Source organism: Oncorhynchus gorbuscha, linkage group LG11 (genome assembly GCF_021184085.1).
Source record: "Oncorhynchus gorbuscha isolate QuinsamMale2020 ecotype Even-year linkage group LG11, OgorEven_v1.0, whole genome shotgun sequence".
In the NCBI taxonomy this organism is placed as follows: Eukaryota; Metazoa; Chordata; class Actinopteri; order Salmoniformes; family Salmonidae; genus Oncorhynchus; species Oncorhynchus gorbuscha.
In genome coordinates this window covers 64,546,190-64,614,951 of record NC_060183.1, presented here as the reverse complement: position 1 = coordinate 64,614,951, position 68,762 = coordinate 64,546,190, and the positions used below count along the sequence as shown (strand labels likewise).

General features: G+C 47.4%; 4 protein-coding genes across 8 annotated transcripts; all 4 read left to right on the top strand.

The window, feature by feature from the left end:
- Positions 1-8,342: 8,342 nt before the first annotated feature.
- Positions 8,343-13,887, top strand: LOC124047924 (toll-like receptor 8). The gene is made up of 2 exons (XM_046368271.1): positions 8,343-8,459; positions 10,044-13,887. Exons 1-2 carry the CDS (start codon positions 8,446-8,448, stop codon positions 13,129-13,131), a joined length of 3,102 nt encoding a protein of 1,033 aa, XP_046224227.1. The 5' UTR covers positions 8,343-8,445; the 3' UTR covers positions 13,132-13,887.
- A 4,900-nt stretch (positions 13,888-18,787) lies between these two features.
- LOC124047923 (arrestin domain-containing protein 3-like) lies at positions 18,788-20,071 on the top strand (the record flags this gene model as incomplete). Its single annotated transcript, XM_046368270.1, has 2 exons — positions 18,788-19,351; positions 19,944-20,071. Coding segments are annotated over exons 1-2 (408 nt in total), but the record flags the coding sequence as incomplete, so codon positions are not given.
- Positions 20,072-22,214: 2,143 nt separating this feature from the next.
- LOC124049116 (arrestin domain-containing protein 3-like) lies at positions 22,215-29,929 on the top strand. 4 transcript variants are annotated; one of them, XM_046370470.1, is made up of 8 exons: positions 22,215-23,971; positions 26,882-26,963; positions 27,243-27,390; positions 27,502-27,604; positions 27,772-28,028; positions 28,234-28,378; positions 28,490-28,644; positions 28,742-29,929. In XM_046370470.1, exons 1-8 carry the CDS (start codon positions 23,692-23,694, stop codon positions 28,811-28,813), a joined length of 1,242 nt encoding a protein of 413 aa, XP_046226426.1. In that variant the 5' UTR covers positions 22,215-23,691; the 3' UTR covers positions 28,814-29,929. The 4 variants fall into 4 exon arrangements, with proteins under 4 accessions (XP_046226426.1, XP_046226429.1, XP_046226427.1 ...); XM_046370473.1 differs by lacking the exon at positions 22,215-23,971 and adding an exon at positions 26,184-26,242; XM_046370471.1 differs by lacking the exon at positions 22,215-23,971 and adding an exon at positions 26,221-26,327.
- A 12,222-nt stretch (positions 29,930-42,151) lies between these two features.
- Positions 42,152-44,314, top strand: LOC124047922 (centrin-3-like). 2 transcript variants are annotated; one of them, XM_046368269.1, is made up of 5 exons: positions 42,152-42,299; positions 42,698-42,833; positions 42,952-43,066; positions 43,361-43,552; positions 43,681-44,314. In XM_046368269.1, exons 1-5 carry the CDS (start codon positions 42,280-42,282, stop codon positions 43,722-43,724), a joined length of 507 nt encoding a protein of 168 aa, XP_046224225.1. In that variant the 5' UTR covers positions 42,152-42,279; the 3' UTR covers positions 43,725-44,314. The 2 variants fall into 2 exon arrangements, with proteins under 2 accessions (XP_046224225.1, XP_046224224.1); XM_046368268.1 differs by having other exon boundaries at positions 43,343-43,552.
- Positions 44,315-68,762: the final 24,448 nt, after the last annotated feature.

Here is a 68,762-nt window from a genome sequence, read left to right as displayed (position 1 = left end):
AGTCACACCCCCTCTGGATGAAATTTACCATAGACACTGATCTAAGGTCATCTTTATATTTCCCCCCTCTAATGGTTATGGTTAGGATTTGGTGATGGTAAACTGATTTGAGATCTGTGCCTAAGGACTGCTTTGCGTTCTTGTATGAGGAAGACGAGACAAGGATTTCGGCAAGGCCATTCCATCTCGGGACTTTAATGAATTTTGGCAAAGAGATTTATTTATAAACTAATACACCGAAAACTGCAGACATTACTAGTGCCTCCCCCTCCCCTCAAACCAACATAAAACGTGATCAGAAATCTCAACTAGCAAGCAAGTAGCAGAAATTAAGAATTGAGTGCATGCACCTTCAAGCGAAGGGGTGGGGGCGTGTTCGGCACAACACAGGTACAGGCAGCAATCTATTGGCCACCTGTTGGATGGACTTGTTTTGGATCATCTGGTCAAAATGCAAACCCCCTTTGCAAAGTGAGTGTCATTCGTTCACTACACAGGAGCCTACTTTTGTATAAAGCAATATATTCACTCAATCCAATGGTCAACGATACAGAAAACATCTAACAAGAGTTTAGGGAGTCGGACTTCAAAGGAAGCACGTTCATCAGGTGTGGAAGTTCATCAGGTTTGCTGCCCCCACGACAGCAGCAGCAGCACGCTACACAGAGAGAGCATGGGGAGGGGGGAATGGAGAGAAGAGAAAAGAACAACGATGAAGCCTCCACGTCCCACCAAGATATAATGTGGAAACAATTTCAAGCGAAAGCCAAGCTCATCCTAAGCCCTCAACTCAGCACTAAAAACCCAGACGAGAAAAAGGAGAGGAATCGGTGTCGATGTTTCGGAAGAAGAAAAAGCACCCCTTGGGCCCGATGATCTCCTCCTCACAGCCCGACCTCCTCATCTTGGACTTGCAGGAGCTGCTCCTCTGTGGCAAAGAGGACCACAGCTCCAGACCTCTATGCCACATACAGGACGGCTAAAAGATGAATCGGCCCGACACACAGAGAGTCGACGGCGGTTCGGGCAGCCTGAAGCCCACGTTGGTACAGTCCCACCATAAGAGCTCTTCACTGGGGTTGGTGTGCCTGGAGAGGCTGGTTGCGGAACCTTGCAGCTAGACGGTAGTGACAGCGATGAAGGGGAGACACAGCCACAGCTGAATAAAACTGATCTGCAGGTAAGAAATGGGAGCAATGAAATAGAGAGAGACTAGACTGCACTATAGTAGTCTATCGTTATTATCCCCGATGGAGTAGATGTCTTTGCAGCATGTAGCCTGTAGACATCATGTAGACGAGGTTAGTAAAGGGTTGTAACAGCCCGTTCCAACATATTATAGATATGCTACATGTCATAGCTGTAATACTCCTCATCAATGGATAATAATATGCTGATGTAAAATAGCACCAGCATCATCAGAGGAAGTTACCTTTGACTTAATGGTCATATGATTCACCTATTTGTGTGTGCATGTGTGTGCGTGTGTGTTTTCCAGCTATGACAGCTGTAGGCGATACCAGCAGCCTGACCAGACAATGTTGACTACAGGTTACAGTACAGTCTTAACACAGTGAAAAGACAGATGATATTTCATTAAAGAAGAGGAACACAATCCCTGGGTTATGGGAGGGGTAGTAGAAGTGTATACTGAGAGTTAACTGTGAGAATTGGTGCCCAAAGGGCAGGTCCTAGATCAGACAGTTTAATACATAGTGATTGTGTAAATAAGAGGAGAATGTATGTGTTTTGTTGTGTGGGGGATGGAGTCGTAGAAGTGCATGATAAAAAAAGTCTCCTTTGTTTTGGAAAAGCTCTGAAAAAAAGAGTGCTCTTAGAATGCACAGAGTAACAATCACAGCCAGACTATTTGGCACTATTTTCTATTTCCTTTGCCTTGTGTGTGACATTCAGCTTGATTTGTCAAGTCTGGTTGTGTTTCTGTGGCCAAATCGACTGTATCCATTTCAGAAATAGAGTCAGCTCCAAAGGTATTGGGACAGTGAGACATTCTTTGTTTTTGTCTTGGCGCTGTACTCCAACACTTTGGATTTGAAATGATACAATGTTAAAGTGCAGCCTGTCAGCTTTCATTTGAGGGTATTTTCATCCATATCGGGTGAACTGTTTAGACATTACAGCACGTTTTGTACATAGTCACCCCCATTTTAGGGGACCAAAAGTATTGGGACAAATTCACCTATATGTTTATTAAGGTAGTTAAACTCAAAAGTGTAATATTTGGTCCCATATTCTTAACATGCAATGGCTACGTCAAGCTTGTGACTCTACACATTTGTCAGATATATTCGCTGTTTGTTTTGGTTGTTTCAGATCATTTTTTGCCCAATAAAAAAAAATTGTAACTAATGTATTGTGTCATTTTGGAGTCAGTTTTATTGTAAATAAGAATATAATATGTGGATGCTACCCTGATTACGGATAGTCCTGAATAAATCGTGAATAATTATTAGTGACAAAGTAACAGACGCACAAATATCATACCCTCCCAATAAATGTTAACCTCCAGTGTTGTTGTAATGGTGTGAGGTTAGCATGTCTTGGGGGGGATGATATTTAGGCTACATGCCAAGGCATGGCTGTCTCTATCTGTGTAGGCAGAGGGAGGGTTCGGAGACCAATGCAGCCCAGGAGCTATCCAGAAAATATGCACGCGCACACGCACAAACGCACACACGGCTTCTCTTGTTGTTTGATTGGCTCCTGGTTTGACCCCTGTCATTGGTTGGTTCATATTGGTTTGACCCCTGTCATTGGTTGGTTCATTTTGGTTTGACCCCTGTCATTGGTTGGTTCATATTGGTTTGACCCCTGTCATTGGTTGGTTCATATTGGTTTGACCCCTGTCATTGGTTGGTTCATCTTGGTTTGACCGCTGTCATTGACTCAACTTTTCGTGACCCTTTTCATTGCCTTACCTCCCTTATCCTACCTCATTTGCACACAGTGTATATAGACTTTTTCTATTGTATTATTGACTGTATGTTGGTTTACTCCATGTGTAACTCTGTGTTGTTGTTTGTGTCACTCTGCTTTGCTTTATCTTGGCCAGGTCGCAGTTGTAAATGAGAACTTCTTCTCAACTAGCCTACCTGGTTAAAGAAAGGTTAAATAAAAAATTAAGAATTGGTTGGTCATCATGATGATGTGCCTGGAGACACTCTTCTTAAAAGCCCAATATCTTGACAACTTGACTGCTGACATGCAAAACATTCTGGGACTGTATCAACAGTGGAATAATGAAACCAATACCAAAACATAGTGGTTCCACAGACTTTTTTTAGTTCACAAATCACATTTTTGACTGCACTGGGACTTTAACATTATTAGTTGGTCAAATTTAGCTCCAACATAACAAAAGACCGGCAAGAATTCAGTCAACTTAAAATGATATGCTTGATCAAATTGTCTCATATGTTCATTCAACTAGACATTTTTATTTGGACATCTTACCCCCCCCAAAAAAAGACTGTGGAAGTACACACACACACATAGTGCTTTTAACATACAATGTTTTCAACTTACTTATATACAGTGGGGCCAAAAAGTATTTAGTCAGCCACCAATTGTGCAAGTTTCCCCACTTAAAAAGATGAGAGAGGCCTGTAATCTTCATCATAGGTACACTTCAACTATGACAGAGAAAATGAGAAAAAAAAATCCAGAAAATCACATTGTAGGATTTTTAATGAATTTATTTTCAAATTATGGTGGAAAATAAGTATTTGGTCACCTACAAACAAGCAAGATTTCTGGCTCTCACAGACCTGTAACTTCTTCTTTAAGAGGCTCCTCTGTCCTCCACTCGCTACCTGTATTAATGGCACCTGTTTGAACTTGTTATCAGTAGTATAAAAGACACCTGTCCACAACCTCAAACAGTCACACTCCAAACTCCACTATGGCCAAGACCAAAGAGCTGTCAAAGGACACCAGAAACCAAATTGTAGACCTGCACCAGGCTGGGAAGACTGAATCTGCAATAGGTAAGCAGCTTGGTTTGAAGAAATCAACTGTGGGAGCAATTATTAGGAAATGGAAGACATACAAGACCACTGATAATATCCCTCGATCTGGGGCTCCACGCAAGATCTCACCCCGTGGGGTCAAAATGATCACAAGAACGGTGAGCAAAGATCCCAGAACCACACGGGGGGACCTAGAGAATGACCTGCAGAGAGCTGGGAACAAAGTAACAAAGCCTACCATCAGTAACACACTACGCCGCAACAATATATCATCAAAAGCAATCACAACTGAGTCTTTGAATGAAGAGATTGAGATAAAACTGTCCAGTTTGAGTGTTTGTTGCAGCTCGTTCCAGTCGCTAGCTGCAGTGAACTGAAAAGAGGAGCGACCCAGGGATGTGTGTGCTTTGGGGACCTTTAACATAATGTGACTGGCAGAACGGGTGTTGTATGTGGAGGATGACGGTTGAAATAGATATCTCAGGTAGGGGGGAGTGAGGCCTAAGAGGGTTTTATAAATAAGCATCAACCAGTGGGTCTTGCGATGGGTATACAGAGATGACCAGTTTACAGTGGAGTATAGAGTGCAGTGATGTGTCCTATAAGGAGTATTGGTGGCAAATCTGATGGCAGAATGGTAAAGAACATCTAGCCACTCAAGAGCACCCTTACCTGCCGATCTATAAATTATGTCTCCGTAGCATGGTTAGGATGGTCATCTGAATCAGGGTTAGTTTGGCAGCTGGGGTGAAAGAGGAGCGATTACGATAGAGGAAACCATGTCTAGATGTAACTTTAGCCTGCAGCTTCGATATGTGCTGAGAGAAGGACAGTGTACCGTCTAGCCGTACTCCAGTACTTGTATGAGGTGACTACCTCAAGCTCTAAACCCTCAGAGGAGGTAATAACACCTGTGGGAGGAGGGGCATTCTTCTTACCAAACCACATGACCTTTGTTTTGGAGATGTTCAAAACAAGGTTAGGGGTAGAGAAAGCTTGTTGGACATTGTTGGACATTGAGGGGCAGTATTTCATTTTTGGATAAAAAAAATGTTCCCGTTTTAAACAAGATATTTTGTCACGAAAAGATGCTTGACTATGCATATAATTGACAGCTTTGGAAAGAAAACACTCTGATGTTTCCAAAACTGCAAAGATATTATCTGTGAGTGCCACAGAACTGATGCTACAGGCGAAACCAAGATGAAACTTCAAACAGGAAGTGAGCAAAAGTTTTGAGGCGCTGTTTTCCATTGTCTCCTTATATGGCTGTGAATGCGCCCTAAACGAGCCTACACTTTCTGCCGTTTCCCCAAGGTGTCTGCAGCATTGTGACGTATTTGTAGGCATATCATTGGAAGATTGGCCATAAGAGACTACATTTACCAGGTGTCCGCCCGGTGTCCTTTGTCGAAATTGGTGCGTAATCTTCAGCTGCAAGCATTCTTCCATGTGATTCAGAGGAGAAAGCAGACTTCCACGAACGATATATCATCGAAGAGATATGTGAAAAACACCTTGAGGATTGATTCTAAACAACGTTTGCCATGTTTCAGTCGATATTATGGAGTTAATTTGGAAAAAAGTTTGGCGTTTTGTTGACGTGATGAACAAAACGGAGCGATTTCTCCTACACAAAGAATATTTTGGAAAAACTAAGCATTTGCTATCTAACTGAGAGTCTCCTCATTGAAAACATCCGAAGTTCTTCAAAGGTAAATTATTTTATTTGTATGCTTTTCTTGTTTTTGTGAAAATGTTGCCCGCTGAATGCTATGCTAAATGCTACGCTAGCTATAAATACTGTTACACAAATGCTTGTTTTGCTATGGTTGAAAAGCATATTTTGAAAATCTGAGATGACAGTGTTGTTAACAAAAGGCTAAGCTTGAGAGCTAGCATATTTATTTCATTTCATTTGCGATTTTCATGAATAGTTAACGTTGTGTTATGGTAATGATCTTGAGGCTGTATTCACGATCCCGGATCCGGGATGGCTATTATCAAGATTAAGAAAGCTTTGTTGTAGATCATTTAACACAAAATCCGGGGAGGGGCCAGCTGATATAAGACTGTATCATCTGCATTTAAATGGATGAGAGAGCTTCCTACTGCCTTAGCTATGTTGTTGATGCAAATTGAGAAGAGTGTGGGGTCTAGGATGGAGCCTTGGGGGTACTCCCTTGGTGACAGGCAGTGGCTGAGACAGCAGATTTTCAGACTTTATACACTACACTCTTTGAGAGAGGTAGTTCGCAAACCAGACCAAAGACCCCTCAGAGACACCAATACTCCTTAGCCGTCGCACAAGAATGGAACGGTCTACCGTATCAAAAGCTTTGGCCAAGTCAATAAAAATAGCAGCACAATATTGTTTAGAATCAAGGGCAATGGTGACATCATTGAGGACCTTTAAGGTTGCAGTGACACAGTCATAACCCGAGTGGAAACCGCGTTGCATACCCAAGACAATACTATAGACATCAAGAAAGCCAGTCAGTTGATTATTGACAAGTTTTTCCAACACTTTTGATAAACAGGGCAAAATAGAAATAGGCCTATAACATTTAGGATCAGCTTGATCTCCCCCTCTAAATAAAAAACCAACTGTGGCTGCCTTCCAAGCAATGGGAACCTCCCCAGAAAGGAGAGACAGGTTAAAAAGGTTGGAGAGGCTTGGCGATGATAGGAGCAGCAAGCTTAAAGAACAAAGGGTAATGATGCAGGGGGAAAAGGGGTAGAAGCATTAGAAGGGGTGGGAGATGAGGAAACGTTGGACGGGCAAGGAGGTATGGCTGAGTCAAATAGGAATCCTGACTTAGTGAAGTGGTGATTAAAGAGCTCAGCTATGTGCTTCTTGTCAGTAACAACCACATCAACATTTAGGGACATGGGCAGCTGTGAGGAGGAGGGTTTATTCTCCAGGTCTTTAAATGTTTTCCAGAACTTCTTGGGGTTAGACCCACAGAGAGAGAACTGCTCCTTAAAGTAACTAACTTTGGCCTTCCGGAGAACCTGAGTGCACTTATTTCTTATTTACGTGAACGATAGCCAGTCAGCTTGAGTATGCGTGTGTCGAGCCTTTCGCCAAACGCAATTCTTGAGGTGGAGTAACTCTGCAAGATCACGGTTGAACCAGGGGATGAACCTGTTTTTAATTCTCATTTTGTTTATGGGGGTGTGTTTGTTAACAATACCACTGAAAATATCAAAAAAGAAGGTCCAAACGTCTTTGAAGAACCCTTTTAGAACCCTTTTAGGTTCAAGATAGTACACCCTCAGGAAAAAAGGTGCTACTGAGCCATTTACTTTATGTTTGTACTGTATTATCTTATCGGTTGCATTGTCGAGAAGGAACCTGCAAGTAAGCATTGAGTTGGATGGTGTAATCAGATTAAACATCATTTAAAAAAACAAAATTACTTTTACAATTATTTTTTAGAAAGGTTGTTTGTGAAAAAAATACATTGACACCATTCTGTTCTCACTGACATTCAAATCAGCCTTGAAAAAAGGCTCAAGTTTGTTCCACCTGAGCGTCTGACTAAAAGTCAGAGACCACGACGGCACACCAAATTAGTTTGATGGATCCTTTTGTCTTTTAATATGTCTTAAAGGGAAAGTAATCCAAAAGTAACTGAAAGTAATCAGATTACGTTACTGAGTTGTGGTATTCCAAAAGTTACGTTACTGATTACAATTTCACTGGTAACTAGTAAATAACACTTAGAACGTAACCTACCCAAACCTGGAGCCATGTATTGTGGTCTACAACCCTGGTCCAGAGGAGTTACAGGGTAGGCTTTAGTTCCAACCCCTAATCACTCTCCATCAACCTCAAAAAGCAAGCTACATATTTCAAACCAAAGAAAGGCACCTATCACAATTATAAAACTGTTCTTACTATAGAGACAATCTGTAGCCTCTTTTTCCTCTGAGGTGGACAAATTACATGCACAATCACGGGGTTGGGTTGGGGTGAGATCATCCAAGGATCATTCCGCTTTTCTAAATAGAGGAACAAAGATAGTTCTAAAGGGGGTGGGAGTACATTGTACAGAGAGGTCCCGGGCACACCGAGAAAAACGGATAGAGACAATGGTTTTTCTATGGGGTCATACGTTGACGGACAATAGAGAGTTAACATTTTGATGGATTAAACAGATTCGTAGAGCATTCCTTGAGCATTTCATCCATTTCTGTGTGGCTGGGGCCTGGTGGGATGCTTTGCACAACCTTGACCCCAGAACCCACATACCACTTAGAGGAAGTTTCAACATCTATGTAAAAAGGTCAGAATTCATAGAGCATTCAGAATACTCATACAAAATACTCAGAATACACTCTCGATGTGGAAGTTCAACCAGCAAGGCTCCAGATGACTTCCTGTGTGATGTACACAAAAAAAAGAGTTGGCTCATCCACCCCTACTGTCTGACATCTCTCTGGGAGCACAATGAAGGAACACTGGTAAGTACCAAGACATTTGTGTATCAGAAATTAATTGGATGTCTAAATGAGAGAATCTTCCTATTTTGGCTCACTTTTAAAAGTACCTTTAATTTAATTGAAGAGTTTTATGGTTCCCTATGACCAGTACATTCCTACGATGGGCTTAGGATATGAGGAAAACTGAAATATTGTGTTGATACATCCCAACATCATTCAACAATGGATGGACAGCCCAAATGCTCTCCCTATGACATGGCACACATGAACCATCAAGTTAAATATTTCCTTATAGGGCACTTCACAGTATCGTTTTTGTATATGCTTAAACTTTTTAAGCATATCTATGCATTATTTACAGATGTATAAATTAATAAGTAAAATATATATGGCAAATTCAATTAGTTAAAATCTTGAACTAAAAGCTACCTTAAAAGATTATGTTCAGGAAACCAGAAGTAAGATAATGATAAATGTTTTCCCCCTCACTCTAGGGCTACTACACATTCTTGATTTTATTTATATATATATATTTTTTTTTTACGAGAGCAGAAGTCCTCGGGACTAATAACACACAGGTTCTTTGCGTCAGGAAGTGGAATATGGGAATGACCAGCCAGATATCAGATACAAAATACATTTCATTTTCAGGAAAAGAGTTTGTATGTTCATCATTGACACAATCTTCACCAGCTAGTGTTTCAAACGTTCACTGCTGACCAGAAGCACAAAATAGTTGAATAATCTCAGTTTCGTCAGCAGCACAAATACTCAATAATCACTTCATGTAATCACAATATATTTCAGTTCTGATTATCTCCGGCCGACACACAATAAATATATACCCATCAGATAATAAGGAAGGCGAGCCAAGGGAGAATGAAAGCAGACAGCAATTATGTTCCCGTAGAATTTGGATTGCGTTTATGTCCTCGTCCTCCCAGGGCACGCCAGCTCCCAGGGCACGCCAGCTCCCAGGGCACGCCAGCTCCCAGGGCACGCCAGCTCCCAGGGCACGCCAGCTCCCAGGGCACGCCAGCCTGAACAATAGAAAAGGTATCCCCTAAATGAGCGATAACACACGGCTTTTATACCAAAAGCACACTATCGTTCAACACGTCAACGGTTTCAACATGTTACATACTTACAAAGCACTATACAATTAATGATACAAATGTCCCATTGTTCATCTCCCCCTCTCAGTAAGCCGCAGAGAGAGACAGGTAGCCTACCAGTGGAGGCTGCTGAGGAGATGACGACTCATAATAACGTCTGGAATGGAGTAAATGGATTGGCATCAACACATGGTTTTAATGTGTTTGATACCATTCCATTCACTCAATTCTAGCCATTATACTCAATTCCAGCCATTATTATGAGCTGTCCTGCCCTCAGCAGCCTCCACTGTAGCCTACTCACAATCCAATTTTTAAAAAGTTGATAACCTAAGCTGAAGCACTCAACAAATATAGCAATACTATCTGTGCCATTGTCATCTTATATATAATTTTGTCTTACCTCTCACTCCCCTCTTGCAGAGAACTGAGACTAGTTTTGGAATCAGGTATTTTCAATCAATATTCATATGATATCCTCTTCCCACAGGTTGCCTCTTTCCCCTGCCTTTCAGAGACTGCTGTTCATCCTGGTGTTGCTGTGTCTCTCCCTCTCCTGCTCTGGGAGAACCTGGGCTCAGAGGAAACTACCCTGCGATGTCATCTCTCTCAACCAATCAGAGTCCTTTGACTGCTCGGACAGGAAGCTACTCCAGGTACCCCAGGATATCAGCCGGAATGCCACACGGCTCGACCTTTCCTCCAACAGGATCAAGAAACTCTCCGGCACCTCGTTCAGGAACCTCCGAAACCTGACTCGGCTAGACCTTAGCAATAACTTCCACCCCCAGAAACATCGTCTGACAATAGAGAACCAAACATTCTCCATGCTGGATCAGCTCAAGGAACTGCTCCTCGATAGTAATGGTCTTTCTGCAGTGCCAAGTGCCCTTCCGTCCAAGCTGCGGTTTTTGAGCCTGAAGTTCAACTGCATCAAAACCATCAGGCCAAACGACTTCATGCATGTCAGACTCTTAGAAACAATCCACTTAATTGGAAATTGCGACTACGAGAGTGTCTGTAATGGACTAGTCATCGAAAACAGAACTTTATCCCACCTCACCAACCTTGCTAGTTTATCGCTGTCAAACAACAGATTGATAGGTGTCCCCCAGTTCCTCCCCCCATCCCTCCAGCAGCTCAAACTCAAACAGAACACTATCACCCACATTCACCAGCATGATCTTAGTGGTCTCACTAGCCTGAGGCTTCTGGGCCTGTCAGGTAACTGCCCTGTGTGTTCTAACACCCCGTTTTTCTGCTCACCCTGTAATACACCCAATGGGGCACTACAGATACACCCATATGCCTTCAGGAAGCTATCCAAGCTGCAGGAGCTGAGACTATCCGGAAACTCTCTAGATCACCTACAGTCCTCCTGGTTTGAGAACCTCACCAACTTGCGCTACCTGTACCTTTCATTCAACCGTCTAGCTGGTGAGATAGCCAATGGGGACTTCCTCTCTGTGTTACCCGGCATAGAGGTGATGGACTTGTCTTACAATCACCCTGGACAATCTTCATATTCCCACAACTTGAAGCTCTCTAGGAACTTTTCCAACCTGACATCTCTGAAGACATTACACCTAGAAAACTATGTTTTTTCAACTCTTCACAAAAATGACTTGAACCCACTTTACAATTTATCTCACCTGTCTGTGCTCAATCTGGGAACTAACTTTATCTATCAGACAAACCTCTCATTGTTTGGCATGTTCCACAACTTGTCCAGTGTTGGCCTCTCTGAGAACAAATTTGCTTTCCTGTCTAAGAAAGAAGATGTTTTGTCTACATGTGGGTGTAGCTGTGGCTATGAGCTGAATAGAGACAGGTTTGGGCCTTACGTACACAAGGATCGACTCTATCGTCAACATCTGCCTACCATTAAGCCAAAGTGTAATGCGTACGGTCCAGTGCTTGACCTTAGCAGAAACAACATCTTCCACATAAACCCTGATATGCTGCAAGGCCTGGACAACACAGTTTGTCTCAACCTGTCATCTAACTCCATTGGAGACATGTTCAACGGCAGTGAGTTTGTACATTTCCCCAAACTTAAGTACTTGGATCTATCCCGGAATAAGATCTACCTGCACTATGAGCATGCATTCAGTGAGCTAACAGAACTGGAGGTGTTGGACCTGAGTCATAATAATCATTACTTTGTGGTGGCAGGGCTAAACCACAGCTTAGCATTCATGGAAAACCTGAGCTCTCTGAAGGTTTTGAACCTGAGCTGGAACGAGATCAGCACCCTCACTCATAACAACATCTCAAGCAGCTCCCTACAGGAGTTGGACTTCCAAGGCAACCGCCTAGACATCATGTGGAAAATATGCCAGAACTATGAACTTTTCAGAGCGCTCCAAAACCTGACTTCCCTGGATCTGTCATACAACAAGCTCCACCGTGTACCGCCTGAGGTCTACAAACACTTCCCCAAGACCCTGAGACGCCTGTCTCTGAGTAAAAACCGACTGAAGGTCTTTGACTGGGAGAGGCTCACACAACTACCGCATCTGGAGGAGCTGGACTTGAGTAAGAACAAACTGGGGCAGGTGGCCTGTGCTTTAACCAGTTCACTAAAGTTTCTGGACCTGAGCCATAACAGGATTTCCCAGCTAGCGCCTGGTTTCCTCAGGGGTGCCAGGAGCCTGTATGTGCTGGACCTCAGCTTCAACCTGTTGGAGCTCATCAACCAGACCACGTTTGAGTCTGGAGCAGAGAACCACCTCCAGCAGCTGTCCCTACAGGGAAACCCGCTCCACTGCACCTGTGACCTGTTGGACTTCCATCTGTGGATGAGGAGCAATGAGGTGGAGCTCCCTCTGCTGGCCACTGAGGTGACATGCGACATGCCCGTGGAGAGGTGGGGCAAGTCTGTGTTGAGCTATGACATAGAGGAGTGTGTGAACGATGAAAACGCAATGACCTTCTGCATCATCACGTCATTTCTCATCATTCTCACTCTGTTGGTATCTCACACAGCACACCTGTTCTACTGGGATCTCTCCTATATTCTGGACTACTGTGGGGCCAAGATGAAGCATCACCGTCGCTTAGTGCCCACAGACTTTATCTACGACGCCTTTGTCATGTATGACACTGCAGACCCGCTGGCTTCAGATTGGGTATTAAACCATCTAAGGGTCGAGCTAGAGGAGCGTGGAGAGAGGACACGATCCCTCTGCCTGGAGGAGCGTGATTGGACACTGGGTATGCCTGTCATGGATAACCTGTCCAATAGCGTGCGGCAGAGCAGGAAGACAGTGTTTGTGCTGACGGACGGCTTCCTGTTGCGTGGTGTAGTCAAAATGGCTGCCCTGCTGGTGCAGCAGCGGCTGGTGGAGGAGGGGGTGGACTCCATGGTGCTGCTGCTACTGCAGCCCCAGGTCTTGCAACACTCACGCATCCTCCACCTGCGCAGGCGGCTCTGCAGGCGCAGTGTTCTGGAGTGGCCCGCGGATGCCAGTCCAGCTGCCCAGCGATGGTTCTGGCACCACCTGAAGAGAACCATTAGGAAAGATCAGATAGGCACTCACACATCCCTACACAGCACATACTTCACTGGGCGGTGAACCTACAGACATTAGAGAAACTTATGACTCGTACAAAGTAAAAGTTAAGGATATGGGTGACCTAAGACTACTGTATAATTTTGAATATTAAATGTGGAGAGAGCATAAAGACTGTGATGAAGGCAACATCGGCAATTTGCTGGCATCAAAGCACAGTGTGCGGTTCACCTGCACCCTCCCCAGGAGTGAGACTTCCCTGTGGCGCACCAAAGTTCCTAGTGCACTTGAGGCGTGAAATGTAATAAAACTGGAGTTGACGTTCTCAATGTATTTTTATGTCTGATTTCTTTCTAAAGTTAATATAAAGAGCTGAACATGTTGATATGACTCTCTGTAGGCCTATTGCATGTTTTATGGTTTTTCCTTTTCAGAGACGTTGTCCTAATCTAGTCGTCGGTCTGATGGCTGGTTGTTCCCATAATATTGCAAGGTGATTTGGTTAGAAGAGAGTTGTGATGTTTTCCTTCTTTTGTTTCGGCCACCAGAGTGATGCTAATTTAATGTTGAGGATATTGTCATTTGAGTTTCGTCCGGGATGGTTTAAAGGAGAATGTTTTGCCATGTTCAAATGTAATTATTGTATTTTCCAAGCTCCTAGCTATACCTGCGTATGGCTATACATGCAGTATTGTTGTTATCTTAGACTTTTTGACCTTTTACCTAGATGACTTATACGGTTTCTTCTTTTAGATAATTGCATCTTATTGGATTAATTGTAATACATGTTGATTCATTTTAAATTGATACATGACTGCAGTCCTCATATTTCAGATACTTATTGACTGTTGATGTGGCTTATTGGTAAAAATGAATTACACACATTGTATTCTTTTAGATACACACACCGATACCTCTGCTTTAAACTGACTTAACTATTTATTACTAGACTATGATTGCAAGGATCAGCTCATGGTTCTAGCCTCTTAAACATGCCATTATGAAGCCAGATTAATTAGGTTAGAATTGCTCATACCCTAATTCTGCCATCCTCAGCAAGTTGGAGTGGATTTTCATCCGATACAAGCATGCAACAGTGTGATTGAATATTTGTAATATTGTGATGAGGGCCAATGAATATGATGGGACACATAGAATCATGCATGAAACATGATAATAATTATGACCATATAATCATATAAGCCAGAAAGGCCTATCATGTACATGCACTTATAAATAGAGGGTGAATTGTCCTGTTCCTGAAATCTGCTTCTGCATTCATCCCAGTCATCAACAGACAGAGCATTGGGGAAGGTGCATGTCTGACATCAGTGTGAGCACAATTACAATGATAATTTAATATGGTACATTTAAAAAATATATGAATAACATAGGTGTACTGTTGACACGTAGGCTATGGTGTAATGGAATGTTTTGCCTTGTGTGATAGGTTTTGTGGGTTATAACAGGTTATGACATGTTTTGTTAGCTGTTATGACATATTATGTCATGGTTAGGACCATTGGGTGTCAAGTGTGACCCAATTATTCGTAATTTCTCTTAGTCAAGCTGTGAATTTCAAACACAGATTCAACCACAAAGACCAGGGAGGTTTTCCAATGCATCGCAAAGAAGGGCACCTTAAAAACTTACCCAGAAAGACTTACAGCTGCCAAACATGATTCTAACATATATTGAGTCAGGAGTGTGAATAATTATGTAAATTAGATATTTCCTTATTTCATTTTCATTGAATTTGTAAAAATGTCAGAAAACATGTTTTCACCTTGTCATTATGGGGTATTGTGTACCCAAAAGGGTTCTACCTGAAACGAAAAAAGGGTTCTACCTGGAACGAAAAAGGGTTCTCCTATGGGGACAGCCGGAGAACCATTTTGGAACCCTTTTTTTGTTAGAGTGTAGATATTCAATGCTTCTTCTGAAAAAAGTCTTTAAAAAGGAATAGTTTCACCATATTAAAATGAGGGCTCAGTTCACGTAACAGGATTGACCTAAAGGGTTGATGTAAATGAATATCTAATGAAATAAATAATAATTTTCAGAAATGACTTTGCCAAAGCAACAAAATAAGTAGGGCTTTACAATGATGGTGAAACTTAGAGAAATGTATATTATATTATATAAAATGTATTTATATTATACAGAAAACCATGCATCCCTTACAATAGGCTATGTGTGTGTGTATGTGTGTGTGGGAATACATGTGGGTGTGTGGTGTCGTGTCTCTGGCTTGTCATTAAATGTGAAGCCTGTTATTTTATCAAATCAATTCTCTGTAATTATTATTACGTGATTAAACTAATCATGTAAATTTAAATAACTAGGAAGTCAGGGCACCACGGAAAATGTTCAGATTACAAAGTTATAATTTTCTGAATAAAACTCATCAGATATTTTAATATCTGTTCAATTAGTCTTCTATTAATGAATTATTTACCTCACGTCAGTCTCATTCCAAATGTCGTAAAATTCTTGGCTATCTGCACGAACCCAGCCTTTACTATAAATTATCCATACACCAATTGGCTCAATTATTTACTTACTAACTAATTAACAATTACAGAATATACAATACAAAATCACATTATACAGTAAAACACCATCCCTAGTGGACTAAACAAGACAATATAGTCATAACAAGGTCAATTCAGAGAGAAGAGAAGGGGGGTTTGGAAGGAAGGCTAAGGAACATGGGTCTCTATCGGACCTGGGAAGCTATACATATGCCACTAACGATCATTCATTTGGAAAAGTAATGCATTGTATTTACGTGACACTGGCTTCGATAGTTGAGTTGGTGATGTGAGACTCTGGTTTGCCCAGTCTATGTCGCCATGTTCTTTGTGGAATCATCCGGGTCGTCGTGTGAGAGGAACACGTGGTCTAAGAGGTTCATCTCACTCCAGAGATTTGTCCTCGTCAGTCAGTGTTCTCATACTAGATTTGCGCATATGTTCAGCTGCAGTCTGTTATATGCTAGTTTAGTATGCACTTATTTAGGTCATCAATAGTTCAGAGTTCATACCTGTAGCAAGCTCTCACGTTTCCTGGCCTGCGTAGTTGAAATTAGCCCTTTTCAACAGTGACTTTTGGTCACGGGGGCTTTTATAGAAATGTAGAAAAGGGGTTGGTTCATCATTTCCAACCAATGTCTATTCACTTGGGTGTGGCTACTGACTTAGTTCAACTTTACAGGGAAGACAATTTTCTCATTTTAAAGGTATGTTTTCAATTTCACCCAGGCTAGCGTTTTGCTCGGACCCTTATTAAGTGATCCTAGCATAAATCCTAATTGGATGTTCCGTTGTACTGTACATGTGTGTTTATGCTTACACAAGCGCACATGTCAAGGGAAGAAAACCAAGTATTCTGGTAGACTACAACTTGTTCAGAATGAGTCTGACATAGTCAGGCAATTTTCAGTTCAATGCCTGGGGGTCAGTCAGAATTGGTATCAAGGGAGTCTGTAGTGGTTTTACTACACGTCACTGTGTCTTCCACTATTGTAGTGGCGATATGTATGAAGAAGTCTACTTCATATGTCGAGGAAGACTCTGGCAGCACTGGACAGGTGGGAGCACCTGTAGGAAGGAGACGGAGAGACAGCCTGATGCGTGGGGCTGCCACCGCAGGGCTTTTTTTGTGGAGCCTGCCCTACCCTACCTGGCTGAATGCTCCCTGTAGCCAGGCCAGTGCAGTACCCCGGCCTGAGGAGACGCACTGGAGATCAGATGCACTGATCCGGCTTCATGGCACCTGGCTCGATGCCCACTCTAGCCCGGCCAATACGAGGCGCTGCCTCACGGCATAACATGGTGCCTACCCGGTCCCTTCCCTCTCCACGGTAAGCACGGGGAGTGGGCTCAGGTGTCCTACCTGACTTAGCCACACTCCCTGTGTACCCCCCCCCCCCCCCCCCCCGAATACATTTTTGGGGCTGCCTGAGGCCAGCCTGTGCCCAGGGTCCCTTGCCGTCCACAATCTCCTCCCATGTCCAGGAGTCCTGCGATCGCTGCTGCTGCTGCTGCCCGTTACCACGCTGCTTGGTCCTTTGGTGGTGGGTGATTCTGTAACGGTCGTCGGCGGAAGAAGAAGGTGAGGACCAAGGTGCAGCGTGGTATGTGTCCATATTTATTAAATAAACACAGAAATAACAAAATAACAAAGAGAAACAACCGAAAACAGTTCTGGCTGGTGCAGACACACAACAGAAAACAGAAAACGAACACCCACCAAATACAGGTGGAAAAAGGCTACCTAAGTATGATTCTCGCCTCCCGGGTGGCGCAGTGGTTAAGGGCGCTGTACTGCAGCGCCAGCTGTGACACCAGAGAATCTGGGTTCGCGCCCTGGCTCTGTTGTAACCGGCCGCAACCGGGAGGTCTGTGGGGCGACGCACAATTGGCCTAGCGTCGTCTGGGTTAAGGAGGGTTTGGCCGGTCGGGATATCCTTGTCTCATTGCGCACCAACGCCTCCTGTGGCAGGCCAGGCGCAGTGCACGCTAAACAAGGTTTCCAGGTGCACGGTGTTTCCTCAGACACATTGGTGTACGGCTGGCTTCCAGGTTGGATGTGCGCTGTGTTAAGAAGCAGTGCGGCTTGGTTGGGTTGTATATCGGAGGACACATGACTTTCAACCTTCGTCTCTCCGGAGCCCGTACGGGAGTTGTAGCAATGAGACAAGATAGTAAACAATTGGATACCACGAAATTGGGGAGAAAAAGGGGTAAATAATTTTTTATTTTTTTAAAGTATGATTCTCAATCAGAGACTACTAACGACACCTGCCTCTGATTGAAAACCATACCAGGCCAAACTCAAAAACACCATAGAAAAACAAACATAGACTGCCCACCCCAACTCACGCCCTGACCATACTAAAACAAAGACAAAACAAAGGAACTAAGGTCAGAACGTGACAGGGTCTGGCTCCCAAGTGAATGGGCCTATGCCCTCCCATGGCTGTGCCCCTACCCAGTCATGGAAAATCCATAAATTATGGCCTAAATTAACTAGGCAAGTCAGTTAAGAACAAATTCTTATTTACAATGATGGCCTAGGATCAGTGGGTTAACGTCCTTGTTCAGGGGCAGAATGACAGATTTGTATCTTGTCAGCTCAGGGATTCGATCTATCAACCTTTCGGTTACTGGCACAATGCTCTAAATACTAGGCTACCTATCACCCCAATTGATTATAACTCAGAAAAACTTTTTAAATGTTTGCATGTTGCCTTTATATTTTTGTCTATCATGAAATGCTCTTACTAGCCTGTTCTTCTTTTCACAAGTAGATGGCGGTAAGGGACTATAGTATCGTCATTTACTGTAAGAAGGTTCATTTGGCCAGTAGGACTTTCATCAGAACCAATTTTTGGACCAAATGTCAAAAGTGAATGTGGAAGAGCGACCATAAGGGTGGAAACACAGCAAAGGAAGGGTTGAAGGTCCATAATGTAGTAACTCTTTAAGAATGGGACATTATAATGAAATTGCAACAGTTGAGGAAACTGTAGGCCTATCCTCTCCAAAAATAATGAAATTGCCCCAACACTGATCGAAGGTCAGTTATGTTTTTCGGGTTTGCATTTGGGATTTTGGATTTGAGAAGCTGATCCGAGATCTGTAGCCTATCTATATGAACTCAACTCAGCAACATGAGGAAGGATGAACTAATGCGCAATTGTACGCACATCCCAATACGTTTATTATGTCGAGGCTCCTTTAAGAGCGCTGAGACACGAAGCAGCTGTTCATACTAGAAAGTGGAGGAGGAGACCATAGAAATGAACGCACTGGGAGGATGACAGCTTTTAGCCGCTGCTGTAACCCTGAACCTCTGACACCCATATGAACCGTCAGCGAGAGGACCACTAACCCAGCCCGCAGGGCGCATCCTCTATCCTGAGCAAAAAGCGAGGGGCCGTGGGTGGAGGGTTCCTTATGATTTCTCAGTTTTCATAGACGCTATTTCTCTAACACCATGGTGCTGGGCAAGGTGAAAACTTTAGCGGTCTACTTCGACTATCTGAACGACAACAACGTCCCCGTTTACTCCGGCGGGGATTCGGTCTCAGGGAGGGTGATAATCGAAGTCATCGGCGAGGTTCACGTCAAAACGTTGAACATAACCGCCGGAGGCGTAGCCAAGGTGCGGTGGACCGAGTCCCGGAACGCCGGAGCCAACACTGCCTACACTCAGAATTACACCGAGGAGGTGGAATACTTAAACCATAGCGACACGTTAATAGGAGAGGAGAGAGGTAAGGGACAACCACATCATAATTACGCACTCATTCTCACAGAGATGTGCTGGCAAACTTGAAATTGGGTATATATGGGAAGGCCTAGTTCCGGTTGTTCTGAATTTTCAGATTCCAGCTATGTTATGGAGCTCTGTCATTGCTGGTAATTATAGCCTACGCCATTTGTAGGTTACATGACTGACGATGGGTTAAATTTGACATAAACTGCGTAACACACACATCACACATTCTTTGGAACAAATTCCAGTTCTTAGTCAGGTGGGAAAGTGGTCCTGATGCGACAAAGGATAGGTTTTCTGCATCCAATTTAGGCTGTTTAATACGCCAGATCCGACATAAATATTTGCTCAATTGATGTCTTATGACACATGTGTTTTATTCGAATTGAAGTTTGTAAAGCATTCTCTGCGTTTTATTTAGCGAGTTAAGAAACCTCAATGTTGTCCAAATTTGACACGAGCGAGGGCTAATCTAACTAAAAGCGGTTAAAGTTCGAATATTTTTTTAGGTTTATTACTGCTTTTGTTTTATAATTTTATCAATAACGTTGTTTCGCTGATGACAACCTGAAGTTTACTCCCTTTGTTAGAAGCGGTTCAACCTGATCTCAAACTGGCGGAGGGAAGGGGGCGCGTGGGGGGGACTCCGGCAGCTCAGGACAGGCGGGAGACTCCGGCAGCTCAGGACAGGCGGGAGACTCCGGCAGCTCAGGACAGGCGGGAGACTCCGGCAGCTCAGGACAGGCGGGAGACTCCGGCAGCTCAGGACAGGCGGGAGACTCCGACAGCTCAGGACTGGCGGGAGACTCCGGCAGCTCAGGACAGGCGGGAGACTCCGGCAGCTCAGGACAGGCGGGAGACTCCGGCAGCTCAGGACAGGCGGGAGACTCCGGCAGCTCAGGACAGGCGGGAGACTCCGGCAGCTCAGGATAGGCGGGAGACTCCGGCAGCGCTGGGCACGAGGAAGATTCTGGCAGCACTGGACAGGCGGGAGCACCTGTAGGAAGGAGACGGAGAGACAGCCTGAAGGTGGCACCAGATAGACCGGACTGTGATCTCGAGCACCAAGCCTGCCCAACCCTACCTGGCTGAATGCTTCCTGTAGCCAGGCCAGTGCAGCGAGGTGGAATAGCCTGCACTGGGCTGTGCTGGTGTTGGTGTTTCATACTGGAGAGGGAATGCAAAACAACAACGCTGGACAGAGTGGAATCAGGTGTATCAAAAAGGCAGTTTATTGGTCAAAGTTATCTTGTCCTGCCGTTTATCGTGCACAGACCTAAGGAATGTGACTCTTGTGAGGAGTCAGAATAATTAGGCTGCTCAGCCAGAGTTTACAGCAGAATGTATACACAGAATAATGTAGGTGGAGTCTCGTCGTGTTGGTCTTCTGACTGGTCCTGAAGAGTTGGAGGCGGGCCTTGCTCTAGCCAGAGCGGGCCCCCTTGGTGCACAGCAAAGTCCTTTGCTCTTGGCACCCGACCAGTAAGGGGGGGGGGGGGGGGGGGGTAGAGTGTGAGTGTACAGTGCTTCATGAGATGTTGTCGCTCTGGATAAGAGCGTCTGCTAAATGACTTAAATGTAAATGTAAATGTAATGTTTGTGTGTCAAGGAACGTAAGATAGGGGAAACTAGCAGTGTCTGCTTTAGGCAAAGGTGTTTCCTGTTTATGCAGGAGTGCATGAAAGGGTCAATGTCAGTGAGATAGCTTGGCACTTCTAAGCTCGTTATTGTTGCAGGATGCTCTTTGTAGTTTTGCAGGGGAATAATATTTGCGTGATGGCAGCTGTGTGTCCTTCGGATAATCATGTTATTGCACACAGGCTCTAGACTTGACTATAACCAGAGCTTTGGTCTGCTAGTAACGCTTTATATTAGATTATTTATATAACACTGGCGAACCGGGGACACCGTGCGTAGGGCTGGTGCCATGTACCCCGGCCTGAGGAGACGCACTGGAGACCAGATGCACTGAGCCGGCTTCATGGCACCTGGCTCGATGCCCACTCTAGCCCGGCCGATAGGAGGCGCTGCAATGTACCGCACCGCCGGGCTATGCACGCGCACTGGGGACACCGTGCACCTCACGGCATAACACGGTGCCTGCCCGGTCCCTCTCTCTCCACGGTAAGCACGGGGAGTGGGCTCAGGTGTCCTACCTGACTTAGCCACACTCCCTGTGTGCCACCCCCCCGAATACATTTTTGGGGCTGCCTCTCGGGCTTCCAACCGCGCTGCCGTGCTGCCTCCTCATACCACCGCCTCTCGGCTTTCGCTGCCTCCAGCTCAGCCTTGGGGCGGTGATATTCTCCAGCCTGTGCCCAGGGTCCCTTGCCGTCCAGAATCTCCTCCCATGTCCAGGAGTCCTGCGATCGCTGCTGCTGCTGCTGCCCGTTACCACGCTGCTTGGTCCTTTGGTGGTGGGTGATTCTGTAACGGTCGTCGGCGGAAGAAGAAGGTGAGGACCAAGGTGCAGCGTGGTATGTGTCCATATTTATTAAATAAACACAGAAATAACAAAATAACAAAGAGAAACGACCGAAAACAGTTCTGGCTGGTGCAGACACACAACAGAAAACAGAAAACGAACACCCACCAAATACAGGTGGAAAAAGGCTACCTAAGTATGATTCTCGCCTCCCGGGTGGCACAGTGGTTAAGGGTGCTGTACTGCAGCTCCAGCTGTGCCACCAGAGACTCTGGGTTCGCGCCCAGGCTCTGTTGTAACCGGCTGCAACCGGGAGGTCTGTGGGGCGACGCACAATTGGCCTAGCGTCGTCCGGGTTAGGGAGGGTTTGGCCGGTAGGGAAATCCTTGTCTCATTGCGCACCAGCGACTCCTGTGGCGTGCCGGGCGCAGTGCGCGCTAACCAAGGTTTCCAGGTGCACGGTGTTTCCTCAGACACATTGGTGTACGGCTGGCTTCCAGGTTGGATGTGCGTTGTGTTAAGAAGCAGTGCGGCTTGGTTGGGTTATGTATCGGAGGAAGCATGACCTTCAACCTTCATCTCTCCCGAGCCCGTACGGGATTTGTAGCAATAAGACAAGATAGTAAACAATTGGATACCACGAAATTGGGGAGAAAAAGGGGTAAAATGTTTTATTTATTTTTAAAGTATGATTCTCAGAGACTACTAACGACACCTGCCTCTGATTGAAAACCATACCAGGCCAAACTCAAAAACACCATAGAAAAACAAACATAGACTGCCCACCCCAACTCACGACCTGACCATACTAAAACAAAGACAAAACAAAGGAACTAAGGTCAAAACGTGACAGGGTCTGGCTCCCAAGTGAATGGGCCTATGCCCTCCCATGGCTGTGCCCCTACCCAGTCATGGAAAATCCATAAATTATGGCCTAAATTAACTAGGCAAGTCAGTTAAGAACAAATTCTTATTTACAATGATGGCCTAGGATCAGTGGGTTAACGTCCTTGTTCAGGGGCAGAATGACAGATTTGTATCTTGTCAGCTCAGGGATTTGATCTATCAACCTTTCGGTTACTGGCACAATGCTCTAAATACTAGGCTACCTATCACCCCAATTGATTATAACTCAGAAAAACTTTTTAAATGTTTGCATGTTGCCTTTATATTTTTGTCTATCATGAAATGCTCTTACTAGCCTGTTCTTCTTTTCACAAGTAGATGGCGGTAAGGGACTATAGTATCGTCATTTACTGTAAGAAGGTTCATTTGGCCAGTAGGACTTTCATCAGAACCAATTTTTGGACCAAATGTCAAAAGTGAATGTGGAAGAGCGACCATAAGGGTGGAAACACAGCAAAGGAAGGGTTGAAGGTCCATAATGTAGTAACTCTTTAAGAATGGGACATTATAATGAAATTGCAACAGTTGTGGAAACTGTAGGCCTATCCTCTCCAAAAATAATGAAATTGCCCCAACACTGATCGAAGGTCGGTTATGTTTTTCGGGTTTGCATTTGGGATTTTGGATTTGAGAAGCTGATCCGAGATCTGTAGCCTATCTATATGAACTCAACTCAGCAACATGAGGAAGGATGAACTAATGCGCAATTGTACGCACATCCCAATAAGTTTATTATGGCGAGGCTCCTTTAAGAGCGCTGAGACACGAAGCAGCTGTTCATACTAGAAAGTGGAGGAGGAGACCATAGAAATGAACGCACTGGGAGGATGACAGCTTTTAGCCGCTGCTGTAACCCTGAACCTCTGACACCCATATGAACCGTCAGCGAGAGGACCACTAACCCAGCCCGCAGGGCGCATCCTCTATCCTGAGCAAAAAGCGAGGGGCCGTGGGTGGAGGGTTCCCTATGATTTCTCAGTTTTCATAGACGCTATTTCTCTAACACCATGGTGCTGGGCAAGGTGAAAACTTTAGCGGTCTACTTCGACTATCTGAACGACAACAACGTCCCCGTTTACTCCGGCGGGGATTCGGTCTCGGGGAGGGTGATAATCGAAGTCATCGGCGAGGTTCGCGTCAAAACGTTGAACATAACCGCCAGAGGCGTAGCCAAGGTGCGGTGGACCGAGTCCCGGAACGCCGGAGCCAACACTGCCTACACTCAGAATTACACCGAGGAGGTGGAATACTTAAACCATAGCGACACGTTAATAGGAGAGGAGAGAGGTAAGGGACAACCACATCATAATTACGCACTCATTCTCACAGAGATGTGCTGGCAAACTTGAAATTGGGTATATATGGGAAGGCCTAGTTCCGGTTCTGAATTTTCAGATTCCAGCTATGTTATGGAGCTCTGTCATTGCTGGTAATTATAGCCTACGCCATTTGTAGGTTACATGACTGACGATGGGTTAAATTTGACATAAACTGCGTAACACACACATCACACATTCTTTGGAACAAATTCCAGTTCTTAGTCAGGTGGGAAAGTGGTCCTGATGCGACAAAGGATAGGTTTTCTGCATCCCATTTAGGCTGTTTAATACGCCAGATCCGACATAAATATTTGCTCAATTGATGTTTTATGACACATGTGACACGTGTTTTATTCGAATTGAAGTTTGTAAAGCCTTCTCTGCGTTTTATTTAGCGAGTTAAGAAACCTCAATGTTGTCCAAATTTGACACGAGCGAGGTCTAATCTAACTAAAAGCGGTTAAAGTTAGAATATTTTTTAGGTTTATTACTGCTTTTGTTTTATAATTTTATCAATAACGTTGATTCGCTGATGACAACCTGAAGTTTACTCCCTTTGTTAGAAGCGGTTCAAACCTGATCACAAACTGGCCGAGGGAAGGGGGCGCGTGGGGGGGACACCCCTTTCGCCTCTGATTGGTCTAAACTGCCATACGTGTCTAGGATGACATCATTCCATCTGGGGAAGTAAAAATTCTTAAGCATGCAACTTTGTCTTCAATTTGCTGCTGTAACAGTTCCGTTACTGCACAACTAGCCTAACACGTAGGCAGGCCTATGCCACACATCTTTCATAAAGTAACTGATATGTTACATTTCTTAATAGTACCTGTTGATGTATCATTGCATTGACCAAAGAGGGCGTTTACAGTAGTGCCCATTACCTTACTAGGCTACTGGGGTTCAGTTTCAGCTGATAACAATTTTCATAATAGCTGGTCTAATGGGACATGTAAAGTGAAACATTTAGGATTTATTTAGCATCTTTACAGGGCTTGACAACACCAAGAGATACACTTAATTTGTCAGTTTAAAAGAAAAACAACCCCATAGTTAATATACAGCGCAGTAAAAATAGACTGTTGACGTAACACAGCAATATAAACAAGTCCCATCTCATATTATTATGCACTTTTGCATGGGCGAATCAGGCTCTTGTTGCCAGGGTAATGTGAGAGCTGAAGTCATATTTTCTTCAACATTTATCCATCACAATATGACAACACCAAGACCTTCAGCAGAAGACTGGTTGCCTTTTCAGCAGCGTAACCTACCGGTGGCAACGTAACCTATCGGTGGCAACTTGACCTACCGGTGCCCTTTAGTTCAGATAACCTACCGGTGCCCAATAGTTCAGATAACCTACCGGTGCCCAATAGTTCAGAATAGCCTTTGTGAAAACAGTGTTAATCAGTAGGGTAGGGTTCCTTATGTAGCTGGCTGGTAAATGATGTCATGTATGTGCTGATCATCTGTTTACCTCAGGAAAGCTACATGGGGTGCAGGATTTTTATTTCCAGCACTAACTCACCTGATTGAACCAACAGTGTTCTAAATAGTGGAACATGAGTATGTGACCCAGGTGTGTTAGTGCTGGGCTGGAACAAAAGCCGGTACACCCTGTAGCTCTCCAGGACCAGAGCCTACACTGATTTGATCTCCACTGTTGCTCAAGCATAGTGTTTATTAGTTCATGATCTGTAAGTATTTTATGTTTTCCTTATTTTGTTGCACTGTAATAACCTTGATTGTATTTGTGTGTTGATTGATTGAAGAATTGGTCAAATAAAATATGTTGTTGGTTTTTAATAAAGATGCATGAATGTACCTACTCTCGAGTCCCTCTTTATTTCTCTCAAATAGACAGACAGATCTAGACTAGTGTCTGTCTGTCTGTTGGACTCCCTCCCTCTCGGTCTCTGAGTATCACTCAATACCTAAATCTTTCTATCTCTTTCTCTTTCTCTCTCTCCTACCCTCCCTATCTCTCTGTTCATCTCTCTCTCTCTCTCTCTCTCTCTCTCTCTCTCTCTCTCTCTCTCTCTCTCTCTCTCTCTCTCTCTCTCTCTCTCTCTCTCTCTCTCTCTCTCTCTCTCTCTCTCTCTCTCTCTCTCTCTCTCTCTCTCTCTCTCTCTCTCTCTCTCTTTCAATTCTCCCATATTACAGAACACATGGCCATTCATAAAGGGGCTTGGTGGAGGGGCGGGACCAGGTTAGCTTTCCTCCAATGGCAAGCTAAGTATGTATGCATTGGAGTGTCAGGCTGAAAATCCGCTGCTCATTCTGGTTCATACCAGTCTGCTCCTGCTCTCCTCGCGCTGCCGGTGTGATTTAAAAACAAAACACACACACACACACATACACAATGTTCCACAATGTTCTCAGCTGCAAACGAGAAAATGCAAGACTGCTGAGGTGGCAGAAAAGAGATGATCAGAGATTCACACATCAACGAACACAATAACATGTAGATAAAGGAAGTGAAAGGGGATGCATGTTTGCTCAGCCTGGGTGTGTCTTCAGGTCTCTGCTGTGCTCTGTAGTATCTGAAGTGTTCATGAGGAAATTACAAGAAATGTTGTATTTGATGCGTTTATGACCTGACTCAATGGGTAATATTCAAATTAAATACGATGACTGGGTTTTACGTGTCATAAAGCATTTGTGTGAATTTGTGTGGTGTGTTATAAAAAACATTTTTTAATGTGCACTTATGTGTCGTCCAGCATTTACTACTGGGTTTATTATCTTGATGTTGACTTGGAATGAGGCACTTGAAAGACACACACCCACCATTTCATTGTTTCACGTTGTGCTATGTGTGTAGATTAGTGTGTGTCAGGTATGGTATTTGGAATCTTGTTTTCCTGTATTTCAGATGAGGACAGTACAGAGGAGACCCTCACTGTTCTCAACACAGGATTACACGAATTCGCCTTTAGCTTCCTGCTACCACAGATGTATGTAACACACACACACACACACACACACACACACACACACACACACACACACACACACACACACACACACACACACACACACACACACACACACACACACACACACACACACACACAGCTATAACATAAAATCTGAACCTCAAATATGGAATCCTATCTAAAGATAGAAATGTAAAAGTATAATCCTATACACCTTTCTTCTCCTCTCCCCCTCTCTTCTCCTCTCCCCTCCTTTCCCCCTCTCTTCTCCTCTCCCCTCCACTCCCCCTCTCTCAGGCCCCTGGCCACGTCGTTTGAAGGGAAGCATGGCAGTGTGAGGTACTGGGTGAGAGCAGAGCTCTACAGACCATGGCTGCTGCCTTTCAAAGTCAAGAAAGAGTTCACTGTGTTTGAACACATCGATATCAACACACCACTGCTGCTGGTGAGGATTGTGGGGTGTACACACACACACACACATGCACACACATACACACATGCACACACATCTCACATACACACATGCTCACAGTTTTTGTGAAATGTCTGTGTATAGGCCCCTCAAGCTGGCACTAAGGACAAGACGTTATGTTGTTGGTTCTGTGCCTCGGGACCCATCTCACTCAGCGCCAAGATAGAGAGGAAGGGATACACGCCAGGTGAGTAACACACACACACACACACACACACACACACACACACACACACACACACACACACACACACACACACACACACACACACACACACACTGTCCCATTCCGCCTCCCATACCACCCCCACCTCACCGCCTCATCCTCTCCTCTTTCCTCTCCTCCTCTTCTAGGTGAGTCCATCCAGATCTTTGCAGAGGTGGAGAACTGTTCGTCTAGGGTGGTGGTGCCCAAGGCAGCGCTGAGCCAGACCCAGACCTACTTCGCCAAGGGCAAGGCCAGGCAGCTCCAGCAGCAGATGGCAGCCCTGCGTGGGGACAACCTACCCCAGGGGAAGAGCCAGAGCTGGGATGGAAAACTCCTCCACATACCCCCAGTGTCCCCATCCATCCTGGACTGTCCACTTATCAGAGTGGAGTACTCACTGGTGGTGAGGAATTATAATATGGTGTATAGTTTATATGGTAATACATGTATTAATATTGTAGAATGGTAAATAAGTGTTGTCAGTCAAATCGCCTCGCAAAATCGAACCGGTTTAGCAGGATATTCAGTCATATAATTTAAAGGTTATCTTTCTGGTATATCATCATTTGGGCTGTCAATAAGACAATATCTACCTCTGTCTCTCTCAGGTGTATGTGGACATCCCTGGGGGGTTGAACCTGTCTCTATCGTTGCCGTTGGTGATCGGGACCATCCCCCTCCATGCATTCACCAATCGAACAAGCAGCATCAGCAGCTACTGTAGTAGCATCAGCTGGCCAGAGAGACCTGAGGGTACGACATACACCTGTGTGTGAGCGTGTACTGTGTGTTTGTGTACTGTGTCTACTGTGTACTGTTTGTGTGTTCTCCCAAGTTAATCCTATGCTGTGTGTGTATTCACAGCTCCCCCCAGCTATAGTGACTTGGTGGTGACAGAGGAGCAGAGGTGGGGCTGTCTGGAGCGCTGTGAGGGGTCAGAGGTCAACGAAGAGGACCAGGGAACACTGCGCGCTTACATCACAGAGTTCAGATACCAGCCCCCGCCGCTCTACTCCGAGGTACACACACACACACACACACACACACCACACGCGTACACACACACACACATTATTGTAGGTCTAACTAGCCTACTCTTCCCCCTGTGTTCCTCAGGTTGACCCTAACCCAGAGGCGGGCTGTGGAGGTCAGGTGGTCAGTAGACCCGACCTCTGCCCCTCTCGCTGAGCACAACACTGACCTGCTCAGAGCAGACAGGCATCTACACCTACAGATGGATCCAACATGGCCGCCGCTATAGTCCCCTACTGGAGCCAGTTACCTACAGATGGATCCAACATGGCCGCCGCTATAACGTCCTACTGGAGCCAGTCACCTACAGATGGATCCAACATGGCCACCGCTATAACCCCCTACTGGAGCCAACATTGCGTCTCATCCTTAGTTTTCTCGGGTACATAGATCAACAGATGCAGGGATGTCAGCTCTGATAGACACTCTGTGGAGAGGCCAGGAGACGCCTCAGTCTGACCAGCATCACGGTTCTCTGCTGGTCAGAAAGAATAGATAGTCCTTAGACCAATCTTCTGGTACATATGACCATTACGTGGCACATCTAAGACTAGAAAGGAGAGGAGAAGAATAAAATAGATCATCCAGTGTTGGACTTTTGGAAACAGTGGTCAGGATCTCCTCCAGCCTCAGAGTGAATTTTGCACATGCCTCTCACTGTTTTTCTACTTAACTTCCATAGCTTTTCTTCCTCAACTGTCATATATGCTGGAACATGTCCGTTGTCTTCTCACCACCATTACTACTTAACTAGAAACAACACCGATCACAGACACTTTTAGAACAAAGTAACTAAGAAACAAATGAAAGGAAATGTTTTTAGAGAGGTGTTATTGTGTCTTGGGTTTCCTGAATGGGGAATGTGGTACATGGTGAAATGACTAGTGTGTGTGTTCAGACACTGGTGTATCTGTGAAGCACTCACTCACTCTCTCTGTCTTTCAGGTGTCTTTCCTCACTAAACCCTCCATAGATACAGTACCCTACTAAGCACTTGTTTGATTGTAGTATGTGGAGAGTTGACACAGAAAGAAGCTCTGTATTTACATAAGAGGCAAAGAAAAAGCCAGATATAAAATAAAATAAGAAAAAAATACATTTGAAATGTTTACAGGTCAATTGTCCTTCAAAGTTGATCTTCACCTCCAAACAAAGTGCAATATATTTTTGTATTTGTCGTTTTTCTGTTTGTGTAAGTGATGCCATTACTGATCTGAATGCTATCATGATCTTCCTTTGTTTGAAATAAAGAAGCCTTTTGTAGAAACTGAACTGTGTAAGAATTAGTTCAGTGTATTAAAAGCAGGGTTATGGGTCCCTCTTTCAATAGCAGGGTTATTGGTGAATAGCAGGGTTTGGAGTTACTGGGCCCGCTATCACATTGTACACTAACTACAGCAGGGTTTGGAGTTACTGGGCCCGCTATCACATTGTACACTACAGCAGGGTTTGGAGTTACTGGGCCCGCTATCACATTGTACACTACAGCAGGGTTTGGAGTTACTGGGCCCGCTATCACATTGTACACTACAGCAGGGTTTGGAGTTACTGGGCCCGCTATCACATTGTACACTACAGCAGGGTTTGGAGAGAGCTGCCTGTTCCTTCTGCCTTTTGTAGATTCTATTTTCTCCCCTCTCCCTCTATCCTCTCTTTCTCTTCTCCCTCTCTAGCTCCCTTTTTCCATTCCAATGCTGGATAACCAGACAGGACAAGAGAGCATTGTATACTCCAACATGCCCCCCCCCCCCCCCCCCTGACTCAGTTCATCTCTGTGGTCTGAACAGTGGACACAGTTGTGTGGACAGATTCAGATGTCATGATGTAGTATTCTATGCTAATACTGTAATGGGCACTGCAGATAGAGAGACAAAGATCTTTGAAACGTGAGCTTGTGAACCGTTTCCAAACCCTAGACACGCTAGGGCCTTTCCCTATGTGTCTATCTGAGCAAGGCCTGTCCCATTCTTTGCTAGAACTTTGTCATATCTTAGTCACCACCCTGACACAGCGAGAGAGAGAGCACTCTTATTTTTCATTCGCATTAGCACGTTTTAAGCTCACTCCAGTGTCTGAGGGTTTTTGCTTCACCCTTGTACTTGATTGATGAATTAAGGTCACTAATTAGAAGGAACTCCCCTCGCCTGATTGTCCACGTCTTCATTGAAAGGAAAAAAACAAAATCCTGTGTGGAATGAGTTTGACGCCCTGTTCTACAGGGTAGTACAAGGCTGCCCAACCCTCTTCCTGGAGATCTACCGTCCTTTGAGTTTTTAGTCCAACTGTAATTTAACACACCTGATTCTACTTATGAGCTGCTCAACAAGTCCTTAACTAGCTGAATCAGATACGCTAAATTAGGGTTGGACTGAAAACCTACAGGACAGTAGATCTCCAGGAAGAGGGTTGGGCAGCCATGGTATAGTAGTTGTGGACATTTTGAGAATTAGTGGGTCAGGAAGTCGGATATCTCTGCAACAGGAAAAAGGCGGTGTTCCCCCCCTGGGGTCTGTTCTCATGTCAGTCACACACACACACACACACACACACACACACACACACACACACACACACACACACACACACACACACACACACACACACACACACACACACACACACACACACACACATCCCAACTGCTACTACCAGACTTATTATTATTATAATTGCTAAACACTGCACAATGTAAACACTTGCCCCCCAATCCCCCGTTCCCCAAGACATGTGTACATATTGGTCTATAAATTGTGCCTTCCTGTATTATACTTATGCAAAATAATATTATTTATTATACTGAGCAATTTACTTTATGTTCACATTTGTATATTTTATTATTTCTTATTGTTGTTGCATTGTTGAGAATTAACCTGAAAGTAAGCATTTGGTTGGACTGTGTATACCATGGGTATCCTGTAAATACAACTAATGAAACTTGAAACTTGTTGTGTTTCAGATGTGTGTTCAGAACAGACACACCAATATACAGTATATGTCAGGAAATATACACACACACACACACACACACACACACACACACACACACACACACACACACACACACACACACACACACACACACACACACACACACACACACACACACACACACACACACACACACACACACACAATGAAAGGCCACTTGAGTACAGTTTTGGCTGATGCTCTACAGGAGCAGCTACTGTGCCATAGATAAACACAAACCGGTTTGGACTGGCTGGAGAGACACAGTCATTAAGTCAACCTAGTACATGTTTGTGTGTGTGTGTTGTTTAAGTGTTTGTGTTTGTATGTCCTAACACAGATATTTGAAGTCCTGGAATATGTTCTCAGGGGAGAAAATGTTTGGGGCTATATGCCTCTGACTGTAGCACACATGCCCCCCACCCGCCACTCATGTTACCTCATGACCCAGGTTGTGAGTGTGTGAATTTGTGTGTGGGTGTGTGGTGACCCAGGGCAGTGAAAAAATACTCTGGGCACAGCCAGTACTTGTCTGAGGGCATAGGAGAGTGAGACATAATTTAATTAGATTGTTATCAGATAACAACATGCCACATTGGACAGCAGATTATATAACAATCCCACAGAAGCACGCACCCAATTCATTTCTAAATCATCCCCCAAAAAACGAACCTGATAAATGAATAGGAAGTCTAGACACTGATCTAAGAGCAGTTTTGCAATTCCTCCTATAATCATTTCCATCAAGGTTAGCTGATCCTAGATCTGCGTCTAATGCCAAGTTTGAGCCTGTTGCAGACAGTAAGGCAACAATATTTTTTTACAGTTGTTAATAAGGTCAATAATAGAACATGGAATCTCACAGAGAGACAAGAACTCAGATACATTCAGATAAAGAGAAAGAGTTATTGCGTGAGTGGTTTGAATGTAGGGTCATTCCACGAAATTAGTGCCTTTTGCATCCCTTTGACATTTTATGTAAAATTTGTGCACCAATATTGGGTTTTAAAAGCCTTATCAGGTATGAAGGTAAAACCCAGATGCAGACAATGTTGAATTCACAATGGTTTAATAATCCAACAGGGGCAGGCAATGGACAGGTCAAGGCAGGCAGGGGTCAGTAAACCAGAGGTAGGGCAACGGTACCAGACGGCAGGCAGGCTCAAGGTCAGGGTAGGCAGAGGTCAATAATCCAAAGGTGGGACAAAGGTACAGGTTGGCAGGCAGGCTCAGGGTCAGGTGCAGGCAGAGTAGTCAGGCAGGCGGGCTCAGAGTCAGTACAGGCAAGGGTCAAAACCAGGAGGGTGAGAAAAAAAGAGCTTGGGAAAAGCAGGAGCTGAGACACAAAAATGCTGTTTGACTTGACAAACAGGCAACAGACAAACAGAGAACACAGGTATAAATACACAGGGGATAATTGGGAAGATGGGTGACACCTGGAGGGGGTGGAGACAATCACAACGATAGGTGAACCAGATCAGGATGTGACAGTCCCCCCCCCAGGGGCGCCACCTGGTGTCCTACCTGGGCGCATACCTGGTTGACCGGGGTGCCGGCGGTGGAAGTCGGCAATGAGGGGAGGCTGATATCCCAAGGAACACTCGAAGGGAGAGACCCGTGGCAGAGCAAGAAAGGCTTTTGCGAGCGTACTCAACCCATACCGGTTGCTGACTCCAGGTGGTAGGTTTGGTGGAGACTAGGCAGCGAAGAGCCGTCTCTAAGTCCTGGTTGGTTCGCTCTGACTGGCCGTTGGACTGGGGGTGGAATCCGGAGTACACGCTGGGTGACAACCCAATGAGCGCGTAGAACGCCTTCCAGAACCGGTACGAGAACTGTGGACCCCGGTCGGAGACCATGACCACTGGGAGTTTGTGGATCCGGACGACGTGCTGCACCATAAGCTAGGCTATCTTCTTGGCTGAGGGTAGTTTGGGGAGGGAAATGAAGTGGGCGGCTTTGAAAAACCGTTCGACCACAGTCAGAATGGCAGTGTTGCCCTCAGATGAGGGGAGACCAATGACGAAATCCAGGGATATATGGGACCAGGGACGGTGAGGGACAGGAGGAGGAGTCTTGTTCTGTTCATAGACTGTGCAGGCGGCGATAAACGTGGCAACATCTGGAACTATAGTAGGCCACCAAAAGCGTTGTCGCACGAAGGCCAGGGTCCGACGATAGCCCGGGTGAAAGGCAAGGAGGAATGGGAGGAATGGGCCCACTCCAGGACTGCGGAGCGGGAACAGCGTCAGGCACAAACATCCGGTTATCCCCCAAGGTTTGGCTGGGACTGCTGTGCCTCCCGGACCTGTTTCCCTATACCCCAGCCGAATGCTGTCGCCAGGAACAAGATGGGAAGGATGGTCTTCGGGCTCCGGGGTGGTAACCGTAGGGTTATAGCGGCGAGACAGGGCATCTGGCTTGACGTTCTTGGATCCCAGATGGTGGGAGTGGGAAAAGTTGAACCGGGGGGCCATCTCACTTGCCTGGAGTTGAGGCACTTGGCGGTGCGGAGATTCTCCAGGTTTTTGTAGTTGGTCCACTCAATGAATGGATGTTCCGCCCCTTATAGCCAGTGCCTTCATTCCTCCAAAGCCATCTTCACTGCGAGAAGCGCCCGATTCCCCACATCGTAATTCCTCTCAGTGGCGTTGAGAGAAGAAGGCGCAGGAACGAAGTTTGAGGTCCAGGGCAGAACGTTGGGACATGACAGCCCCCACTCCGACATCCGAAGCATTGGCCTCCACCACAAACTGATGGGAAGGGTCAGGATGAACCAGTATAGGAGCAGTGGTGAAGCAGTGTTTAAGATCCCAGAACGCCCGGTCAGCGGCAGATGACCACCTGAAAGGAACCTTGGTAGAGGTGAGTGCAGACAGGGGGGAGGCCAGGGTGCTGTAACCCCAGATAATGCGGCAATAAAAGTTGGCAAATCCCTGGAAGTGTTGCAGCTGCACCCTGGACGTAGGCTGAGGCCAATCTACCACCGCTCTCACCTTCTCGGGATCCATCTGGACACTCCCAGCAGAGATGATGTAGCCCAAAAAGGGAATGGTGGAGTGATGGAACTCGCACTTTTCCGCCTTAACAAACAACTGGCTCTCCAGAAGGCGCCTGTCGGACGTGGAGCATGTGTTCTTGGGGGGAGCAGGAGAAGACAAGGATGTCATCAATGTAGATGCAGACGAACCGGTACAGTGTGTCCTGGAGAACATCATTCACCAGAGCCTGGAACACGGCAGGGGTGTTGGTAATCCCAAAGGGCATGACCAGATATTTGCAGAGGCCTCTGGCTGTGTTGAAGGAGGTCTTCCACTCATCCCACTCTCGTATCCGCATCAGGTGGTAGGCGTTTCGTAGATCCAGCTTGGAGAAAACAGTGGCCCCCTGGAGCAGCTCAAAGGCAGAGGAAATGAGTGGTAGCGGATAACGGTTCTTCACTGTAATGTCATTGAGTCCCCGATACGATAGTCAATGCAGGGGTGCAGGATCTTGTCCTTTTTCTCCACGAAGAAGCAACCTGCGCCAGCGGGATGGATAAATCCTGTAGCTAGGGAGTCCCCAGTGTAGGTCTCCATAGACTTGGACTGTAGTCCCGACGAAGGGTACAGATGTCCCTGGTATCCCTAGTGCTAGGAAGAAGGTCGATCCCGCAGTCATAGGAGCGGTGCGGCGGAGGGGAAGTGGTACTCCGCAGGAATGGCGGAGAGGTCTGGAGAAACTTCTGAGCCTCCAGGAAGACGTCCCTGGGCAGGATGCGGCAACTTCAGACAAAGTGCATGGCAGAATGGACTCCAGCCCATGATAGCACCTGTAGATCAGTTGAAGTGGGGATTGTGTCGCTGGAGCCAGGAGAATCCCAAAACCACAGGAATCTGGGGAGACATGATGAGCAGGAATTGAATGGTATCGCTGTGATTCCCTGACACACGTAGGTTGATGGGAGTGGTGTTATGGGTGACCCAACCTATAGAGCGCCTGTCCAGCACTCTAACATCCATGGGAATGGAGAGGGGCTGAGTGGGGATGTTCAGCTCGGAAGACAGTGTGGCGTCCAAAATGCACTCATCGGCCCCAGAGTCAATGAGGACCTGGAGAGATTTGGACTGGTTTCCCCAAAGCAGAATGGCATGATAAGTGGTGTGAGTAAGGGAAGCAGAAAAGTTTCCCATATGGCCCACCAAAGCACTCACTCCTACCGGTGAGCCTGGTCTTTTACCAGGCAAGAGGACACAAAATGACTATAACTCCCACAATACAGACAGCTCCTTGTGTTGATCCTGTGTTGCCGTTCCACTGGTGACAGCCCAGCTCTATCTAGTTGCATAGGCTTGAGAAATAGTGCCTCGGCCATCTTCGGTGACTGTCGAGGAATGTCGGGAAAACTCGAGTGATCTCAGCAACAGAACTGCCGGAGACTTCGGGGATGACTCAGAGGTGAGGTGGAATCCCTGGACGTGCGAGCGAAATCAAATTTCCTCTCCATCCAGCAATCGCCCATCGATGCAGATGGTCAAAGCGATGAGGGAGTCAAGATCCGTGGATAACTCCTGAACAGCAAACTCATCCTTAACCTCCTCCAAGACGCCGTGCAGGAACATGTCAAACAGTGCTTCCTGTTTCCACGCACTCTCCGCTGCCAACGTGCGGAAATCTACCGCATAGTCGGCCACTCTGTGGGAGTCCTGCCGGAGCTGGATTAGCTACCGGGCACCATCTCTCCCGGAGAACGGGGCATCAAAAACCTTCCTCACCTTTCCCATGAACCCCTCCAGACACCATCACATGGCCGGCTGTTGTTCCCATACGGCAGTATGGTGATGAGATAGGCTATCTTGGAGCGATCTGAGGGGAAGAAGGAGGGCTGAAGCTCGAAGATGAGGGCACACTGAGCTAAAAACAGGTACTCGGCTCTCCATTAAAGGGCTCCCGGGAAGGTGGAGTGGCCGGGGGGCGGCGCTGCTAACCACCGAGTTACTGAGGGGCGGTGGTATCACTCCCTGACCTTAGAGATCCTTCTTATGTCTCTATTTGGTTTGGTCAGGGTGTGATTTGGGGTGGGTATTCCATGTTCTATTATTTGTATTTCTATGTTTTGGCCGGGTAGGGTTCTCAATCAGGGACAACTGTCTATCGTTGTTTCGGATTGAGAACCATACTTAGGTAGCCCTTTTCCCACCTGTCTTTGTGGGAAGTTGACTTTGTTTATGGTAATAGCCTTTAGCTTCACGGTTTGTTTTGTATTATTTATTGTTTTGTTCGGGTTCTTTTCTAATAAAAATAATATGTACACTCACCACACTGCACCTTGGTCCTCTTCAATCAACGGCCGTGACAGAACTTCCCACCACCAAGGGACCAAGCAGTGTGGTAAGGAGGAGCAGCGTGTTCAGGATTCATGGACTTGGGAGGACATCCTGGACGGGAAAGGACCCTGGCGGCAGGCTGGAATATCGCCGTCCAAATGAGGAACTGTAAGGAGCTAAAGCTGAGCGACAGCGATATGAGGAGGCTAACCAGCGAAGCAGGCACGAGAGGCAGCCCCCCAATTATTTTGGTAGGGGGCACACGGGGAGTGTGGCAGAGTCAGGATTCAGACCTGGGCCAACTCCCCGTGCTAACATTGGCGAGCATGTGACTGGTCAGGCACCGTCCTATGGGGTGATGCGCACGGTGTCTCGAGTGAGCATTCACAGGCTGGTGTGCTCTGTGCCAGTGTCCTGCATTTGCAGGGTGGAAGTGGGCATCCAGCCAGAACGGGTTGTGCCAGCTCTGCGCTCGAGACAGCCATTGCGCCTCCACGGCCCAGTGTATCCGGTGACTCTGCCAAGAACTAAGCCTCCAGTATGTCTCCCCAGCCCGGTGAGTCCTGTGCCTGCTCCCAGAGCCAGGCCCCCTGTGTGTCTCTCCTCTCCAGTGATGATCCATGGCACAAAGCCTCGATTGATGATCCATGGCACGAAGCCTCAAGTGATGATCCATGGCACGAAGCCTCCAGTGATAATCCATGAAAGAAAGCCTCCAGTGATGATCCATGGCACGAAGCCTCCAGTGATGATCCATGGCAAGAAGCCTCCTATGATGATCCGTGGCACAAAGCCTCCAGTGATGATCCATGGCAAGAAGCCTCCAGTGATGATCCATGGCAAGAAGCCTCCAGTAATGATCCATGGCACGAAGCCTCCAATGATGATCCATGGCAAGAAGCCTCCATTGATGATCCATGGCACGAAGCTTCCAGTGACGATCCATGGCAAGAAGCCTCCAGTAATGATCCATGGCGCGAAGCATCCAGTGATGATCCATGGCAAGAAGCCTCCAGTGATGATCCTTGGCACGAAGCCTCCAGTGATGATCCATGGCAAGAAGCCTCCAGTGATGATCCTTGGCACGATGCCTCCAGTGATGATCCATGGCACAAAGCCTACAATGACGGTCCGGAGCCTCCAAAGACGGTCTCCAGTCCAGAGCCTCCAAAGACGGTCTCCAGTCCAGAGCCTCCAGAGACGGTCTCCAGTCCGGAGCCTCCAGAGACGGTCTCTAGTCCAGAGCCTCCAGAGACGGACTCCAGTCCGGAGCCTCCGGAGACGGCCTCCAGTCCGGGGCCCGCAGCGAGGGTGCCCAGTCCGAGGCCAGCAACGAGGGTGCCCAGTCCTAGTCCCGCAACAAGGGTACCCAGTCCGGGGCCCGCAACGAGTGTCCCCAGTCCGGAGTCGGCGACGAGGGTCCCCGCACCAGAGGTGCCACCAAAGTGGGGTGAGCCAGTGGTGGAGCGGGGTCTGCGTCCCGCACCTGAGCCACCAACGCAGGTAGATGCCCACCCAGACCCTCCCCTATAGGTTCAGGTTTTGCGGCCGGAGTCCGCACCTTTGAGGGGGGGGGGATTGCTCCAGCTGCATGTCCAACACAAAGCAATTTCTCGTGCCTACCAATGGAGGCTCTTTGGGAGGAGATGGCATTGAGCAGCTGGCCCGGGTCTGCTGGGTCAGTCATGGCCAGTTCGTACTATCAGGTATGAAGGTAAGACCCAGACTTGGACGGGGGTGGAGACAATCACAAAGACAGGTGAAACAGATCAGGGTGTGAGAAGCCTGTTATATTCAATGAAGTGCCCTTTAATATAGACCACGTGGAGAATTCAGTAAATCAGGTATTTAATATGAATAAAGACGTTTTGACATTTCCTTGCACCATCTGTCACTTCCAGGAAGATTTTAGCCCACTTAACCCCAACATTTCTCCAAGTTTTTACCATCATTATAAAGCCCTAGCTATTGAGTTGATTTGATAGTCATTTCTAAAGATGATTATTTATTTATTGTGATTAGTGATTCATTTTAAAGTTTTAAAAAACCTGCCCCCCATTTTAAAGTCAATCCTGTTATGTGAACTCAACTCTCATTTTAATATGGTGAAACTATTCCTTTTTTAGAATTGTTTATTTTTAAAGAAACATTGAACAACTAATAGTCATAGTGGCTGAGTCAGTTACAGGGGCTGAGTCACTGGCTTACTGGTGGTCTTTCATGCCGTCCCTAGGAGGGGTGTGTCACTTGAGTGGGTTGAGTCACTGACGTGATCTTCCTGTCTGGGTTGGCGCCCCCCCCTTGGGTTGTGCCGTGGCGGAGATCTTTGTGGGCTATACTCGGCCTTGTCTCAGGATGGTAAGTTGGTGGTTGAAGATATCCCTCTAGTGGTGTGGGGGCTGTGCTTTGGCAAAGTGGGTGGGGTTATATCCTTCCTGTTTGGCCCTGTCCGGGGGTATCATCGGATGGAGCCACAGTGTCTCCTGACCCCTTCTCCTGTCTTAGCCTGATGTACTGTGTGAATTTAAGTATGCTGTCTCTAATTCTCTCTTTCTCTCAGAGGACCTGAGCCCTAGGACCTTGCCTCAGGACTACCTGGCATGATGACTCCTTGCTGTCCCCAGTCCACCTGGCCGTGCTGCTGCTCCAGTTTCAACTGTTCTGCCTGCGGCTATGCAATCCTGGCATGTTCACCGGACGTGCTACCTATCCCAGACCTGCTGTTTTCAACTCTCTAGAGACAGCAGGAGTGGTAGAGATACTCTTAATGATCGGCTATGAAAAGCCAACTGACATTTACTCCTGAGGTGCTGACTTGGTGCACCCTCGACAACCACTGTGATTATTATTATTTGACCATGCTGGTCATCTATGAACATTTGAACATCTTGGCCATGTTCTGTTATAATCTCCACCCGGCACAGCCAGAAGAGGACTGGTCACCCCTCATAGCCTGGTTCCTCTCTAGGTTTCTTCCTAGGTTTTGGCCTTTCTAGGGAGTTTTTCTTAGCCATCGTGTATCTACACCTGCATTGCTTGCAGTTTGGGGTTTTAGGCTGGGTTTCTGTACAGCACTTTGAGATATCAGCTGATGTACGAAGGGCTATATAAATACATTTGATTTGATTTGATAGTGTAAAAGCAGATGGGCTGGTTCTACTATTTTTGGCCATTTTCTGGAGTTTTGTGGTGGAAAACTGAGCGGGTCAAGTACAACACATAGTAGATAGACAGGCTATAAATGTTTTAACAATGTAACCTTTTTTGGTGAAGCTTGCATTCAATTTCCCCTCTATGTTGCACACAAAAAGCTTCCATTCTCCCTGTCATATGGAGATATATGGCTAATTTAAGATGAAATTATCAACCCTGTTACGGTCAACCCTGTTACTTTATTTGGCACTTAAGGTAATTACTATAGAAATATTTAATTGGTTTTACTCTTGAGATGGGAAAATGTGGAACATGTGCTCTTTATGAAAGAATGTAAAAATGTTGTGAAATCGAACCGAATTGGTGGAAAGACATGTGTAGCTCAATTGAGAATTAACACTGAGATAAAAGTGAAACAAAAGCTACACTTTCCTGATATGGCCTAGTAGTCTACTACGATTGTTACATAATTACTAATAATGGCCTCTACTACTACTATGACTACTATTACTATGACTACAACTACTACTACTGCATTTTATATTTGACATTTGAGTCATTTAGCAGACACTCTTATCCAGAGTGACTTACAGTTAGTACATTCATCTTGAGATAGCTAGGTGGGACAACCACATATCACAGGCACAGAAAGAACATTGTCCTCAATAACGTAGCCATCAGTAGAGTCAGATCTAGAAGGGGGGGGGTCGAGGTGAGGAGGAAGATTATGTAAGATAATGTTTGAAGTGGTAGGGTTTCAGATGTTTTCGGAAGATGGGCAGGGACTCTGATGTCCTAGCTTCAGGGGGAAGCTGGGTCCACCATTGGGGTGCCAGGACAGAGACGAGCATGTACTGGGCTGAGTGGGAGCAGGCTTCCTTGTAGGGGTGGGACCCGAGGTGACAGAACGGAGTGCTCGGGTTGGGGTGTAGCCTGAAGGTAGGGAGGGGCGGTTCATTTAGCATAGCCTGAAGGTAGGGAGGGGCGGTTCATCTTGCTGTTCCATAGGTAAGCACCATGGTTTTGTAGTAGTGGATGCGAGCTTCAACTGGAAGCCACTGGAGTGTGTGGAGGAGCGGTGTGACATGAGAGAACTTGGGAAGGTTGAAAACCAGGCGGGCTGCAGCGTTCTGCATAAGTTGCAGGGGTTTGATGGCAAAAGAGGGGAACCCAGCCAATAACGAGTTGCAGTAGTCCAGACGGGAGAAGACAAGAGCCTGGATTAGGACCTGCACCGCTTCCTGTGTGAGGTAAGGGTGTACGCTAAGGATGTTGTAGAGCATGAACCTGCAGCAGTGGGTCACTGCTTTGATGTTTGTAGAGAACGACAGATGTTGTTCAGGGTCACACCAAGGTTCTTTGTACTCTGGGAGGGTGACACTGTGGAGTTGTCAACCGTGATGGAGAGGTCTACTACTACTACTACTACTACCACTACCACTACTACTACTATTTACAGTTATCCAGAGTGATATATTTTGATATATTCTAAATATATGGCTCTGTTGTTATCAACATTTGATTATATTTCAAACAAAAAATGTAAGTTCTCATATATATACCTTTATTTAACTAAGCAAGTCAGTTAAGAACAAATTCGTATTTACAATGACTGCCTAATGGAACAACGGGTCAACTGCCTTGTTCAGGGGCAGATTGACATATTTTTACCTTGTCAACTCGGGATTCAATCCAGTAACCTTTCAGGTTACTGGCCTTAACACTCTAACTAACCACTATGCTACCCGAGGCGTCATCTGTTGTCTTGTCATCGCAAACGTGAACAACCAGTAACAGGCACAAGATAGCTCACGTGTAGGTCTACCAGTCCTCCTGCTTCACTTGGGTCTAAAGACGATGAAACAGATCTCATGCATGAGTATTTTCCATCACTGGTCTCTGCCTCTTGTCAATATGGACATGCATCACCCTCTACTGGGCAGAGAGTGTAACAAGCACTTCGGGACGTCTTTTCGGGAGGAAAATGTGCAGCACCGCGATATTTCATTTGTCGAATCAAAAGTGACTTTGAAGCGGAACAATGATGTAGCAACCAATGGGAATCAACGAAACAGGCGCGGACTAACGGATTTGCTACAAGATGGTTTGTTGTGATTTTGGAAGCTGGGTTTTGCCTGTTACCGGTTCACGTTTTTGTCGGATTCTCTTGACATTTTAGGTCTACATAGCACAACTTGAATGATGAGTCTGTCTTTAAGGTATTTTGATTATTATTCGAGCACAGTATTTAAACGATTAGATTGCTACCTAGCAAGAACTGTGAAACAAACTAGCACCAACCAGCTAGATTCCTTGTTGCCAATGGTTGCGAGTTAGTGAGCCTATCTAGCTAGCGTTATATTTGACACAGTCTTTCACCCCGGCTACGTTAGGTTACAACTCAATCTATTTTTATTTTTGATAGTTAGCTCGCTGGCGAGGCTATATACTGTACAGGGGGTACCGATACAGAGTCAATGTGCGGGGGCACCGGTTAGTCCACATAATTGAGGTAATATGTACATGTGACTAAGTGATTCATCGACTAACTCATCGTGTCTATAGTCAATCTATGCTATTTCTCTGTTTTGACACAACACCTGACACTGATGTTCAGGACTGAGCTGGCAGTGGATAAAACCAAGCGGAAGAAGAGGAGAGAGTTGACTGAGGAGCAAAAGCTTGAAATCAAAGAGGCGTTTGAGCTGTTTGACACAGACAAAGACAAAGAGATAGATTACCATGAACTCAAGGTAAACATCTACCTACAAGTTACCTTATAAATGTACTAGTATTCTGGTGTCCGTCCGTCTGCTGTCTAATATGACAGGAAAAGTATAATTCTTAACTCTTCCTCTCTCTCACCCAAAGGTGGCAATGAGAGCTCTGGGTTTTGAGGTGAAGAAAGTGGATGTGCTGAAGATACTAAAAGATTACAACAGAGAAGGCAATGGCAAAATAACTTTTGATGACTTTAATGAAGTCGGTAAGTTCCTGCTGTGTTTAATTACACACTATTGGAATAGTTCCATGCCTGATATTGGTGTGTGCCTTTATTAATGCTGCACACTTTCTACTTCTCCTGTATTCCCCCTCATAACCCCCCCTTACCTCTTCCCTGTCTACTGTACCCACGTGGAAGAGGTAGGGACCCTGAATGATCTCTGATTGGACAAAATATGATATGTAGAGCAGACATGCTTCTCTGTACTGTAAGGGATCATGTCAACTCGATTCACTGAATTTAACCCTCTGTGTTTAGCCATGTTATTTGTCTCAGTGACAGACCGTATGCTACAGCGGGACCCTAAGGAGGAGATCCTGAAGGCCTTTAAGCTGTTTGATGATGACGACTCAGGGAGGATCAGCATGAGGAACCTGAGACGTGTGGCCAGAAAGCTTGGAGAGAGCATCACAGATGAGGAGCTGCGCAGCATGATCGATGAGTTTGATACAGACGGAGACGGAGAGAGTGAGTACACACAGGGAGCAGACACGGCATACATGCGCACACACACTCACACACATTCATCTTAATAACCTTCAATTTAAAATGTAAAAGTGATGTTCAAAACAAAGTTTTTTCTCTCTTTCTCCCAGTAAACCAGGAGGAGTTTGTTTCCATAATGACTGGAGACTCCTGATTAGTGAGCAGCTGCTTTGGGGGCTTGGCTAGGAGGCTGAGGCTGTAGATTCACTGTGGGATGAATGGGTCCCCCAGGTCACTGAGGAACTTCTGGAGAGGTTACCTTGTCTCCTTTCCTTCATCTAAACTGACTTAAAATATCTGGCCAGGTGAAGGAGAGGAGGTAAGGAAGCCACTAGTCTATTTGGACTCATCGTCTGGCCCAGTAGCACTGCTTTGGTTCTTGTCTTTGTTGAAACATGTTTTTTTTTATAAGTCTGATCCAACTACAACTATAGATAGTGTATGTTCTTTTATTTTTAGTACGGATCTTTCAAATGCAAATGGTATTCCCCCCAAAAAGAAAAATTGCTTGCTGTGATTTATGTTTGTTCCCTACAGAAAACTGTAGAGGTTATATTACAGGTCATCTCTCTGAAACATTCCAGGTAAACTTCAGTTTTCAATAGTATTTCTGGGTGGTGGTTTAAACAGCCAATACAAACAGGTTATACACTCCCACATTTTGTAGTTTAATAGGCCATTTTATTTGATTATTACCTTGTTTCTTTGTTATTTATTTGACATAATAAACCAAATTTGACTGACGTCTGCTCTTAACCTCTGTTATGGTCTGTAATCTCTTGACAAAATGGGTGCAGACTTCACACTGATGCAACAGGCTGGTCTATCTGGCAGTATGTGATGGTCTGCTGTTGTGACTTTCAATCACGAGAGAGAGGTGTTGTATTTCTCAAACACTGCATTGGACAAGATAATTAATTGGACTTACCATACACACACTGCTGTTGAGTGAGGTGAGGCAAGAACCCCTGTAACATCATCTATCATACCTGTTAAGTAAAGATGACTTACAATAAACTTGAACTTGAAAGGAAGCCTTGTTGGAGAGCTTATACAGTGAAAGACTTGATACTGAGAGCTCAACTGTCTCTCAGCAGAATGCTCCCTCTCATTTTGGTTTCATACAAAACCCCAGGCAGGCTGGTTTTAGATGAAGAGTTTCTGTCCCATAGTTGGCCTTGTGTTTTAGGAGGGTTTGGATCTTTTCTCTGGTTTGTGTTTGATTACCCAGTTTGCTTAGGTAATGACCCCAGCCAATCAGATGATGACAGGGTGGAGGATTCTTGGAGTTTCCTCCCTGTAATTGGAGGGTTTGAGGTTTCCGAGGCCAGATGTGTGTGTAGCCCACAAGGAGGAGATGGAGTTTCTGGGGCGGTTTCCTTCTGGAGTGTGTGCGTGCGCACGCGAGTGTCTTCGTGTGTGTCTTTGCTGCTGAGTGACTCTCTGGCTGGACAGTTTGCCCTTACTGAACAGCTGAGCATGTGTCAATGCAAGGGGATATTTAACACCCATCCATAGAGATGGATAGAGGACTCATCTTTGTATCTGTGCCATTATAGCGGCTGTGACCGCATGGGCAGCGCCATTGAGGCAATCTCCATTTTGAATTAGTACATTTTCTTCCCGATTGACTGATCCCTCCTGATGACCCGGTTGGACATGACTCCCAAAAGGGTCACCATGAGGGATCAGCCAATTAAGGTTAAAATGGTAGAAACCCTCAATGGCACTATCGATGCTAGTACAGCCTTTTGACCACTAGAGACTTTTATTCATTCTCTAGGCACCAGTCCTACTTTTTATTTTACTAAACAAGTCAGTTAAGAACAAATTCTTATTTACAATGAATGCCTACCCCGGCCAAACCCTAAACGTACGACACAGGCCAATTGCGCGCCACCCTATGGGACTCCCAATCACGGACGGTTGTGATACAGCCTGTAATCATATCAGGGTCTGTAGTGACGCCTTTAGCACTGAGATGCAGTGCCTTAGACCGTTGCATCACTCGCGAGCCCTACCCTCAAATAAAGTTAGATTTGATTTGTCACAAGCGCCGATCTGTAGACCTTGCCGTGAAATGCTTACTTACAAGCCCTTAACCAACAGTGTAGTTCAAGAAGAGTTAAGAAAATATTTTAAAAATAAACTAAAGTAAAAAATGAAATTTAAAAAAGTAACACTAAATAACGAGGCTATATACAGGGGGTACAGGTTAGTTGAGGTAATTTGTACAATTTGTAGGTAGGGCTGAAGTGACTATGCATAGATAATAAACAGCCAGTAGCAGCAGTGTACAAAACATTATTATTATTTTTAAATGTACCTTTTATTTAACCAGGTAAGCTAGTTGAGAACAAGTTCTCATTTACAACTGTGACCTGGCCAAGATAAAGCAAAGCAGTGTGACACAAACAACAACACAGAGTTACACATGGAATAAACAAGTGTACAGTGAATAACACAATAGAAAAAAAGAAAGTCTATATACAGTGTGCAAATGGTGTGAGGGAGGCACTAAGTAGGCCATAGTAGTGAAATAATTACAATTTAGCAGATTAACACTGGAGTGATAAATGAGCAGATGATGATGTGCAACTAGAGATACTGGTGAGCAGAATAAAAACAATATGGGGATGAGGTAAGTAGATTGGATGGGCTATTTACAGATGGACTATGTACAGCTGCAGCAATGGATTAGCTGCTCAGATAGCTGATGTTTAAAGTTAGTGAGGGAAATATAAGTCTCCAGCTTAAGCGATTTTTGCAATTAGTTCCAGGCACTGGCAGCAGAAAACTGGAAGGAAAGGCGACAAAAGGAGGTGTTGGCTTTCGGGATGACCAGTGAGATATACCTGCTGGAGCACGTGCTACTGGTGGGTGTTGTTATCGTGACCAGTGAGCTTGACCTAGCATAGACTTATAGATGACCTGGAGCCAGTGGGTGTAACAACCCATATGTAGCGAGGGCCAGCCGACTAGAGCATACAGGTCGCAGTGCTGGGTGGTATAATGGGCTTTGGTAACAAAACGGATGGCGCTGTGATAGACTGCATCCAGTTTGCTGAGTAGAGTATTGGCAGCTATTTTGTAGAGGACATCGCCGAAGTCGAGGATCGGTAGGATAGTCAGTTTTACAAGGGTAAGTTTGGCGGCGTGAGTGAAGGAGGCTTTGTTGCGAAATAGAAAGCCGATTCTAGATTTGATTTTGGATTGGAGATGTTTAATATGAGTCTGGAAGGAGAGTTCAGTCTAGCCAGACACCTAGGTATTTGTTGTTGTCCACATATTCTAGGTCAGAACCGTCCAGGGTAGTGATGCTAGTCGGGCAGGCAGGTGCGGGCAGCGAATGGTTGAAAAGCATGCATTTGGTTTTACTAGCGTTTAAGAGCAGTTGGAGGCTACGGAAGGAGTGTTGTATGGCATTGAAACTCGTTTGGAGGATAGTTAACACAGTGTCCAAAGAAGAGCCATATGTATACAGACTGGTGTCGTCTGCGTGGAGGTGGATCACGCAATCACCCGCAGCAAGAGCGACATCATTGATATATACAGATTAAAGAGTCGGCCCGAGAACTGAACCCTGTGGTACCCCCATAGAGACTGCCAGAGGTCCGGACAGCAGGCCCTCCGATTTCACACTGAACTCTGTCTGTGAAGTAGTTGGTGAACCAGGCGAGGCAGTCATTTGAGAAACCAAGGCTATTGAGTCTGCCGATAAGATGTTAACATGCATGAAATATTTTTTTTTCCGATGACATAAGTCAACAAATGAGATTGCCTGTGGACACGCAGGGCCTGGGTTAACCTCCACATCACCCGATGAACAGAGCAGGAGTAGGATGAGGGTACGGCTAAAGGCTATAACAACTGATTGTCTAGTACGTTGGGGACAGAGAATAAAAGGAGCAGATTTCTGGGCGTGGTAGAATAGATTCAGGGCATAATGTGCAGACGGGTATGGTGGGGTGCAGGAGGTTGCAAGAGAGGTTGCATCTCTGGATGGGCTAGTTATGCTGGGTGAGATCACCGCATGTGTGGTGGGTGGGACAAAGGAATATGAGGTATGTTGAGTGGGACAAGGGGCTCCACTGTAAACTTAAACAATGATAACTATCCTAAACAACTGTATACTAGGCATATTGACATTTGAGAGAGACAAAGCGAGGCATAAAGCAATCACACGTGTTGATTGGGAGAGCAAGCTAAGACAGCAACGGGTAAGACAACAGCTATCAACTAAGACAACAACAACAGGTAAAATGGCGATGGATGAGTAGAGAGGGTTGGTTAACTACACACGGCCTGAGTTCGGGGCTGGGGCCGACAGATTTAAAAAAGAATAATAATAAACAAAATGGATTAGCGTGATAGCTGATGCCTGCTGGACTGTTCATTTATGTAGCCAAGTGATCATATGGTCTAGTGAACAGCAATAGATGGAACAGGGAAGCCGCGGGGTAGTCGTTACTACACTAGCACACGGGAGACACAGCGTTTAAAGTTAGCCGGCCGGGGTAAGTAGAAGCGGAGGTAGTGGGGGGGGCAATGTAAACAGTCGAGTGGTCATTTGATTAATTGTTCAGAAGTCTTATGGCTTGGGGGTAGAAGCTGTTAAGGAGCCTTTTGGTTCTAGACTTGGCGCTCCAGTACCGCTTGCCATGCGGTAGCAGAGAAAACAGTCTATGACTTGGGTGACTGGAGGGTGGGTGATCCTTTACTCAGTTGCCAGAGAGGAAGGAAACTCCTCAGAGATTTCACCATGAGGCCAATGGTGATTTTAAATCACTTACAGAGTTTAATAGCTGTGATAGGATAACTGAAAATGGATCAACAACATTGTAGTTACTCCTCAATAGCAGAGTGAAAAGAAGGAAGCCTGTACAGAATCCAAATATTCTAAAACATGCATCCTGTTTGCAATAAGTTATACTGCAAAGAAATAAAAAATTGGTCCAGAATACAAAGTGTTATATTTGGGGCAAATCCAACACAACACATCACTGAGTACCACTCATCATATTTTCAAGCATGATGGTGGCTATATAATATGCTTATGAGTATGCTTGTCATCGGCAAGGTCTAGGCTGTTTTCCAACACACTGGGAGTCAAATTCTCCATTCAGCAGGACATTAACCTAAAACATAAGGCCAAATATACACTGGAGTTGCTTACCAAGACAACATTGAATGTTCTTGAGTGGCCTAGTTACAGTTTTGACTTAAATCGTCTTGAAGATCTATGGCAAGACTTGAAAATGGCTGTCTAGCAATGATCATCAATCAACTTGACAGAGCTTGAAGAATTTTCAAAAATAATGTGCAAATATTGTACAATCCAGGTGTGCAAAGCTCTTTGAAACTCACAACTGTAGTCGCAGAGGGTTGAATACTTGGCTAAATCCAGATAAATTAGTGTTATATTTTCCATTAATAAGAAATACATTAAATGTTCTTCCACTTTAAACAGAGTATTTTGTCTAGAAAAATTGCAATTAAATCCATTTTAATCTTACATTTAAAAAAATAAGTTTTGTATAAGTGAAGGGTGTGTGAATACTTTCTGAAGGAACTGTAAACCCAGTCCTGAAATCTCCATGGAAAGTGTATTTTATTGGCCCGTATACCCTCAGCCCCAGCTTGTAGCCATGTCAGTGTGTATCCACCTGTTATGTCCTTGATGGCTGTTCCAGTCTGTTGATATGACTGACCCATCCTGACCCAGGTTTGAGCGAACACTTCAAAGGTTTCCTGCTCATTGTTGAGATGCCCTCCTGCACTTAGAAGTGTGTGTGTGTGTGTGTGTGTGTGTGTGTGTGTGTGTGTGTGTGTGTGTGTGTGTGTGTGTTTGTGTGTGTGTGTGTGTGTGTGTGTGTGTGTCCACTTGAGTGCATGAATTGAGTATGTATGGGTTTTTCAAGCTTTTTTCTTAACACCATTGACTGGATGAGATGCGAGCAGCTGGTGAAATACCCAGAAGTAGCATGGACTGTGATCTATGCCAGGCAGCTTGGTAAAGGCAGATTAGTTTCCACATGCTCATGGCTTTCACAGTAACCCTATCCTCTGAGGAGTGGAGCCACAGCCCTACCCCACATAATCTCATCTCTGGACCAACGCACCAGCCCAACCCAAACATGCAGCACAGGGCTCTCTGCTGGTCCCAGTCCAACCCTACAGGGCCCCACAGCCTAACCCAACACACTAGCTCAACCCTAGCCCATAACCCCTACCCCAGACCAGACGCATTCTCCAGTGAATTAAAATATATGTACTGTAGTTACTTGCCATTGTCCCGGTAACTGGCATTTTAAACTTTTACAGCTTGTATAATGCTGGGGGGATAATGTCATGTACAGACAGGGATTCTCTTCATTGAATAATCCACTACAAGCACTACTGCTCTCTGTGGCCCCCCACAGAAGAGGGTAGAGAGGAGGGGGGGTTGGGAAACAGCAAGACGAGAGGAGGTCAAAAGGAAAGGAGGGCAGAGCAAAAAGAGAGGGGAAAAGAGGGGAGAGGAAAGGAGAGCCGAGGAAAAAGGGGGAAGAGGAAAGGAGGGCCGAGGGGAAGAGGAAAGGAGAGCCGAGGGAAAAGAGGGGAGAGGAAAGGAGGGCCGAGGGAAAAGAGGGAAGAGGAAAGGAGGGCCGAGGGAAAAGAGGGGAGAGGAAAGGAGGGCCGAGGGAAAAGAGGGGAGAGGAAAGGAGAGCCGAGGGAAAAGAGGGAAGAGGAAAGGAGGGCCGAGGGAAAAGAGGGGAGAGGAAAGGAGGGCCGAGGGAAAAGAGGGGAGAGGAAAGGAGGGCCGAGGGAAAAGAGGGAAGAGGAAAGGAGAGCCGAGGGAAAAGAGGGGAGAGGAAAGGAGGGCCGAGGGAAAAGAGGGAAGAGGAAAGGAGGGCCGAGGGAAAAGAGGGGAGAGGAAAGGAGGGCCGAGGGAAAAGAGGGGAGAGGAAAGGAGGGCCGAGGGAAAAGAGGGAAGAGGAAAGGAGAGCCGAGGGAAAAGAGGGGAGAGGAAAGGAGGGCCGAGGGAAAAGAGGGGAGAGGAAAGGAGAGCCGAGGGAAAAGAGGGGAGAGGAAAGGAGGGCCGAGGGAAAAGAGGGGAGAGGAAAGGAGGGCCGAGGGAAAAGAGGGGAAAGGAAAGGAGAGCTGAGGGAAAAGAGGGGAGAGGAAAGGAGGGCCGAGGGAAAAGAGGGGAGAGGAAAGGAGGGCCGAGGGAAAAGAGGGGAGAGGAAAGGAGAGCCGAGGGAAAAGAGGGGAGAGGAAAGGAGGGCCGAGGGAAAAGAGGGGAGAGGAAAGGAGAGTCGAGGGAAAAGAGGGGAGAGGAAAGGAGGGCCGAGGGAAAAGAGGGGAGAGGAAAGGAGAGCCGAGGGAAAAGAGGGAAGAGGAAAGGAGAGCCGAGGTAAAAGAGGGGAGAGGAAAGGAGGGCCGAGGGAAAAGAGGGGAGAGGAAAGGAGGGCCGAGGGAAAAGAGGGGAGAGGAAAGGAGGGCCGAGGGAAAAGAGGGGAGAGGAAAGGAGGGCCGAGGGAAAAGAGGGAAAAGGAAAGGAGAGCCGAGGGAAAAGAGGGGAGAGGAAAGGAGGGCCGAAGGAAAAGAGGGAAGAGGAAAGGAGGGCCGAAGGAAAAGAGGGGAGAGGAAAGGAGGGCCGAAGGAAAAGAGGGAAGAGGAAAGGAGGGCCGAAGGAAAAGAGGGGAGAGGAAAGGAGGGCCGAGGGAAAAGAGGGGAGAGGAAAGGAGAGCCGAGGGAAAAGAGGGGAGAGGAAAGGAGAGCCGAGGGAAAAGAGGGAAGAGGAAAGGAGAGCCGAGGGAAAAGAGGGAAGAGGAAAGGAGGGCAGAGGGAAAAGAGGGAAGAGGAAAGGAGGGCAGAGGGAAAAGAGGGGAGAGGAAAGGAGGGCCGAAGGAAAAGAGGGGAGAGGAAAGGAGAGCCGAGGGAAAAGAGGGGAGAGGAAAGGAGGGCAGAGGGAAAAGAGGGGAGAGGAAAGGTTGGGCTGAAGGAAAAGAGGGGAGAGGAAAGGAGAGCCGAGGGAAAAGAGGGGAGAGGAAAGGTTGGGCTGAAGGAAAAGAGGGAAGAGGAAAGGAGGGCCGAAGGAAAAGAGGGAAGAGGAAAGGAGGGCCGAAGGAAAAGAGGGGAGAGGAAAGGAGGGCCGAAGGAAAAGAGGGGAGAAGAAAGGAGAGCAGAGCAAAAAGAGAGGGGAAAAGAGGGGAGAGGAAAGGAGAGCCGAGGGAAAAGAGGGGAGAGGAAAGGAGGGCCGAAGGAAAAGAGGGGAGAGGAAAGGAGGGCTGAAGGAAAAGAGGGGAGAAGAAAGGAGAGCAGAGCAAAAAGTGGGGAAAAGAGGGGAGAGGAAAGGAGAGCCGATGGAAAAGAGGGGAGAGGAAAGGAGGGCCGAAGGAAAAGAGGGGAGAGGGAAAAGAGGGGAGAGGAAAGGAGGGCTGAAGGAAAAGAGGGGAGAGGAAAGGAAGGCAGAGGGAAAAGAGAGGAGAGGAAAGGAAGGCAGATGGAAGGGAGGGCAGAGGGAAAAGAGAGGAGAGTGATTGTTTACTCTACACTCTGCCAGTTAACCATAATACACCACAGGTTTGTTACAGCTATAGTTTGTTTGACTGGTAGATTCATAACTAAAACATGACATGGTCCAATGAAAAACCATGCTGCTACAGGAAGGGTTTTATATAGGAAGAGAACATGGAGTGCCATCCGGTCTGTGATGCTGTCTGACCTCTACCACCGCTGTCTGACCTCTACCACCGCTGTCTGTTCTCTACCACCGCTGTCTGACCTCTACCACCGCTGTCTGACCTCTACCACCGCTGTCTGTTCTCTACCACCGCTGTCTGACCTCTACCACCGCTGTCTGACCTCTACCACCGCTGTCTGACCTCTACCACTGCTGTCTGACCTCTACCACCGCTGTCTGTTCTCTACCACTGCTGTCTGACCTCTACCACCTCTGTCTGTTCTCTACCACCGCTGTCTGACCTCTACCACCGCTGTCTGAACTCTACCACTGCTGTCTGACCTCTACCACTGCTGTCTGACCTCTACCACCGCTGTCTGACCTCTACCACCTCTGTCTGTTCTCTACCACCGCTGTCTGACCTCTACCACCGCTGTCTGACCTCTACCACCGCTGTCTGACCTCTACCACCGCTGTCTGACCTCTACCACTGCTGTCTGACCTCTACCACCGCTGTCTGACCTCTACCACCGCTGTCTGACCTCTACCACTGCTGTCTGTTCTCTAACACCGCTGTCTGTTCTATACCACTGCTGTCTGACCTCTACCACCGCTGTCTGTTCTCTACCACCGCTGTCTGACCTCTACCACCGCTGTCTGACCTCTACCACCGCTGTCTGACCTCTACCACCGCTGTCTGTTCTCTACCACCGCTGTCTGTTCTCTACCACCGCTGTCTGACCTCTACCACCGCTGTCTGACCTCTACCACCGCTGTCTGACCTCTACCACTGCTGTCTGACCTCTACCACCCATGTCTGTTCTCTACCACCGCGGTCTGACCTCTACCACTGCTGTCTGACCTCTACCACCGCTGTCTGACCTCTACCACCCATGTCTGTTCTCTACCACCGCTGTCTGACCTCTACCACCCATGTCTGTTCTCTACCACCGCTGTCTGACCTCTACCACCGCTGTCTGTTATCTACCACCGCTGTCTGACCTCTACCACCGCTGTCTGACCTCTACCACCCATGTCTGTTCTCTACCACTGCTGTCTGACCTCTACCACCGCTGTCTGACCTCTACCACCGCTGTCTGACCTCTACCACCGCTGTCTGACCTCTACCACCGCTGTCTGACCTCTACCACCGCTGTCTGTTCTCTACCACTGCTGTCTGACCTCTACCACCGCTGTCTGACCTCTACCACCGCTGTCTGACCTCTACCACCGCTGTCTGACCTCTACCACCGCTGTCTGTTCTCTACCACCGCTGTCTGTTCTCTACCACCGCTGTCTGTTCTCTACCACCGCTGTCTGTTCTCTACCACCGCTGTCTGTTCTCTACCACCGCTGTCTGTTCTCTACCACTGCTGTCTGTTCTCTACCACCGCTATCTGACCTCTACCACCGCTGTCTGTTCTCTACCACCGCTGTCTGTTCTCTACCACCGCTGTCTGTTCTCTACCACCGCTGTCTGTTCTCTACCACCGCTGTCTGTTCTCTACCACCGCTGTCTGTTCTCTACCACCGCTGTCTGTTCTCTACCACCGCTGTCTGTTCTCTACCACCGCTGTCTGTTCTCTACCACCGCTGTCTGTTCTCTACCACCGCTGTCTGTTCTCTACCACCGCTGTCTGTTCTCTACCACCGCTGTCTGTTCTCTACCACCGCTGTCTGACCTCTACCACCGCTGTCTGTTCTCTACCACCGCTGTCTGTTCTCTACCACCTCTGTCTGACCTCTACCACCGCTGTCTGACCTCTACCACAGCTGTCTGACCGCTACCACCGCTGTCTGACCTCTACCACCGCTGTCTGTTCTCTACCACCGCTGTCTGTTCTCTACCACCGCTGTCTGACCTCTACCACCGCTGTCTGACGTCTACCACCGCTGTCTGACCTCTACCACCCATGTCTGTTCTCTACCACCGCTGTCTGTTCTCTACCACCGCTGTCTGACCTCTACCACCGCTGTCCGTTCTCTACCACCACTGTCTGACCTCTACCACCGCTGTCTGTTCTCTACCACCGCTGTCTGACGTCTACCACCGCTGTCTGACCTCTACCACCCATGTCTGTTCTCTACCACCACTGTCTGACCTCTACCACCGCTGTCTGTTCTCTACCACCGCTGTCTGACCTCTACCACCGCTGTCTGTTCTCTACCACCGCTGTCTGACGTCTACCACCGCTGTCTGACCTCTACCACCGCTGTCTGTTCTCTACCACCGCTGTCTGACCTCTACCACCGCTGTCTGTTCTCTACCACCGCTGTCTGACCTCTACCTCCGCTGTCTGACCTCTACCACCTCTGTCTGTTCTCTACCACCGCTGTCTGTTCTCTACCACTGCTGTCTGACCTCTACCACCGCTGTCTGACCTCTACCACCCATGTCTGTTCTCTACCACCGCTGTCTGACCTCTACCACTGCTGTCTGACCTCTACCACTGCTGTCTGACCTCTACCACCCATGTCTGTTCTCTAACACTGCTGTCTGACCTCTACCACTGCTGTCTGACCTCTACCACCGCTGTCTGACCTCTACCACCCATGTCTGTTCTCTACCACCGCTGTCTGACCTCTACCACCGCTGTCTGTTATCTACCACCGCTGTCTGACCTCTACCACCACTGTCTGACCTCTACCACCGCTGTCTGTACTCTACCACCGCTGTCTGACCTCTACCACCGCTGTCTGACCTCTACCACCGCTGTCTGTACTCTACCACTGCTGTCTGACCTCTACCACCGCTGGCTGACCTCTACCACCGCTGTCTGTTCTCTTCCACCGCTGTCTGACCTCTACCACCGGTGTCTGTTCTCTACCACCGCTGTCTGTTCTCTACCACCGCTGTCTGACCTCTACCACCGCTGTTTGTTCTCTACCACCGCTGTCTGTTCTCTACCACCGCTGTCTGACCTCTACCACCGCTGTCTGTTCTCTACCACTGCTGTCTGACCTCTACCACCTCTGTCAGTTCTCTACCACCGCTGTCTGACCTCTACCACCGCTGTCTGACCTCTACCACCGCTGTCTGATCTCTACCACCTCTGTCTGTTTTCTACCACCGCTGTCTGACCTCTACCACCGCTGCCTGTTCTCTACCACCGCTGTCTGACCTCTACCACCGTTGTCTGTTCTCTACCACCGCTGTCTGTTCTCTACCACCACTGTCTGACCTCTACCACCGCTGTCTGTTCTCTACCACCGCTGTCTGTTCTCTACCACCGCTGTCTGACCTCTACCACCGCTGTCTGACCTCTACCACCGCTGTCTGACCTCTACCACCTCTGTCTGTTCTCTACCACCGCTGTCTGACCTCTACCACCGCTGTCTGACCTCTACCACCTCTGTCTGTTCTCTACCACCGCTGTCTGACCTCTACCACTGCTGTCTGACCTCTACCACCGCTGTCTGACCTCTACCACCCATGTCTGTTCTCTACCACTGCTGTCTGACCTCTACCACCTCTGTCTGTTCTCTACCACCGCTGTCTGACCTCTACCACTGCTGTCTGACCTCTACCACCTCTGTCTGTTCTCTACCACCGCTGTCTGACCTCTACCACCCATGTCTGTTCTCTACCACCGCTGTCTGACCTCTACCACCTCTGTCTGTTCTCTACCACCGCTGTCTGACCTCTACCACTGCTGTCTGACCTCTACCACCGCTGTCTGACCTCTACCACCCATGTCTGTTCTCTACCACCGCTGTCTGACCTCTACCACTGCTGTCTGACCTCTACCACCTCTGTCTGTTCTCTACCACCGCTGTCTGACCTCTACCACCCATGTCTGTTCTCTACCACCGCTGTCTGACCTCTACCACCGCTGTCTGACCTCTACCACCCATGTCTGTTCTCTACCACTGCTGTCTGACCTCTACCACCGCTGTCTGACCTCTACCACCGCTGTCTGTTCTCTACCACCGCTGTCTGTTCTCTACCACCGCTGTCTGACCTCTACCACCGCTGTCTGACCTCTACCACCGCTGTCTGACCTCTACCACCGCTGTCTGTTCTCTACCACCGCTGTCTGACCTCTACCACCGCTGTCTGACCTCTACCACCTCTGTCTGTTCTCTACCACCGCTGTCTGACCTCTACCACTGCTGTCTGACCTCTACCACCGCTGTCTGACCTCTACCACCCATGTCTGTTCTCTACCACTGCTGTCTGACCTCTACCACCTCTGTCTGTTCTCTACCACCGCTGTCTGACCTCTACCACTGCTGTCTGACCTCTACCACCTCTGTCTGTTCTCTACCACCGCTGTCTGACCTCTACCACCCATGTCTGTTCTCTACCACCGCTGTCTGACCTCTACCACCTCTGTCTGTTCTCTACCACCGCTGTCTGACCTCTACCACTGCTGTCTGACCTCTACCACCGCTGTCTGACCTCTACCACCCATGTCTGTTCTCTACCACCGCTGTCTGACCTCTACCACTGCTGTCTGACCTCTACCACCGCTGTCTGACCTCTACCACCCATGTCTGTTCTCTACCACTGCTGTCTGACCTCTACCACCGCTGTCTGACCTCTACCACCGCTGTCTGACCTCTACCACCGCTGTCTGACCTCTACCACCGCTGTCTGACCTCTACCACCGCTGTCTGTTCTCTACCACTGCTGTCTGACCTCTACCACCGCTGTCTGACCTCTACCACCGCTGTCTGACCTCTACCACCGCTGTCTGACCTCTACCACCGCTGTCTGTTCTCTACCACCGCTGTCTGTTCTCTACCACCGCTGTCTGTTCTCTACCACCGCTGTCTGTTCTCTACCACCGCTGTCTGTTCTCTACCACCGCTGTCTGTTCTCTACCACTGCTGTCTGTTCTCTACCACCGCTATCTGACCTCTACCACCGCTGTCTGTTCTCTACCACCGCTGTCTGTTCTCTACCACTGCTGTCTGTTCTCTACCAACGCTGTCTGTTCTCTACCACCGCTGTCTGTTCTCTACCACCGCTGTCTGTTCTCTACCACCGCTGTCTGTTCTCTACCACCGCTGTCTGACCTCTACCACCACTGTCTGTTCTCTACCACCGCTGTCTGTTCTCTACCACCTCTGTCTGACCTCTACCACCGCTGTCTGACCTCTACCACAGCTGTCTGACCGCTACCACCGCTGTCTGACCTCTACCACCGCTGTCTGTTCTCTACCACCGCTGTCTGTTCTCTACCACCGCTGTCTGACCTCTACCACCGCTGTCTGACGTCTACCACCGCTCTACTCTACCACGCTGTCTGTTCTCTACCACCGCTGTCTGTTCTCTACCACCGCTGTCTGTTCTCTACCACCGCTGTCTGACCTCTACCACCGCTGTCTGTTCTCTACCACCACTGTCTGACCTCTACCACCGCTGTCTGTTCTCTACCACCGCTGTCTGACCTCTACCACCCATGTCTGTTCTCTACCACCACTGTCTGACCTCTACCACCGCTGTCTGTTCTCTACCACCGCTGTCTGACCTCTACCACCGCTGTCTGTTCTCTACCACCGCTGTCTGACCTCTACCACCGCTGTCTGACCTCTACCACCGCTGTCTGTTCTCTACCACCGCTGTCTGACCTCTACCACCGCTGTCTGTTCTCTACCACCGCTGTCTGACCTCTACCACCGCTGTCTGACCTCTACCACCTCTGTCTGTTCTCTACCACCGCTGTCTGTTCTCTACCACTGCTGTCTGACCTCTACCACCGCTGTCTGACCTCTACCACCCATGTCTGTTCTCTACCACCGCTGTCTGACCTCTACCACTGCTGTCTGACCTCTACCACTGCTGTCTGACCTCTACCACCCATGTCTGTTCTCTAACACTGCTGTCTGACCTCTACCACTGCTGTCTGACCTCTACCACCGCTGTCTGACCTCTACCACCCATGTCTGTTCTCTACCACCGCTGTCTGACCTCTACCACCGCTGTCTGTTATCTACCACCGCTGTCTGACCTCTACCACCGCTGTCTGACCTCTACCACCGCTGTCTGTACTCTACCACCGCTGTCTGTTCTCTACCACCGCTGACTGACCTCTACCACCGCTGTCTGTACTCTACCACTGCTGTCTGACCTCTACCACCGCTGGCTGACCTCTACCACCGCTGTCTGTTCTCTTCCACCGCTGTCTGACCTCTACCACCGCTGTCTGTTCTCTACCACCGCTGTCTGTTCTCTACCACCGCTGTCTGACCTCTACCACCGCTGTCTGTTCTCTACCACCGCTGTCTGTTCTCTACCACCGCTGTCTGATCTCTACCACCGCTGTCTGACCTCTACCACCGCTGTCTGTTCTCTACCACCGCTGTCTGACCTCTACCACCGCTGTCTGACCTCTACCACCGCTGTCTGTTCTCTACCACCGCTGTCTGTTCTCTACCACCGCTGTCTGTTCTCTACCACCGCTGTCTGTTCTCTACCACCGCTGTCTGACCTCTACCACCGCTGTCTGTTCTCTACCACCACTGTCTGACCTCTACCACCGCTGTCTGTTCTCTACCACCGCTGTCTGACGTCTACCACCGCTGTCTGACCTCTACCCGCTGTCTGTTCTCTACCACCACTGTCTGACCTCACCGCTGTCTGTTCTCTACCACCGCTGTCTGACCTCTACCACCGCTGTCTGTTCTCTACCACCGCTGTCTGACCTCTACCACCGCTGACCTCTACCACCGCTGTCTGTTCTCTACCACCGCTGTCTGACCTCTACCACCGCTGTCTGTTCTCTACCACCGCTGTCTGACCTCTACCACCCATGTCTGACCTCTACCACCGCTGTCTGACCTCTACCACCGCTGTCTGACCTCTACCACCTCTGTCTGTTCTCTACCACCGCTGTCTGTTCTCTACCACCGCTGTCTGTTCTCTACCACCGCTGTCTGTTCTCTACCACCGCTGTCTGACCTCTACCACCGCTGTCTGACGTCTACCACCGCTGTCTGACCTCTACCACCCATGTCTGTTCTCTACCACCCATGTCTGTTCTCTACCACCGCTGTCTGTTCTCTACCACCGCTGTCTGACCTCTACCACCGCTGTCCGTTCTCTACCACCACTGTCTGACCTCTACCACCGCTGTCTGTTCTCTACCACCGCTGTCTGACCTCTACCACCCATGTCTGTTCTCTACCACCACTGTCTGACCTCTACCACCGCTGTCTGTTCTCTACCACCGCTGTCTGACCTCTACCACCGCTGTCTGTTCTCTACCACCGCTGTCTGACGTCTACCACCGCTGTCTGACCTCTACCACCGCTGTCTGTTCTCTACCACCGCTGTCTGACCTCTACCACCGCTGTCTGTTCTCTACCACCGCTGTCTGACCTCTACCTCCGCTGTCTGACCTCTACCACCTCTGTCTGTTCTCTACCACCACTGTCTGTTCTCTACCACTGCTGTCTGACCTCTACCACCGCTGTCTGACCTCTACCACCCATGTCTGTTCTCTACCACCGCTGTCTGACCTCTACCACTGCTGTCTGACCTCTACCACTGCTGTCTGACCTCTACCACCCATGTCTGTTCTCTAACACTGCTGTCTGACCTCTACCACTGCTGTCTGACCTCTACCACCGCTGTCTGACCTCTACCACCCATGTCTGTTCTCTACCACCGCTGTCTGACCTCTACCACCGCTGTCTGTTATCTACCACCGCTGTCTGACCTCTACCACCGCTGTCTGACCTCTACCACCGCTGTCTGTACTCTACCACCGCTGTCTGTTCTCTACCACCGCTGTCTGACCTCTACCACCGCTGTCTGTACTCTACCACTGCTGTCTGACCTCTACCACCGCTGGCTGACCTCTACCACCGCTGTCTGTTCTCTTCCACCGCTGTCTGACCTCTACCACCGCTGTCTGTTCTCTACCACCGCTGTCTGTTCTCTACCACCGCTGTCTGACCTCTACCACCGCTGTCTGTTCTCTACCACCGCTGTCTGTTCTCTACCACCGCTGTCTGTTCTCTACCACCGCTGTCTGTTCTCTACCACCGCTGTCTGTTCTCTACCACCGCTGTCTGACCTCTACCACCGCTGTCCGTTCTCTACCACCGCTGTCTGACCTCTACCACCGCTGTCTGTTCTCTACCACCGCTGTCTGACGTCTACCACCGCTGTCTGACCTCTACCACCCATGTCTGTTCTCTACCACCACTGTCTGACCTCTACCACCGCTGTCTGTTCTCTACCACCGCTGTCTGACCTCTACCACCGCTGTCTGTTCTCTACCACCGCTGTCTGACGTCTACCACCGCTGTCTGACCTCTACCACCGCTGTCTGTTCTCTACCACCGCTGTCTGACCTCTACCACCGCTGTCTGTTATCTACCACCGCTGTTTGACCTCTACCACCCATGTCTGACCTCTACCACCGCTGTCTGACCTCTACCACCGCTGTCTGACCTCTACCACCTCTGTCTGTTCTCTACCACCGCTGTCTGTTCTCTACCACCGCTGTCTGTTCTCTACCACCGCTGTCTGACCTCTACCACCCATGTCTGACCTCTACCACCGCTGTCTGACCTCTACCACCGCTGTCTGACCTCTACCACCGCTGTCTGTTCTCTACCACCGCTGTCTGACCTCTACCACCTCTGTCTGTTCTCTACCACCGCTGTCTGTTCTCTACCACCGCTGTCTGTTCTCTACCACTGCTGTCTGACCTCTACCACCGCTGTCTGACCTCTACCACCCATGTCTGTTCTCTACCACCGCTGTCTGACCTCTACCACTGCTGTCTGACCTCTACCACTGCTGTCTGACCTCTACCACCCATGTCTGTTCTCTACCACTGCTGTCTGACCTCTACCACTGCTGTCTGACCTCTACCACCGCTGTCTGACCTCTACCACCCATGTCTGTTCTCTACCACCGCTGTCTGACCTCTACCACCGCTGTCTGTTATCTACCACCGCTGTCTGACCTCTACCACCGCTGTCTGTACTCTACCACTGCTGTCTGACCTCTACCACCGCTGGCTGACCTCTACCACCGCTGTCTGTACTCTACCACTGCTGTCTGACCTCTACCACCGCTGGCTGACCTCTACCACCGCTGTCTGTTCTCTTCCACCGCTGTCTGACCTCTACCACCGCTGTCTGTTCTCTACCACCTCTGTCTGACCTCTACCACCGCTGTCTGACCTCTACCACCGCTGTCTGTTCTCTACCACCGCTGTCTGTTCTCTACCACCGCTGTCTGACCTCTACCACCCCTGTCTGTTCTCTACCATCGCTGTCTGTTCTCTACCACCGCTGTCTGTTCTCTACCACCGCTGTCTGTTCTCTACCACCGCTGTCTGACCTCTACCACCGCTGTCTGACCTCTACCACCGCTGTCTGTTCTCTACCACCGCTGTCTGACCTCTACCACCGCTGTCTGACCTCTACCACCGCTGTCTGTTCTCTACCACCGCTGTCTGACCTCTACCACCGCTGTCTGTTCTCTACCACCGCTGTCTGACCTCTACCACCGCTGTCTGACCTCTACCACCGCTGTCTGTTCTCTACCACCGCTGTCTGACCTCTACCACCGCTGTCTGACCTCTACCACCGCTGTCTGACCTCTACCACCGCTGTCTGACCTCTACCACCGCTGTCTGACCTCTACCACCGCTGTCTGTTCTCTACCACCGCTGTCTGACCTCTACCACCGCTGTCTGACCTCTACCACCGCTGTCTGTTCTCTACCACCGCTGTCTGTTCTCTACCACCGCTGTCTGACCTCTACCACCGCTGTCTGACCTCTACCACCGCTGTCTGACCTCTACCACCGCTGTCTGACCTCTACCACCGCTGTCTGTTCTCTACCACCGCTGTCTGACCTCTACCACCGCTGTCTGATCTCTACCACCTCTGTCTGTTCTCTACCACCGCTGTCTGTTCTCTACCACCTCTGTCTGATCTCTACCACCGCTGTCTGACCTCTACCACCGCTGTCTGTTCTCTACCACCGCTGTCTGACCTCTACCACCGCTGTCTGATCTCTACCACCGCTGTCTGTACTCTACCACCGCTGTCTGATCTCTACCACCGCTGTCTGTTCTCTACCACTGCTGTCTGACCTCTACCACCCACACACACACACACACACACACACACACACACACACACACACACACACACACACACACACACACACACACACACACACACACACACACACACACACACACACACACACACACACACACACACACACACACACACACACACACACACACACACACACACACACACACACACACACCTGCAAACAGCCACCGACACAAACCTGTCAACCCGTTAATGGCTTGGATGTGTTGATATTTTCCAACAAACTGAACCTGAGCTGAACTCTTAGACAGACAGACTTTAGTACTGCTTGGCTTAGGCTCAAAATAAATATTTGCAATGTCAGGACTGTACTGTATATGAGCTGTAAGATATATAGTAAATTCCAGACTGTGTGTGGTCAATCTGTGGATTCAGCAGGTCGTAGCCTAGTACAGTAAAGTAATCGGCATGGACAAGCCATTGAAGTTGTGAAAGTATAACTTCCCATCAGCTATAGAGTAGGTTTATACCTGAGCTGTCATGCATAAAGAGATGTCCACAGCTGTGACCAATGTGCTGCCCACTATTTGTTATCGTTGTGTGTATGTGTGTTATCCTTGGTCCTCAAGAATCAGTGTATCCTCACACTAACCCTATAGGAACTTTGTAGGTTTGTCTAGTAGCTTCCTCTCCTCAGTCGTCACCTCATCTCCTTTCCTTCATCTGCACGGATCTGAGAGAAGTGGACAGGTGTAAACTAATCCTCAGCCTATTGCAGATGCGCAGTGTGTTGAAATCTAGGCAGTTCATAGGTTTGACCTCTTTCTCTCTCCGTCTCTCTCTCTGGTATGTGAAGAGTCATAGGCCTTTAGACCAATAATCCTGGGCTCTTATGCCAAAGGTTACATGTTATTTTTTGTTTAAGTTAAGTCAGTTAAGAACATATTCTTATTTACAATGACGGCCCTACACTGACAAACCCGGACGACGCTGGGCCCATTCTGCACTGCCCTATGGGACTCCCAATCACGGCCGGTTGTGATTCAGCCTGGATTCGAACCAGGGTGTCTGTAGTGACGCATTTAGCACTGCGATGTAGTGCCTTAGACCATTGTGCCACTTGGGAACAAAGGCCAGCGGCACACACCACACACACCACCTACAGTATGTTGTGGTGTAGTTGGAGAAAAATAGCTAAATATACCCAGAGTGACAGAGGCTGCTGACTAGACCTCTGCCACAGACACGCACCCAACCAGCACACACTGGGGAGGTCACAGGGTGTGTGTGTGTGTGTGTGTTCCAGGGTGCTGCTGGGGCCTGGTTATGTCTCTCTCCTGTCAGTGTACAGTTATCTCTGAGCCAAACAGTCACCCAGCTCTCTGGGTTCTCTCCTCTTAGCCAGCTGGTCTGGCTTTATAACTTCTTCTACTCTTCTTCTAATCCTTCTTTCAGTTTCATCCCTTCATTTCTGAGGTAAAAGATAGAGTGATCTGACCGTCAGCTGGAGCTGAAGGGAACCTTCCTGGAGAAGATAATACAAGCAGCACTGGTGAGTGTGTTTGTGTGTGTATATCACACAGCGAACTCTTATCGACTCATAGCTCCTCTGGAGTTTCCTGTTAGCTGTATGGATAATTGAGTAACATTTTGTTGAGACACTGATTGATGAGATCAAAACCTATATTCACACCAATGAAAAAGACAGCCAAAAGGTAGTTGAATTTCCAATGTGTTATCACTATGCTTTCTTCCATCTAAAAGCACAACCAAATTCCAATGGAAAAACATTGTCTGATTTTTGGTTTAGTTGTCACTCAAATGTCGATCACTGTGCTTTCAACCATTTTAAAAGCACAGCAAAGTTCAAATGTGAATACAGTGTCAGATATTTTATTTATTTATGTAACATAATGTCTTATTGTGCTTCATCTAATTGCAGAATCAAATGACCTGTTTTGCATTATTATAATAGTAATATAAACCATTTAGCAGACTCTTTTATCCAAAGTGATTTAAATCAAATCAAATCAAATCAAATTTTATTTGTCACATACACATGGTTAGCAGATGTTAGTGCGAGTGTAGCGAAATGCTTGTGCTTCTAGTTCTGACAATGCAGTAATAACCAACAAGTAATCTAGCTAACAATTTCAAAACTACTACCTTATAGACACAAGTGTTAAGGGATAAAGAATATGTACATAAAGATATATGAATGAGTGATGGTACAGAGCGGCATAGGCAAGATACAGTAGATGGTATTGAGTGCAGTATATACATATGAGATGAGTATGTAAACAAAGTGGCATAGTTAAAGTGGCTAGTGATACATGTATTACATAAGGATGCAGTAGATGATATAGAGTACAGTATATACGTATACATATGAGATGAATAATGTATAGTATGTAAACATTATATTAGGTAGCATTGTTTAAAGTGGCTAGTGATATATTTTACATAATTTCCCATCAATTCCCATTATTAAAGTGGCTGGAGTTGAGTCAGTGTGTTGGCAGCAGCCACTCAATGTTAGTGGTGGCTGTTTAACAGTCTGATGGCCTTGAGATAGAAGCTGTTTTTCAGTCTCTCGGTCCCAGCTTTGATGCACCTGTACTAACCTCGCCTTCTGGATGATAGCGGGGTGAACAGGCAGTGGCTCGGGTGGTTGTTGTCCTTGATGATCTTTATGGCCTTCCTGTAACATTGGGTGGTGTAGGTGTCCTGGAGGGCAGGTAGTTTGCCCCCGGTGATGCGTTGTGCAGACTTCACTACCCTCTGGAGAGCCTTACGGTTGTGGGCGGAGCAGTTGCCGTACCAGGCGGTGATACAGCCCGACAGGATGCTCTCGATTGTGCATCTGTAGAAGTTTGTGAGTGCTTTTGGTGACAAGCCGAATTTCTACAGCCTCCTGAGGTTGAAGAGGCGCTGCTGCACCTTCTTCACAATGCTGTCTGTGTGGGTGGACCAATTCAGTTTGTCTGTGATGTGTATGCCGAGGAACTTAAAACTTACTACCCTCTCCACTACTGTTCCATCGATGTGGATAGGGGGGTGTTCCCTCTGCTGTTTCCTGAAGTCCACAATCATCTCCTTAGTTTTGTTGACGTTGAGTGTGAGGTTATTTTCCTGACACCACACTCCGAGGGCCCTCACCTCCTCCCTGTAGGCCGTCTCGTCATTGTTGGTAATCAAGCCTACCACTGTTGTGTCATCCGCAAACTAGATGATTGAGTTGGAGGCGTGCGTGGCCATGCAGTCGTGGGTGAACAGGGAGTACAGGAGAGGGCTCAGAACGCACCCTTGTGGGGTCCCAGTGTTGAGGATCAGCGGGGTGGAGATGTTGTTGCCTACCCTCACCACCTGGGGCAGGCCCGTCAGGAAGTCCAGTAGCCAGTTGCACAGGGCGGGGTCGAGACCCAGGGTCTCGAGCTTGATGACGAGCTTGGAGGGCACTATGGTGTTAAATGCCGAGCTGTAGTCGATGAACAGCATTCTCACATAGGTATTCCTCTTGTCCAGATGGGTTAGGGCAGTGTGCAGTGTGGTTGAGATTGCATCGTCTGTGGACCTATTTGGGCGGTAAGCAAATTGGAGTGGGTCTAGGGTGTCAGGTAGGGTGGAGGTGATATGGTCCTTGACTAGTCTCTCAAAGCACTTCATGATGACTGAAGTGAGTGCTACGGGGCGGTAGTCGTTTAGCTCAGTTACCTTAGCTTTCTTGGGAACAGGAACAATGGTGGCCCTCTTGAAGCATGTGGGAACAACAGACTGGGATAGGGATTGATTGAATATGTCCGTAAACACAAAAGCCAGCTGGTCTGTGCATGCTCTGAGGGCACGGCTGGGGATGCTGTCTGGGCCTGCAGCCTTGCGAGGGTTGACACGTTTAAATGTTTTCCTCACGTCGGCTGCAGTGAAGGAGAGTCCGCATGTTTTAGTTGCGGGCAGTGTCAGTGGCACTGTATTGTCCTCAAAGCGGGCAAAAAAGTTATTTAGTCTGCCTGGGAGCAAGACATGGTCCGTGACGGTGCTGGTTTTCTTTTTGTAGTCCGTGATTGACTGTAGACCCTGCAACATACCTCTTGTGTCTGAGCCGTTGAATTGAGATTCTACTTTGTCTCTATACTGACGCTTAGCTTTTTTGTTTGCCTTGCGGAGGGAATAGTTACACTGTTTGTATTCGGTCATGTTTCCAGTCACCTTGCCCTGATTAAAAGCAGTGGTTCGTGCTTTCAGCTTCACGCGCATGCTGCCATCAATTCACGGTTTCTGGTTTGGGAATGTTTTAATCGTTGCTATGGGAACGACATCTTCAACGCACGTTCTAATGAACTCGCACACCGAATCAGCGTATTCGTCAATGTTGTCGTCTGACGCAATACGAAACATATCCCAGTCCACGTGATGGAAGCAGTCTTGGAGTGTGGAATCAGATTGGTCGGACCAGCGTTTACAGTCATGCGTGCATTCATTTTACATGTAGGTGGTCTCAGGAATCGAGTCCACTACCCTGGCGTTACAAGCTCCAGGTCCTACCAACTGAGCTACAAAGGACATTGAAATACATTAAAAGTACATGGTGCAAGAGATCAATGCTGTTTGAAATTTTGCACAGATTATTACAGCAGTTGTGAAGATCGCCACAGACTTGCGATGACATATGCATGCTACAAAAACTTGACTACTTAAATAAAAAATACAAATATATGATTACATAAAGACATTTATAGTTACAGTAACCTCATTGTGGCCATTGTAAAATGGCGCCGGAGAAGAAGGCAGATATTTTACATGCCCCCAACCAATTGTGTTTATTTGCGTTGTTTGTAACTTTAAAAAAAGTATTTCGTACATAATGTTGCTGCTACCGTCTCTTATGACTGAAAATAACTTCTGGACATCAGGACTGCCATTACTCATCATGGACTGGCAGAACCCTTTTTTTCCTTTAACGAGTCTGACTAGGCCAACTGGAACGATATACTGCTTTCTCAGTAATAGGCCCAGATCCCAGTGATTTGTGTGAAGAGGAGGCTGAGAAAAAGGGTCCAGAAGGTGGGCTTCCTTCTGAGAATTCGTAGGTGATCGAATAAACCCCCACATTCTTCCATTCTGGTAGCAAACGTGCGATCTTTGGACAATAAAATAGATGACCTAGGTGGAAGATTAAACTACCAACGGGACATTCAAAACTGCAATATCTTATGCTTCACGAAGACGTGGCTGAGTGACGACACTATCAACATACAGCTGGCTGGTTATACACTGCCCTGGCAGGATAGAACAGTGGCGTCTGATAAGGCGGACTATATATTTTTGTAAATAACAGCTGGTGAACGATATCTAAGGAAGTCTTGAGCTATTACTCACCTGAGGTAGAGTATCTCATGACAAACTGTAGACCACACTACCTATCTAGAGAGTTTTCATCTGTATTTTTCGTAGCTGTTTTACATACCACCACAGTCAGAGGCTAGCACTAAGACTGCATTGAATGAGCTGTATTCCGCATAAGCAAACAAGAAAACGCTACCCAGAAGTGGCGCTCCTAGTAGCCGGGGTCTATAATGTAGGGAAACTTAAATCCGCTTTACCAAATTTCTATCAGCATGTTAAATGTGCATCCAGAGGAAAAAAACTCTGGACCATCTTTACTCCACACATAGAGACGCAAACAAAGCTCTCCCTCGCCTCCATTTGGCAAATCTGACCATAATTCTATCCTCCTGATTCCAGCTTACGAACAGAAATTAAAGCAGGAAGCAGCAGTAACTAGATCGATAAAAAAGTGGTCAGATGAAGAAGATGCTAAGCTACAGGACTGTTTTTCTAGCACAGACTGGAATATGTTCCGGATTCCTCCGATGGCATTGAGAAGTACACCACATCAGTCATTGGCTTCATCAATAAGTGCATCGATGATGTCATCCCCAGAGTGACCGTACGTACATACCCCAACCAGAAGCCATGGATTACAGGCAACATCCGCACTGAGCTAAAGGCTAGAGCTGCCGCTTTCAAGGAGCGGGACCCGGAAGCTTATAAGAAATCCCGCTATGCCCTCCGACGAAACATCAATCAGGCGAAGCATCAATACAGGACTAAGATCGAATCATACGACACCAGCTCTGACGCTCGTCGGATGTAGCAGGGCTTGTAAACCATTACAGACTACAAAGGGAAGAACAGCTGAGAGCTGCCCAGTGACATGAACCTACCAGACGAGCTAAACTTCTTCTATGCTCGCTTCGAGGCAAATAACACTGAAACATGCATGAGAGCACTAGCTGTTCTGGAAGACTGTGATCATGCTCTCCGCAGTCGATGTGAGTAAGACCTTTAAACAGGTCAACATTCACAAGGCCGCAGGACCAGACCGATTACCAGGACGTGCACTACGAGCATGCGCTGACCAACAGGCAAGTGTCTTCACTGACATTTTCAACCTCTCCCTGTCCGAGTCTGTAATACCAACATGTT

Bases quoted from the DNA above. Each gene is read 5' to 3' on its own strand.
- LOC124049116 (XM_046370470.1), top strand. From the start codon at position 23,692: ATGGTGCTGGGCAAGGTGAAAACTTTAGCGGTCTACTTCGACTATCTG. The intron at 23,972-26,881 runs GTAAGGGACAAC...CCTGTATTTCAG, and splicing joins GTTAATAGGAGAGGAGAGAG to ATGAGGACAGTACAGAGGAG. The intron at 28,379-28,489 runs GTACGACATACA...GTGTATTCACAG, and splicing joins CTGGCCAGAGAGACCTGAGG to CTCCCCCCAGCTATAGTGAC.
- LOC124047922 (XM_046368268.1), top strand. From the start codon at position 42,280: ATGATGAGTCTGTCTTTAAG. The intron at 42,300-42,697 runs GTATTTTGATTA...ACTGATGTTCAG, and splicing joins ATGATGAGTCTGTCTTTAAG to GACTGAGCTGGCAGTGGATA. The intron at 43,067-43,342 runs GTAAGTTCCTGC...CTCTGTGTTTAG, and splicing joins TGATGACTTTAATGAAGTCG to CCATGTTATTTGTCTCAGTG.